Source organism: Rhinoraja longicauda, chromosome 15, assembly GCF_053455715.1.
Source record: "Rhinoraja longicauda isolate Sanriku21f chromosome 15, sRhiLon1.1, whole genome shotgun sequence".
Taxonomy (NCBI): Eukaryota; Metazoa; Chordata; class Chondrichthyes; order Rajiformes; family Arhynchobatidae; genus Rhinoraja; species Rhinoraja longicauda.
The window spans coordinates 8,632,472-8,704,236 of NC_135967.1; the positions used below are offsets into that span (position 1 = coordinate 8,632,472).

Consider the following 71,765-nt stretch of genomic DNA (forward strand, 5'->3'; position numbering starts at 1 on the left):
CATCAGTTTGAAGAAGCGTCTCGACCCGAAACGTCCCCCATTCCTTCTCTCCAGAGATGCTGCCCAACCCGCTGAGTTACTCCAGCATTTTGTGTCTCCCTTCGATTTAAACCAGCATCTGCAGTTTTTCTCCTGCTTATCATATAGCAGTAATTCCAGTTCTTCAGTAGGCTTTTGGCATGTAGACAACTTACACACTGGTGGGGAGCCAACCCTGGCTCAACCAAATCCTCCAAATCTACCGGCTTAGGTAGGTTTTGCATGTTTTTAACAACCTTCCCCAACTTCTATAGGTGCGCCAACTTCTACAGAAAGCATTTTATCGTGATGCATCACATCATGGTTTGGGAACAGCTCCATCCAAGTTCAGAAATTGCAGAGAATTGTGGACGCAGCCCAGACCATCACGCAAACCAACCTCCCTTCCATTGACTCCATCTACACTTCACGCTGCCTCGGCAAGGCCACCAGCATAATCAAGGATGAGTCTCACCCCGGTCACTCCCTCTTCTCCCCCTCTCTGATGAGGCAAGAGATACAGAAGTGTGAAAATATATAGCTCCAGATTCAGGAACAGTTTCTTCCCAGCTGTTATCAGGCAACTGAACCATCCTATAACCAGCTAGAGAGTGGTCCTGACCTCCCATATACCCCATTGTAGACCTTTGAACTATGTTTAATTCAGTCTGAAGAAGGGTCTCGACCCGAAACGTCACCCATTCCTTCTCTCCCGAGATCCTGCCTGACCTGCTGAGTTACTCCAGCATTTTGTGAATAAAACCTTCGATTTGTACCAGCATCTGCAGTTATCTTCTTATATCTTTAATTGGACTTTACTGGTCTTTACCTTGAACTTAACATTATTTTCTTTTTCATGTATCTGCACACTGTGGATGGCTGGATTGTAATCATATACAGCAAACCCTCACAATAATGGGCCACGGAGAAGGAAGGTGCTGTCCATATTGCTGGTTGTCTGCAAGTGCTGTCTGTGTGGAGTTTGCATACTCCCTGCGAGCACATGGGTTTCCTCCGGGTGCTCCGGTTTTCTCCCACATCTCAGAATCCTGTGGACTTTCAGATTAATTGGCCTCTGTAAATTGCCCCTCATGTACCGGGAGTGGATAAGAAAGTGAGATCATGTAAAAGAACTATTTTATTTATTGAACTTTTTTTTGTTTGCTTTTATTATGTTACCTATTGTATTGCGTTTACAGCTGCAAACAAGAATGTTATTGTTCCATTTGGTTCATACTAAACACTCTTGACTCTTGAACTAGTGTGATTGGGTGATCGCTGGCTGGTATGTACCTGGTGGGCCGAAGGGCCTATTTTCATGCTGAATCTGTCAATTAATAAATAAAAAGACTGTTGCGGTTGTTGGATGGATTTAGTAAAATTAAAATCTGGATCAAAAAATATATAAAATATTAAAAATTGGATATAAAATTATGAGAGGCATTGATAGGGTAGACAGTCAGAGCCTTTTTTTCTCCAGGGTGGAAATGTCAAACACTAGAGGGCACTAGAGGGGGAAAGTATTAATGGGGCAAGTTTTTTTACACAGAATGGTGGGGACCTGGAACACATTGCCAGGGGTGGTGTTGGAGGCAAATACCATGGTGGTGTTGAAGTGAAGAAAGCTAATGGCATGTTGGCCTTCATTGCGAGAGGATTTGAGTTTAGGAGCAAGGAGGTCCTACTGCAGTTGTACAGAGCCCTGGTGAGACCGCACCTGGAGTATTGTGTGCAGTTTTGGTCTCCTAATTTGAGGAAGGACATTCTTGCTATTGAGGGAGTGCAGCGCATGTTCACCAGGTTAATTCCTGGGATGGCGGGAATGACATATGATAATAGACAATAGACAATAGGTGCAGGAGGAGGCCATTCAACCCTTCGAGCCAGCACTGCCATTCAATGTGATCATGGCTGATCATTCTCAATCAGTACCCCGTTCCTGCCTGCTCCCCATACCCCCTGACTCCGTTATCCTTAAGAGCTCTATCTAGCACTCTCTTGAATGCATTCAGAGAATTGGCCTCCATTACCTTCTGAGGCAGAGAATTCCACAGATTCACAACTCTCTGACTGAAAAAGTTTTTCCTCATCTCAGTTCTAAATGGCCTACCCCTTTTTCTTAAACTGTGGCCCCTTGTTCTGGACTCCCCCAACATTGGGAACATGTTTCCTGCCTCTAATGCGTCCAACCCCTTAATAATCTTATACGGTTCGATAAGATCTCCTCTCATCCTTCTAAATTCCAGTGTATACAAGCCTAGTCGCTCCAGTCTTTCAACATATGACAGTCCCGCCATTCCGGGAATTAACCTTGTAAACTTACGCTGCACGCCCTCAATAGCAAGAATATCCTTCCTCAAATTTGGAGACCAAAACGGCACACAGTTTTCCAGGTGCGGTCTCACTAGGGCCTTGTACAACTGTAGAAGGACCTCTTTGCTCCTATACTCAACTCCTCTTGTTATGAAGGCTAACATTCCATTGGCTTTCTTCACTGCCTGCTATACCTACATGCTTCCTTTCAGTGACTGATGCAAAGAATGGGACGACTGGGCTTGTATTCACTGGAATTTAGAAGGATGAGAGGGGATCTTATAGAAGCATAGAAAATTCTTAAGGGGTTGGACAGACTAGATGCAGGAAAAATGTTCCCCATGTTGGGGGAGTCCAGATCCAGGGGTCACAGTTTAAGAATAAGGGGTAGGCCATTTAGGACTGAGATGAGGAAAAACCTTTTCACCCAGAGAGTTGTGAATCTGTGGAATTCTCTGCCACAGAAGGCAGTGGAGGCTAATTCACTGGATATTTTCAAGAGAGAGTTAGGTTTAGCTCTTAGGGCTAACGGAATCAAGGGATATGGGGAAAAAGCAGGAACGGGGTACTGATTTTGGATGGTCAGCCATGATCATATTGAATCAAAGGGCAGAATGGCCTACTCCTGGACCTATTTTCTATGTCTATGTCTATATATGAAGAGGCTTTTAGATAGGCACATGAAAGTGCTGGGAATAAGGGGGAAATAGATCATGCGAGGGCTTATGAGCTCCGTTTAACTTGGCATCATGTTCGGCACAATCATTGTGGGCCGAAGAGCCCCTGTGCTGTGCTGCGCTGTTCTGTGTGTAAAAATGACCTGCAGATGCTGGTATACACCAAAGATAGATACAAAATGCTGGTCAGGCAGCATCTCTGGAGAAAAGGAATAGGTGAAGTTTCGGGTTTGGCATGAAGAAGGGTCTCGACCTGAAACGTCACCTATTCCTTCTCTCCAGAGATGCTGCCTGACCCGCTGAATTACTCCAGCACTTTGTGTCTATCTGTCTGGACTGTCTTATATTCTTTGCAACACAAGACAATACCCGCAAAAATGAACAGTCAGATGGTATCTACATCCACATTTGCATGTCTTAATTGTCGCAATTAAAAATACTTTTCTTACACCCTGTGCTGGCAGTCCCAGGGGTGGAGGGTTTGGCAGGGGTGGGGGTACACAGACAGACAGGGGTCTGGCAGAGGGAGGGGAGGTGTACACAGACAGACAGGGGTCTGGCAGAGGGGGTGTACACAGGCAGACAGGGGGTACACAGGCAGGGGTCTGGCAGAGGGGGGTGTACACAGACAGACAGGAGTCTGACAGAGGGGGAGTACACAGGCAGGGGTCTGGCAGAGGGTGGGTGGGGGGGGGTAGTGTACATAGGCAGACAGGGGTCTGGCATAGGGGGTGTACACAGGCAGACAGGGGTCTGGCAGAGGGTGGGGGTGTGTGTACACAGACAGGGGTCTGACAGAGGGAGGTGTACACAGACAGACAGGAGTCTGACAGAGGGGTGTACACAGGCAGGGGTCTGGCAGAGGGTGGGGGGGGAGAGTACATAGGCAGACAGGGGTCTGGCAGAGGGGGGTGTACACGGGTCTGGCAGAGGGTGGTGTACACGGGCAGGGGTCTGGCACAGGGGGTGGGGGGGGGGTAGTGTACACGGGCAGACAGGGGTCTGGCCATCGTCAGCTTTACAATGATGGAGCAGGAAGAGGTAACGCCGCGCCTGCTCAGACTGTGCGCAGTGGCACGGCCAGAGGATGGCGATTTCCTGCCCACTGCCACTCCTCTGTCTTGTCGCTCTGCTGCTGCCAGCCTGTCACTTGGCCAGAGGGCACCGGAGCCATTTGCAAGGGCGGGGGAGGGGGCAGTGGGAGGGGAGGGGTGAGAGTGAGAGGCAGTCCCGGGGACGGAGATCTGCAATACTCTCTCCCTCTCTCTCTGCAAGGCAGTGACTGACCTTTCATTGACTCGCTGCTTCTCTCTCCCTTTAAAGCCGCGGCTCTGACCTCGCCCCGGCCAAGCAAGGCGAGCATGTGGAGGGGCGGACACGCTGCCTGAACGGCTCTGAGCAGAGACAGAGAGAGCAGTTGTTATCCTGGGCGTCGGCGCCACGCCTGCGGGGATGGGACAAGTTGCACAGTAACAAGCTGTGTGCATTAGGGTGAGCTGGGGTTGGGGTTGTGGGTTGGGGGGCTGGGGGGTTGTGGACTGGGGCTGGGGTGGGGACTGGGGCTGGGGTGGGGACTGGGGTTGGGGGCTGGGACAAGTTGCACAGTAACGAGCTGTGTGCGCCCGGGTGAGCTGGGGCTGGGGGTTTGGGGGGGGGGGCTGGGGGCTGTGGGTTGGGGAGCTGTGGGTTGGGGGGCTGGGGGTTGGGGAGCTGGGGGCTGGGGTTGGGGGACTGGGGTTGGTGGGTTGGGGGGCTGTGGGCTGGGGTTTGGGGGTTGTGGACTGGGGCTGGGGTGGGGACTGGGGTTGGGGTTGGGACAAGTTGCACAGTAACGAGCTGTGTTCGCCCGGGTGAGCTGGGGCTGGGGGCTGGGGCTGGGTGCACTGGACACCAGAATAATTGACCTGGACACAAAATGTCCGGGTGAGCAGAGTGGCTGTTCGCACCCAGTAGTCCCCGGCTCAGCAATGCCAATGCAGGGCAGGACACACCGATGAAAGAGGTGCTTGTGCTGTCCCGACTGGCCGTCCCAGTATCTCGCTACCCAGTATCTCTAAGGTGTGAGTGTGTGAGTGAGTGTGTGTGAGTGAGTGTGTGTGAGTGAGTGTGTGTGAGTGAGTGTGTGTGAGTGAGTGTGTGTGAGTGTGTGTGAGTGTGAGTATGTGTGTGTGAGTGCAGTCACTGGGTGGAGAGGTGGGCGTCTCTGAATCCCACGCCTGCAAGCACTGACTCCACGATACAAGGTAGACCGAGGGCCAGAGGGTCAGGCCTCGACCCCGACTGAAGACATGAGAACTAGAGGGCTGGTTTAGTTTAGTGGAGTGACGAAAGGTGTCTTTAAAGTGAGGGAGGAAAGACTAAATGGGAACCTGAGGGGCAACATTTTCCACACAAGGCGTGGTGGGTGTGTGGAACAAGCTGCCAGAGGAGGTAGTTGAGGCAGGGGCTATAAACAACATTTAATAGACCTTCTTTGGACAGGTACATGGATAGGAAAGGGCAGCAGAGTGGCGCAGCGGTAGAGTTGCTGCCTCACAGCGCCAGAGACCCGGGTTCGATCCTGACTGCGGGTGCTGTCTGCACGGAGTTCGCACGTTCTCCCTGTGACCGCGTGGGGTTTCCCTCCGGGAGCTCCAGTTTCCTCCCACACTCCAAAGACGCACAGGTTTGCAGGTTAATTGGCTTCTGTAAATTGTAACTTGTCCCGAGTGTGTAGGATAGTGCTGGTGTACGGGATGATTGCTGGGAGGTTGGAATCGGTGGGACTGTTTCCACGCTGAGTCTCTAAAGTGTACAGTTTAAAACATATGGGCAAAATGCCTGCGGGTGGGATCAGACAGTGTCGATGGGGCATCTTGGTCAGCATGGGCGTTGGGCCGAAGGGCCTGTTTGCCTGCTGTCTGTCTGAGCCCCATTGACGGTGCAGATGTCCCATCTATTATATAAGAAAATAACTGCAGATGCTGGTACAAATCGAAGGCATTTATTCACAAAATGCTGGAGTAACTCAACAGGTCAGGCAGCATCTCAGGAGAGAAGGAATGGGTGAATTTTCAGGTCGAGACCCTTCTTCAGACTTTCATCAGTTCTTGTTAGGTTGGTTATCCTGGTTAGCGGGCAGAGTGACATTTGTAAATGGTCTCTCGGAGTGTGAACCAAGTAGCTGAGGGAAAGATTACTTTGCAGTTTTAAAAAAAGCATGTATTATGTTTGGCATCACATAATTGTTATTTACTATTTCTATTTCTATTAATGACCTGAAGAAGAGTCCAGAGTGGAAGGTTTCTAAATTTGATGATGACTGTAAAATAGATGGAATGTGATGTATAAGACAATAACTGCAGATGCTGGTACAAATCGAAGGTATTTATTCACAAAATGCTGGAGTAACTCAGCAGGTCAGGCAGCATCTCAGGAGAGAAGGAATGGGTGACGTTTCGCCCCGAAACATCACCCATTCCTTCTCTCCTGAGATGCTGCCTGACCTGCTGAGTTACTCCAGCATTTTGTGAATAAATACCTTCGAGATGGAATGGGATGCTACATTGAGAACATCGGAGTCTGCAACATCATATGGATTAGTTGAATGAGTGGATTAAAAGTTGGCAAAAGGGGTTCAATGTGGGAAAGTGTGAGGTTAGGCATTTTTGGAAAGAGAAATCTGAAAGGCAGACTACTATATAAAGGGAGAGAAATTGTAATTGAGTGAAGGACAGAGATAACCAGATAACCTTGTGCAGGAACGTAAAAAAGAAAGTAGGTAGGTGCCGCATATGATTGGGAAGGCCAATGACATGTTTGTATTTACTGCAAGAGAACAAGGGTGGCACAGTGGTACAGCGATAGAGTTGCTGCCTCACAGCGCCAGAGACCCGGGTTCGATCCTGACTACGGGTGCTGTCTGTACGGAGCTGGTACATTCCCCTGGTGACCATGTGGGTTTTCTCTGAGTGCTCCGGTTTCCTACCACACTCCAAAAACATCCATGTTTGTCGGTTACATTGCTATTGTAAATTGTCCCTAGTGTGTAGGATAGTGCTAGTGTACATGGTGATCAATGGTCGGTGCGGACATGATAGGCCAAAGGGCCTGTTTCCAAGCTAAACAAATGAAACAGGTTCACTGGCTACTTTCTCGAATGAGAAGTTTGTCCTTTCATGTGCAATTAAATAAGTTGGCGTTTTTTGGCGTTCAGAAGAATGAGAGGTGAACTTACCGAAATATATAAAATTCTAAGGGCCATGATATAATAAATATTGGGCTAGATCTACTTGTGTGTGAGTCTTGAATAAGGCGGCATCGTGTCAAAGGGGTTGGATTTTAAAACTATGACTTCAGGGATTTCTTCTCACAGAGGCTGGCGAATCTATGGACCACTCAATCCTCCAGGGGGTTTTGAGGATGGGCTATTTTAGGTACTTAAAGAGGAATAAGAAAGATTTTTGAAAGATCAGGATATTGAGGGCAGTGGTGAACTGGCACGGAAGAGGTGTTGCGGCTAGGGACGGATCAGCTTTGATCACATTGAATGTTAGGGGCAGACCGGAGAGGCCAAATGGTCCAATCCCGATATAGGCACAAGGTGCTGGGGTAACTCGGTGGATCAGGCAGCGTCTCCAGAGAAAAAAGATGGGTGACATTTTGGGTCGGGTCGGAAAAGGCCAAAACAAAACAGGGCCGGCAACACAATGGCCCATTGTTGGCTGGGGTGGAGGTGAAACACACGTGGCACTGGTAGCGTGACGGGTTAAAAACATGGTTGTAGAGACTGTAGGGATCACAGAATCGTCAGAGAGAGAAGGAGAACTTCAAAGTAGGCATACCTTGAGGAGATTTCGCAGTGGAGTAGGCAAAATGTATCGAAAGGAACAGCAGATGCTGGTTTATATCAAAGATGCTGGAATAACTCTGGGTCAGGCAGCATCTCTTCTATTCAATGATTTGCAAGTTCCACTTCCAGAGAGGATTGTAGTTGGAGCACCAGTTTAATGTGTAGGAAAGAACTGCAGATGCTGGTTTAAATCGAAGGTAGACACAAAATGCTGGAGTAACTCAGCGGGTCGATGACCCGAAACGTCACCCATTCCTTCTCTCCCGAGATGCTGCCTGACCCACTGAGTTACTCCAGCATTTTGTGCATTAACGTGCTTGAATACACTGGAGATAGGTTCATCTGGTGAAGTAACGCAGTGGTCTGAACACCTCCCCTCTGCTGCCCTTTGATTGATTGATTGATACTTTATTATCACAGTGAAATTATTTGTTTTGCTTCCCATACACAGAGTATGCAAAGAGTCGCCACGTATAGGACACCGACAGAGTGACCAGTGCTTAATGTAGTCCCCAATGGTCCACCGTGAAGGGGGGGGGGGGGGGGGGGAGGGGAGAGAGAATAAAGGAGGAACCGGCTTACTTTGTAACGTTGTCAGCCCCGTAGGTGGCCGCTATTTGCACACCTTGGGGGTGCAAGCAAAGAATTTCACTGTGCCTTGTCACATGTGACAAAGTATTCCATCCTTCCATCTTTGTTCTTGCGGCCCCCCCACACCAGGTCCCTCTTTGTTCTTGTGCCCCCCCACCAGGTCCCTCTTTGTTCTTGCGCCTCCCCCCCCCCCCCCCACAACAGGTCAATCTTTGTTCTTGTGCCCCCCCCACCAGGTCCCTCTTTGTTCTTGTGGCCCTCCCACGCCCATCGAGGTCACGTCCTCGACTGACCTCCGGCCCTCACATAATTCATCTGTTTCAGGTTCCTTGGAATAACACAGATTAACTAGTTGTGCCGGAAACCAATGAATTGTCTTTTTCTCGTGAAATCAACATTTATAGCTGAAATAGACACAAAAGAATCGAATTGACTTTTGTGTATTTTTAACAGACAAGTCATATGATTCCATCAAAGTGCAAATTGCCACTTTCATGGTTTATCAAATTGTAAATTGGATATTGATTCACTGCTGAAATTATTGAAGGATAAGTGGCAACACATGAAAACTGGAATGATTTTTAATGAAGGGAGGGAGCACATAAAGCACCAGTTTACCAATGGAAGATGTCTGTCCATTCACTTCCCAGCCTAGTGTGATACTTATGCAATATGGCACATGGATTAGCCCCAAATATCGACAAATGATTCATGCCAGGGTATGTTGCACAGATTTTTGAAATGCTTAGCATTTTCAAAAGTGTAACAAAGGAGCCCAGCATCCTGTTGTGTTTCCTGTTGTACATTCTGTGATTTTTGATAACTTTGCTTCCTCATAGAAGATAAAATGTTGGTAACTTATTGTTGTATCGGTACTGGGAGTTCCAGACTTCTGAGTTGATCCTATAAGTAAATGGTAGGGAATTGAGGAATGCAGTGGAACAGAGGGATCTGGGAATAACTGTGCATTGTTCCCTGAAGGTGGAATCTCATGTGGATAGGGTGGTGAAGAAGGCGTTTGGTATGCTTGCCTTTATAAATCAGAGCATCGAGTATAGAAGTTGGGATGTAATGTTGAAATTGTACAGGGCATTGGTGAGGCCGAATCTGGAGTATGGTGTGCAGTTCTGGTCGCCAAATTATAGGAAGGATGTCGACAAAATGGAGAGGGTACAGAGGATATTTACTAGAATGTTGCCTGGGTTTCAGCACTTAGGCTACAGAGAGAGGTTGAACAGGTTGGGTCTTTATTCTTTGGAGCGTAGAAGGTTGAGGGGGGACTTGATAGAGGTTTTTAAAATTTTGAGAGGGACGGACAGAGTTGACATGGGTAGGCTTTTCCCTTTGAGAGTGGGGAAGATTCCAACAAGGGGACATAGCTTCAGAATTGAGGGACAAAGGTTTAGGGGTAACATGAGGGGGAACTTCTTTACTCGGAGGGTTGTGGCTGTATGGAATGGGCTTCCGGTGGAAGTGGTGGAGGCTGGCTCGATTTTATTATTTAAGAGTAAATTGGATAGGTATATGGATAGGAGGGGATTGGAGGGTTATGGTCTGAGTGCAGGTAGATGAGACTAGGTCAGGGAGAATGGTCGGCGTGGACTGGTCGGGCCGGACAGGCCTGTTTCCATGCTGTAGTTGTTATATGTGTTATATATATGTTGTATGTTATATTCCGATCTGAATTGTTACCCAGAATATTTCTTTGAAATGTACCTTTATCTTGTTTGCTTGTGCACTGTTATAGTTTAAAGATAGAGCATGGAAACAGACCCTTCGACCCATCAAGTTTATGCCGACCATCAGATCATCCGTTCACACTAGTTCTGTGTTATCCCATTTTCTCATTCACTCCCTACACACACTAGGGGCAATGGCAGCATCCCTGTAGAAAAAGGATGGGTGACGTTTTGGGTCAGACCAACTTTAGACCCACCTGAAACATCACCCATCCTTTTTTTCCCTGAGATGTTGCCTGATGCACTGAGTTACTTCTGCACTTTGTGTGTGTATCTTTGGTGTAAATCAGCATCTTCAGTTCCTTTCTACTCACTAGGGGCAATTTTTTTTAAAGAGACCAATTGATCATGTCTTTGGGATGTGGGAGGAAACCAGAGTACCCAGAGGAAACCTGCATGGTCACAAGAAGAATGTGCAAACTCCACACAGACAGTACCCATGGTTAGGATCAAACCCTGGTCATTGGCACTGTGAGACATTAGCTCAACCCGCTGCGCCACTGTGCTGCCCCATGTGTCACAGCGCCACTTGTTTATGTATCATTCGCAAGAAATGAAATGCGTAGTTACAGTCTTGAGATTCTGTGCTCTTTAAAACAGCATTGACTACCTGTTGAATTTGATAGACTTTGGACTTTAATAAATAACTTGTATTTTCCCAATCAAGAAGTCCTCTTCATATGAGGGACCTGGGCTCTGAAATGTAAATGTCCTTTTTGCACAGAGACTTATGACAATCTAAGTGGAAAATATGTTTCACACAGAAATATTTCAACGTGCTAAATGTTTTTGGTGCATCACGGAAAAGATCAGGAGGAAGCAGACAGGACAATGTGATTGAGTTTTGATTACTGCAGCAATCAAGCTACAAGAGCAGTAGGGAAAATAAACTTTCTCTGTGCTGTATTTTAGTTTAGAGATAACAGGCCCTTCGGCCCACTGAGTCCGTGCCAATCAGCGATCCCTGCACAGTAACACTATCCTCCTACATACTAGGGACCATTTACAATTTTACCAAAGCCAATTAACCTACAAACCTGAGGTAGACACAAAATGCTGGAGTAACTCAGCGGGTCATGCAGCATCTCAGGAGAGAAGGAATGTGTGAAGAAGGGTCTGAAGAAGGATCTCGACCCGAAACGTCAAACATTCCTTCTCTCCTGAGATGCTGCCTGACCCGCTGAGTTACTCCAGCATTTTGTGTCTACCTTCAATTCAACCAGCATCTGCAGTTTTTTTTTCCCTACACAACCTACAAACCTGTACGTCTTTGGAGTGTGGGAGGAAACCGGAGCACCTGGCGTGTGCTAGGTCATTATTATCTTGTTACACATCACCTTATTACCGCACAAAATTGTTCTGTTATCTATCTTCCCCTAAAGTTGTCAGTATAATTTACCTTCCCCGGTAGAAATGTTTCTCTTCAATTCCACTATGGATTTATTTGTGTGTAATCTTTTAAGGTGTATCTACATGGCAGATTAAATTGGAAGAAGATTAAATATTGAGATCTTAGAGTAATGGTTTGATGATAACTAATAAGCCAAACATTTGATGCATGTAGGAGACACAAGGAACTGCAGATGCTGAAATCTTGAGCAAAGCACAAAGTGCTGAAGGAACTACAGGAGTCGGGCAGCATCCGTGATGGTGAATGGATGGCGGACGTTTTGAGTTGGGCCGGGATGACGTTTGGGGTTGGGACCTTTCTTCGGCACCAGTCTGAAGATGTCTTGGTGGTATTTCCTGAACTCTGGCATCATTCAGGGTCCTTGAGGGAGGTGTTGGGCAAAAAGGCAAATCCTTCCCTGCTTGGAGAAAGGGATACTGACTTGGGTGAGCAGCTGCAGGAGGGGTCAGTGTTGCGGTTGGCGAGATTGGGGAATGGGGTACCCGCTTTGCCATTTGTGAGCTGCCCAAGCAAAATATGAGGTGCTGTTCCTCCAACTTGTGCGTGGCCTCGCTCTGACAGTGGAGGAGGCCCGGGACAGAAAGGTCAGTGTGAGAGTGGGAAGGGGAGTTAAAAAATGTTTGGCAACCGGGAGATCGCGTAGTCCAAGGCGGACTGAATACAAGTGTTCAGCGAAACGGTCACGGTGTCCACGTTTGATCTCACCGATATATAGGAACCCACACCGGGAACAGCGGATACAGTAGATGAGGTTGGAGGAGGTGCAAGTCAACCTCTGTCTCGCCTGAAAGGACTGTCGGGGACCCCGACCCACAATATCACCTATTCCTTTTCTCCAGAGATGCTGCCTGACGCGCTGCGTTGTTCCAGCATTTTGTGTCCACCTTTGGTATAAACCAGCAGCTGCAGTTCCTTCCTTACACACTTGTTTTCCCTTTCCCAGTTGTGATGAAGGGACCTCGGAGCTGAAATGTCAGCTGTTTCTCTTTCCATGGACCCACTTGGCCCAGCGTGGAGACACTGTATGGACATGAAGTCCCCTTAGTCACACCTGTACATTCTGAAACTGTTCCCCACCTTCTTGCTTCCAGGATTTTTTCATTTCTATGACCATTTGTCTTGGTATTGGTTTGCTATTATCCTTTGTACTGAGGTACAGTGAAAAGCTTTTGCAAATCCCAGATGACTTCTGATGCATGACCCAAACCCTAAATTTGAATCTGCTTTACCCTTTTGTACGTGCTGGGTGTTTCAAGTATTTATTTCAGAATTCCTTCATTCATTCTCTATGTTTATTCTGAAGTAAACGGTGGCGCAGTGGTAGAGGTGCTGCCTTAGGGCGCCGGGGAGACCTAGGTTCGATCCTGACTACGGGTGCTGTCTGTACAGAGTATGTACGTTCTCCCTATGACCGCATGGGTTTTCTCCAGGTGCTCCGGTTTCCTCCCACACTCCAAAGACATACAGGTTTGTAGGTTAATTGGCTTCTGTAAATTGTCCCCAGTGTGTCGGGTAGAACTAGTGTGCAGGGTGCTCGCTGGTCGGTGTGGGCCGAAGGGCCTGTTTCCACGGTGGATCTCTGAAACGAAAACTAAAGAGCTTCTCTCGCACTGAATCCTTTGGTTAGTGTCATGAAGTGTTCATGGAACATAGAATATTGAACAGTGCAGTATAGGAACGGGCTCTTCGGCCCACAATGTTTGAGCTAAACATGATGTCAAGTTAACCTGCTCTCATCGGCCTGCACATGATCCATATCCCTCTATTCTTTGCCCTACCATGTGCCTATCTAAAAGCTTCTTAAATGCCACTATCTGCCTCCTCCACCACCCTTGCCAATGTGTCCCAGACACCCAATACACTCTGTGTAAAAAATTTAAAAAATTGCTCCACATATCTCTATTAAACTATCCCCCTCTCACCTTATAACTACGCCCTTTTGTGTTGGACATTTCCACCCTGGAAATAGGTTCTGACGGTCTACTCTATCTATACCTCTCATAATGTTATACACTTCTTTCAAATCTCCACTCATCCTCTGATGTTTCGGAGAAACCAATTCAAGTCTATCCAACCTCTCCCTGTAGCTGAAACCCTCTAATCCAGGCAGCATTTTGGTAAACCTCCTTTCCAAAGCCTCCACATCTTTCCTGTAATGGAGCAATCACACTGCGTACAATACTCCAAATACAGCTGATTCAAAGTCCTGTTGCGGACATCCAGATAAGTTCATCAGTCACCGGAGCAGGATTAGGCCATTTGGCCCATCGGGTCTCCATGGTGTAGCATGATTCCCTTTCAAACCCCACTCTCCCGCCTTCTCCCCGTAATATTTGGTACCCAATCAACCTGTCAATCTCCGCCTTAAAAAGACCACCCTCTGCCTAAATAAATTCCTCCTCATCCCCGTTCTAATAAAGGTTTGTTCTTTATTCTGAGGCTATGGCCTATGGTCCTAGTCACTAGTGGAAACATCCACTTTATGCAGGCCTTATATTGTGCAGTAAGTTTCAATGTCCCCCCCACTCATCCTTCTAAACTCTAGTATCATCAAGCACGCATCCTGTGGTAAACCAATCATCTCTGGGATCATTTCTGTAATCCTCCTCTGGACCTTCTCCAACCCCAGCACATCTTTCCTCAGATATGGCGCCCAAAACTGCTTACAATACTCCAACTGCGGTCTGACAAGTGCCATATAAAGCCTCAGCATTACATCTCGGCTTCTATATTCTAGTCCTCTTGAAATGAATGCTAAAATTGCATTTGCCTTCCTTACCACCAATTCAACCTGCAAATTAACCTTTTGTGAATCCTACATTAGCACTCCCCAATCCCTTTGCACCTTCGATTTGTGAATTCCCTCTCCAATTAGACAATAGTCTCCTTTATTCCTATTACAAAAGTGCGTGACCGCACACTTTGCTGCGATGTATTCCACGCGCCACTTCTTTGCCCACCCTCCCAACCTGTCCAAGTCCTTTCCCAGAGTCCCTGCTTTCTCTATGCAACCTGCCCCTACCGCCTATCCTCGTATCAAAAATCTTGTTTTCTATTAGTGCTAGTAGTGGGGTTATTAAATTAATGATTTTTTTAATCATATTTCATCTGTGTGCATTGTGTTTACAGGCCAGTCGTGCTGCTGCAAGTAAGAATCTAATTTTTATGTTGTCGGTACATAAGACAAGTAAACACTCTTGGCTGTTGGACTTGTTTCTGCCTGCGTCTGACCTCAGTGCAGTCACAGGGCAATTAAAATGGTCTCGACCAGGACATTGTTCCTGTAGGAGGAGGTTGTCAGGAACCCTTTTGCAATTTGATGCTTTACACATCACTGCCTGCTTCGGACGGGGGAACTCGGTAACGGTGTGTCTTATCAACTTCTGATACACACCCGGGTGGGCCATTTTTAAGCAAGAAAGAAAATCAAATACTGGTTCAAATCTATTACAGAGGAATGGTGTCCCCACACTCTGTCCAGGCACCAGGTCTATTGGGTCAGGCGGCATAAACCGGACCTGAAATCGTTAATGTTTCACGGCGCAGCGGTAGAGTTGCTGCCGATCCTGACGACGGATGCTGTCTGTATGGAGTTTGTCCGGTCTCCCCGTGACCACGTGGGTTTTTTCCCCGAGTGCTCCGGTTTCCTCCCAGACTCCAAAGACGTGCAGGTTTGTAGGTTGACGTGGCTATGGCAAAATTGGAAATGTTTCCTAGTGTGTAGGATAGTGCTAGTGTACAGGGTGATCACTGGTCAGCCTGGACTCGGTGGGCCAAGGGGCCTGTTTCCACGCTGTATCTCTAAAGTCTAAAGGCTTCTTTATTAGTTTGTCACTTAAACAGCACAATGAACAACACACTGGGTCAGGCAGCATCTCTGGGGAAAAGGAATAAATGATGTTTCAGGTCCAGACCGTTCTCTGTCTAGCATCAGTGTGGGAGTCAGCATCTGCAGTTCCCATTCCTTCTCTCCAGAGATGCTGCCTGACCCGCTGAGTTACTCCAGCATTTTGTGTCCATCTTCGGTGTAAACCAGCATCTGCAGTTGCTTCCGACACATTTTATCTGCTCCACCGTGATATCTCCTCAAGGCAGTATGAAGAAGGGTCTCGACCCGAAACGTCACCCATTCCTTCTCTCCAGAGATGCTGCCTGTCCCGCTGAGTTACTCCAGCACTTTGTGTGTCTATCTTTGCTGTAAGTCAGCACCTGCGGTTCCTTCCTACACAAGGAACCACAGGGTCTGGGCAAACTTAGTAATTCTAATTGATGTCAGAGATTGAACATTGATGATATGAACAGATGATATGAACATTGACTTCTCCAACTTTAGATAGTTCCTCTGTCCCTCTCTTCCCCTCCCCCTTCCCAGATCTCCCTCTATCTTCCTGTCTCCACCTATATCCTTCCTTTGTCCCGCCCCCCCTGACATCAGTCTGAAGAAGGGTCTCGACCCGAAATGTCACCCATTCCTTCTCTCCTGAGATGCTGCCTGACCCGCTGAGTTACTCCAGCATTTTGTGAATAAATACCTCAGAGATTTATAACGTAGTTTCTAACATCTTCCCCTTCCACTACAGAACGTCAGGTTGGCATGGCGGTCACCAGGCTGGTTGACACCTCTGACGCGGTGGAACTCTCTGCCCCTCAGTGTCTATTCCTGAAGCCCATTGCAAGGCTGGCGATCAGCGTGATGCTCCCCATGTCCACAGCCTCTCCGAAGCTCGTTTCAAACTGGGAGTTGATGGAGACGCTGAAGAGAATGGCCTACCCGGAGCAGATCCTATCTCTCAGGGTGTCGCGAAGCACCATGGAGTTTATCCGCTTTGAGGCGGAGGTAGAGAATAAGAACCTGCTGCAAACGGTGTGGGGGAAGTTCAACAACAAAACGATCAGGGTGAATGGGATTAATGCGATGGGAAGAGTTCTGGCGGCCGTGAGCCAAGTCAACTTCCCAAGCCCGGCGGACTGGAAGTCCTTTTTCAACACCGCCAAGTGCATGAACGGGGCTTTACCGGGTGAAAGGCCGGATACCATCCACATGGAAGGACTGCCCTGCAAGTGGCTTTCTCCAAAGCACCTCAACAAGGAAAAGCCCGTGGAAGAAATCCTTCTGAGGGTGTTTGAACGATTTGGAGAGATCCGAAACATTGACATTCCCATGTTGGATCCCTACAGAGAGGAGATGACTGGGAAGAAGTTCAGTACTTTCAGTGCTGGCGTGCTCCCCACCTTCGAGGCTTACGTCCAGTACCAGGAGCGTGCCGGCTTCGAGAGGGCGATGGAGTGCTTGCGGGGAATGAAGCTGGTGCACAAAAGGGAGGACGGGAAGGCTCTGGCGTGTAACATAAAGGTATGGTCCCAAAATGGCCGCCTTGGGCGCGTAGGAACATGGGTGCCCCAGATTGTGAAAGGGCAGCAGGTATTATTCTGAATGTGAAGGGACGCAATGGGTCAAGGTAGACAGTGGGTGCAGGCAGATAACATTTGCCTTATCTGCTGGGCGGCACAGTGGCGCAGGTAGAGTTGCAGCCTTACAATGCCAGAGACCTGGGTTCAATCCTGACCTCGGGTGCAGTCTGTGTGGAGTTTGTATCTTCTCCTTGTGGGTGGGGTTTCTCTGGGTGCTGCGGTTTCCTCCCACAATCCAAAGACGTACAGCTTTGTAGGTTAATTGGCTTCTGTAAAGGATAGTACTATTGGCTTCTGTAAAGGATAGTTCTGCGTAGGATAGTACTAGTGTAAGGGGTGATCGCTGGTCAGCGCGGACTCGATGGGCCGAGGGGCCTGTTTCCACGCCTTATCTCTAAAGTCTAAAGTAAGATTTTAAAAAAGAAAGACACAAAGTGCCGGAGGAATTCGGTAGGTCAGGCATCATCTCTGGAGAATATGGATTGGTGACGTTTTGGGTCGGGACCCTTCTTCAGATTGATTCTAGTAAGGGGAGAAAAAAGCTGGAAAAGAGAGGTGGGGGTGGGACAAAATCTGGTGAGTGATAGGTGGATACAGGTGGGGGGGGGGGGGGGGTAGGTTGATTGGCATACGGCTGGACAAAAGCCAAAGATGAAAAGATAAAAAACTATATGGAGAGGAGAGGCATAAAATATGAGACCAGAGGAAGGGATTTATGGGGGAGGGGATGGAGAAAGGGGGTAAGGACTGTGGGGGAAAATGGGTTTGCATCCAGGACAGGAACAAGGAAGAGAGGAGGGGAAAAAGGGGGGCTGTGTGGGTTGTTAACTAAAATTGGAGAATTCAATGTTCATACCGTTGGGTTGTGAGTTGCCCAAGTGCCATAGGAGGCGCTGTTCCTCCAGTTTGCGTGTGGCCTCGCTCTGGCAATGGAGGAGGCCCAGGACAGAAAGGTCAGAATGGGCAGGGGAATTATAATGGTCAGCAACTGGGAGATCTTGCAGGCCTTGGCAGACCGGGGGGGGGGGGGGGTTAAATGTTTGGTATAACGGCCGCTGAGTCTACGCTTGGTCTTGCCAATGTAAAGGAGGCCATATTGGGGGCACCAATTGCAGTAGATGAGGTTGGAGGAGGTGCATGTGAACCTCTGTCTCACCTGTGGTCTGCTGATGGATATGAAGGAGGAGGTAGAGGGACGGGTGTTACATCTCCTGCGGTTGCCGGGGGAACCTACCTGGGGAGTGGGTGGTTTGGGTGGGAAGGGATGAGTGAACCAAGGTGTTGCGGTAGGAGCGGTCTCTGCAGAAAGCGGAAAAGGGTGGGGATAGGAAGCTGTGACTGGTGGTGGGTTCACATTGAGGGGGGAGGAATGTTGGGAATGTTGGGTGGCTGATGGGGGTGAAAGGTGAGGACCAGGGGAACTCTATCATTGTTCTGTCTGGGGAGGGGGAGCGAGAGCAGAACTCAATATGGAGATGATCCTCAAGGTTGGGTGAGGGGCCTTGTAGAAACCAGGTTGAATCTGAATTATACCAGTCTCAGTGACTGGTTGCAAACAAAGTTTGACCTTAAGTGAGCTCTTGTCTCGGTACTGTCTAGCAACCAGTCCATGGACTCCATGTGGGATGGGGGTGAGGAAGCTGACTGTAGCATTATACATATACAGGCAATCCCTGACCAATGTAATAGGCGACTAACGTAAACTTGCACCTATGTAACCAATTCTTTAAGCCCAATGATGTCCCCACGGTCCCCACCTCGGAGCTCCCCCGCGGTCCCCACCTCGGAGCTCCCCCGCGGTCCCCACCTCGGAGCTCCCCCGCGGTCCCCACCTCGGAGCTCCCCCGCGGTCCCCACCTCGGAGCTCCCCCGCGGTCCCCACCTCGGAGCTCCCCCGCGGTCCCCACCTCGGAGCTCCCCCGCGGTCCCCACCTCGGAGCTCCCCCGCGGTCCCCACCTCGGAGCTCCCCCGCGGTCCCCACCTCGGAGCGTCCCCGCGGTCCCCACCTCGGAGCGTCCCCGCGGTCCCCACCTCGGAGCGTCCCCGCGGTCCCCACCTCGGAGCGTCCCCGCGGTCCCCACCTCGGAGCGTCCCCGCGGTCCCCACCTCGGAGCGTCCCCGCGGTCCCCACCTCGGAGCGTCCCCGCGGTCCCCACCTCGGAGCGTCCCCGCGGTCCCCACCTCGGAGCGTCCCCGCGGTCCCCACCTCGGAGCGTCCCCGCGGTCCCCACCTCGGAGCGTCCCCGCGGTCCCCACCTCGGAGCGTCCCCGCGGTCCCCACCTCGGAGCGTCCCCGCGGTCCCCACCTCGGAGCGTCCCCGCGGTCCCCACCTCGGAGCGTCCCCGCGGTCCCCACCTCGGAGCGTCCCCGCGGTCCCCACCTCGGAGCGTCCCCGCGGTCCCCGCGGTCCCCACCTCGGAGCGTCCCCGCGGTCCCCGCGGTCCCCACCTCGGAGCGTCCCCGCGGTCCCCACCTCGGAGCGTCCCCGCGGTCCCCACCTCGGAGCGTCCCCGCGGTCCCCACCTCGGAGCGTCCCCGCGGTCCCCACCTCGGAGCGTCCCCGCGGTCCCCACCTCGGAGCTCCCCCGTGGTCCCTGTGTCCCCGCGCTGGAGCTCCCCCTCACCTGGTCTCCGCGTAGAATAGTAAATTTACATGTGCACTGTAGCAATCCCATTTCCAACTAATGTAACATCCGACTAATGCAAGGGTCTGCAGGACATAACCCTAACGTAAGTTGGGAAGCGTCTGTACAGTAAAACGGAGCTACTCACAGCTGTTATAGCACGTAGCTCGCTAGGGTACAGCACGATTAACATGAATTGCTTTACCTTATGCACTCACTGAGCATGTGAGGTAGTTCATAAGTCATAGGAGCTAAGTAGGCCATTTGGCCCATCATGTCCTGACCGCCTTTCAATCATGGCTGATCTTTCCTTCCCTCTCAATCCCAATCTCCTGCCATCTCCCATAAGCCCTGCCACCCTTACCAATCAAGAATCTGGCAATCTCCACCTTAAAAATACCAAATGACGACCTCCACAGCCGTCTGTGGCAACAAATTCCACAGATTCACCACCCTTTGACTAAAGAAATTCCTCCTTCCCTCCTTCCTAAAGGTACGTCCTTTTATTCTGAGGCTATGGCCTCTGGTCCTAGACTCTCCCTCTTGTGGAAATATTGTCTCCACATCCACTATATCCAAGCCTTTCACTGTTCAGTAAGTTTCAATGAGGTCCCCTCTCATCCTCATCAACTCCAGCGAGTACAGGCCCAGTGCCGTCAAATGCTCATCATAGGTTAACCCAATCAATCCTGGGTTCATTCTTGTAAATCTCCTCTGGACCCTCTGCAACGCCAGCACGTCCTCCCTTCGAAATGGGGGCCAAAGAAATGTATAAGCCTGATGAAATGTAGATAAGGGATGGTATAAAAAGTGATGAAAGCTTTGTATCTGAGCGCATCTGCCCATGGACTGGAAGCCCTCTGCCCCAGGACCCGTGACTGCCAAGTGGGCCGGTTTATAAGAGAGTGTGTTTGGAAAGTAAACCCTGGACTTCACGTGAGTTTATCCCAGCTACACTGAGGCAGAACACTGCTGTTTCGAATCCCATTCCAGACAAAAGAAACTTAAGTGGACTCTACAGTGGGACATGCCTACAGTCTCGGTGAGATGCGAGGCACTCCATGACACCACTTTGAAAAAGAGCAACCTTCTCAATCTCCTGGCCAATCTCTCTCTCAACAATGTACATATATTATTTGTTCGTTAATGTTGCTGTTTGGGGAGCTGATTTTGTGTAAATTGGCCGCCATTTTTCCAACATTATAAGTAAGAAAGAAACATGTACAGGCACATGAAAAGGAAAGGGATATGGGCTAAATGCGAGCAGTGGGACTAGTGTAGATGGGGCACCTTGGTCGGCATGGGCAAGTTGGGCCGAAGGGCCTGTGTTCACGCTGTATGACTCTTTTTTTTTTTTAAACCTTCCAGTCGCCATCTCCAGAGTAAAAACCGATTAATATTTAGCCAGAGGAAAGGAACTCGTAAAACAACCCTAAAATCAGTAAAAACTGATTTGTAATCCCCATAAATGCCTGTAAGTTTCCTTTAATTGCATTAATTTGTTTTTTCTTCTGGACATCAAGGGACATGATCAATTTGACTCCAGGTTAATTGGGTGATGTCTTGGAGTCTAATAACGATAAACCTCCCTAAAGTGTGGCGTTGTGCAGGCGAAGTGGATCTTGAGAGATGTCTCCTGTCCTTCCTTGTCCTCCAGGTGACCTTTGACACGACCAAGCATCTGAGCGACGCGGCCATTGAGAAGCGGCACCTGGAGAGGCTGAAGCTGCAGGAGCTGGAGTGGCAGCGGGGGGAACAGAAACGCAGGGACCAGGTGCAGGAGCAGTCAAAGGAGGCGGAAAGGTAACACCAGACACTCAGAACCTTCCAGCTAGAGCTGTACTCTCAAAGACCAGAGAGCATAGGTGCAAGGTGAGAGGGGAGAGCATAGGTGGAAGGTGAGAGAGGAGAGCATAGGTGTCAGGTGAGAGAGGAGAGCATAGGTGCAAGGTGAGAGAGGAGAGCATAGGTGCAAGGTGAGAGAGGAGAGCATAGGTGCAAGGTGAGAGAGGAGAGAGCACAGGTGTCGGGTGAGAGAGGAGAGCATAGTTGTCAGGTGAGGGGGAGAGCATAGGTGCAAGGTGAGAGAGGAGAGCATAGGTGGAAGGTGAGAGAGGAGAGCATAGTTGTCAGGTGAGGGGGAGAGCATAGTTGTCAGGTGAGAGAGGAGAGCATAGGTGTCAGGTGAGAGAGAAGAGCATAGTTGTCAGGTGAGGGGGAGAGCATAGGTGTCGGGTGAGAGAGGAGAGCATAGGTGCAAGGTGAGAGATGAGAGCATAGGTGAAAGGTGAGAGGGGAGAGCATAGGTGAAAGGTGAGAGGGGAGAGCAAAGGTGAGAGGGGAGAGCAATACAATACAATACAATACAATATATCTTTATTGTCATTGTACAGGGGTACAACGAGATTGGGAATGCGCCTCCCATACGATCCAATAAATTAATTAGCTAGTCAGTATTAATTTAAACAACCCAATGAAACAAATTGTATCAGTTTTAAAACAGAATAAAGTGCAAGTAGATCTGTGCCGGATCACTGTGTGACCGTCCGGCTCAGTAGGACCGGTGGAAGGTGAGAGAGGAGAGCATAGGTGCAAGGTGAGAGAGGAGAGATTTAATAGGAAAAGTTGAACTCCTAGAGATGTATATGGTCGTGAGAGGAATAGATAGATGTACAGTTCCTCTGATCCAGAGTAGGGAATCAAGAACCAGAGGACATCAGTGAGAGAGGGAAGATTTAATAGGAACCTGAAGGACAACTTTTTTTCACACAGAGGGTGTTTAGTAAAGGAAATGAGATGTAGAGAAGGTAGTGTGGCAGGTTATATCACAATATTTAACAGACATTTGGACAGGTACATGGATAGAATAGGTTTAGAGGGATATGGGTCAAACGTGGGCAGGTGGGACTAATGTAGATGGGGCATTTGGTCGGTATAGGCATATTGGGCAGAAGGGCCTGTTTCCATGCTGTGTGACGCTTAAATGTGGGGCTCGTTTTTTACACGGGGGGGGTGTTGGGTGCCTGGAACGTATTCCCAGGGGTGGTGGTGGTGGTGGAGGCAGATGCAATAGTGGCATTTAAGAGACATTCACACAGGAAAATAAGAGTTAGTCTTGGCACCATATTCAGCAGAGACATCGTGGACCAAAGGGCCTGTTCTTGCTATACTGTTTAGTTTAGCGATACAGTGTGGAAACAGGCCCTTCGGCCCACTGAGTCTACGCCGATAGTGCTGTACACTAGCACAATCCTACACTGGGAACAATTTGCATTTATTTAATGAAGGCAATTAACCTGCAAACCTGTACGTCTTTGGTGTGTGGGAGGAAACCGGAGTACCCAAAGAAAACCCACACGGTGCCAGGGAGAATGTACAAACTCTGTACAGAGAGCATCTGTAGTCAGGATCAAACCCCGGTTTCTGGCGCTGTAGGGCAGCAACTCTACCACTGCGTCACCGTGCCCCCCTATGTTCGGTCAACCCTCTTTGACCAGTTCCCTGGCTGGGGTTCGGGAAGCCACTGAAGATCCACCACGAATCCCTTTAAATTTCATACGTCAGAGATAGAAATACTCATTTTAAAACACAACCAGCGGGATAACTCAGGAGAAAATTAACATATACCCGACTCAAGTTAACATCTGTTTACTTCTTCAACAAGTGCAATTCAGCCCAACATTAATAGTCTCCAGTGCACAGTGATGTGTTTACTTGCTGCAGTACTGGGTGCTCAGAATGCCAACGCAGCAAGCAATAATGCTTCTTTGCAGACCAAAGGTGGTAGTACGTACTGTATAAAACAATCACAGAGTCATAAAGTCACACAGCGTGGAAACAAGCCCTCCGGCCCAACTTGCCCACATCGACCAACATGTTCCATCTGCACTAATTCCACCTGCCTGGGTTTGGCCCATCTATATACTAAAACTCTTGTTTGTTTGGTGGTTCCTGAACTACAGCCAAAACGGTACACGATAGCACAACAATTGTAGGCCCACCTTACTCACCATCGTCCCTTTGGTGCTAATGGAAGAAGTTTCATTGAAATCGGTGTTATGTTTTTAAAGTTGTTCACGTTTTAAAGTTTAAATCTATCTCCTAGGGAGGGGGGAGGGAGGACGGGAGGGGGAGGAGGGAGGATAATGGGGATGGGGAGGGGGAGAGGGGGGAGAGGAGGGGAGAGAGGGGGGGAGAGGAGGGGGGAGGAGGGGGGAGAGGGGGAGGAGGGAGGGAGGGGGGAGGGGGAGGAGGGAGGGAGGGGGGAGTGGGAGAGGAGAGGGTGCTGGACCAATGCAGGAGAGGTTTGGGCCCAACCGGTCCTCTCTGTCTAGTGTCCCTCTAAACCTGTCCTATTCATGTACCTGTCTTATTGCTTCTTAAATGTTGTGGTAGTCCCTGCCTCAACTACCTTGTTCCATGCACCCACCACCATTTCTATGAAAAGGTTTCTTCTCAGATTCCTATTAAATCTTTCCCCCTTCACTTTAAACCATGCACCACTTTTGGTGGCTGCTATGCTTTGATCTAGTTTTTAACTTTCAAAAGGTGCTGGGACAATGTACTAGTGCTTACAGCCGTAACGAAATCTCCAACTGCCGTGTTTGTGCTTTAAGGCAGCTGTATAATGTCAGGCTGACCCCAGTGTTCTTCAGCCTTGGTGCGTTGACGTGTAACTGGGTTACCAAGGCCCAATCTTACTTACTGCTTGACAACGCTGGTGAAATGGTGTGTGTCTGCAGATAGACCACTTCTCAAAACCCAGCGGCTGAACTTAATCTGTGTCTGTTAGACTTGAGAAAAACAAGTAATCCGACTGTGCCAAATTCAGTCCGTAAACAAGGGCGGCACAGTGGTGCAGCGGTAGAGTTGCTGCCTTACAGCGTCAGAGACCCTGATACCATCCTGACTGTGGGTAGTGTCTGCATGGACCATGTATGTTAATTGGCTTCGGTAAAATTGTAAATTATTCCTCGTTTGTAGGATAGTGCTAGTGTACAGGTTAAACGCTGGTTGGCGTGGACTCAGTGGGCCAAAGGGCCAGATTCTACAATGTGTCACTAAACTAAACTAAACTATAATAAGCAATATCAAGGTGCTATGTTTGTTGATCTGCATAACTGTAAAATTGGTATCTGTATTGATATCGGTTTATTATTGTCATGTGCATTGGGATGCAGTGAAAAGGTTTCTTTAAGTAAATCATTTTTGCCTGTTTTGAACCTATTCATAAACATGAAAGGTTTCTGCAATGGAGAAGGCTTGGCTGGCTGTCAAAATCTCTTTGGCTATTTCATGTAGGTTCATCAGGCATAGGTGGCACAGCTGGTGTGGTTGCTGCCTCACAGCGCCAGAGACCTGGGTCCCGCCCCCCTGACATCAGTCTGAAGAAGGGCCTCGACCCGAAACGTCACCCATTCCTTCTCTCCTGAGATGCTGCCTGACCTGCTGAGTTACTCCAGCATTTTGTGTCCATGTTCTCCAGAGATGCTGCCTGACCTGCTGAGTTACTCCAGCACTCTGTGTCCATGTTCTCTGGAGATGCTGCCTGACCTGCTGAGTTACTCCACCATTTTGTGAAAGAGAAAGAGACCTGGGTTCGATCTTGACCTGTCTGTGTGGGGTTTGTGTGTTCTCCCTGTGACCATGTGGGTTTCCTCCGGGTGCTCTGGTTTCCCCCCACATCCCAAAGACTGGCGTCTTTGCAGGCTAATTGACTTCAGTAAACTGCCCATAGTGTGTAGGGAGTGGATGGTATAACATAGAACTAGTACGAATGGATGATGGATGGTCAGCGTGGACTCAGTGGGCCAAAAGGCCTGTTTCCATGCTGTAACTTCCAATCAATCAATTCAAGCAGTCATACTGTGATCTCTTTCTGCCCACTCTCCAAGTGGTGGCATCAGAGCCTGTTCATTGAGAGTAGGGTTGCCATGGCAATGCAGGTGTTAATTTCTCTAACTTCAGAATTCCCTCTCTGTCCGTCTCCCACCCAAGTCACACCAGCTTCTTGTTTTCACCCATCAAACGGCTAACAATGGCCTGTTTCCTTCATCATCGTTACTTTTGTTGCATATCTTTCATTCATTGTTTAACTCTCCACATCTTCGTCTATATCTCTCGTTTCCCTAATCCCTAACCAGTCTGAAGAAGGGTCTCGACCCGAAACGTCACCCATCCTTTCTCTCCAGAGATGCTGCCTGCCCCGCTGAGTTACACCAGCTTTTTGTGTCTATCGCAGATCGATGAAGGCAGATCATAAATCATAAGAATTATGCAGGTTCGGTAAATAGTTAGGAAGATGAACTGTCCTTAGCTTCATGCAGAGGGATTCATGCCCGGGAGTAGATGCATCGTGCAGTAATTATGAAAGGCCTGGATAAAGTGGATGTGGACAGGACGTTTCCACTAGTGGGAGAGTCCAGGACTAGAGGCCATAACCTCAGAATAAAAGGACGCACCTGTAGGAAGGAGATGAGAGGAATTTCCTTCATCAGAGGGCGGTGAATCGATGGAAGTCTTTACCACAGCAGGCTGAGGAGGCCAAGTCAATGGATATTTCTAAGGCAGAGTGTAGATTGATTCTTGATTAGAACGGGTGTCGGGGGTTATGAAGAGAAGACAGGAGAACGGGGATGAGTGGGAAAGATAGATCAACCATGATTGAATGGCGAAGTAGACTTGATGGGCCGAATGGCCTAATTCTGCTCCTTTAACATGAATATTGTGTGGAGATCACGTTTCCCTCCCTAAGAAAGGATGCACTCGGAAAAGAGGGAATTTGTTGAAGGATTACCGCACAGATTCCATCTGAGAAGTGTTTAAGTGGATTTTTTTATTTCTTCGTGTCATCGCACAACTGTTTGCCAACAGTGAGCAAATTTCAGTGCCACGTCGTTGGCCTCTGCAAGATCCTTTACAGTGCATGTGTCACGCAGCATGTCACAGCTCAGGAGATGTTCCATAGTCTGGAGGCCCCATCCGCACAGGCAGTCTGCTGCATCTTCAGTATATCCCCACTTCAGCATGTTCCATTTGCCCCTCCCCAGGCCTGTCCGCAGTCTGTCGAGACTGCGCCAGGTTATCCACGGTTGGTCGGAACCTGGTGGGAGTTTCTCAGAGGGATCGATTGCCATGTGAATGTCTTCCGGAGATTTCGCTAGTCTCTCTTCCCAGAGTTTGAGCCTTCTGGACGATGCACTGCAGCCCAGGGGATGGACAGAAGAGACAAAACTTCTGCGTGGTTTCAAACGCTGAGGTAGCAAAGGGTGGTCATGTAGGGGGCGTCTTTCACCCTCTGATTGTCTGAGGCGTTCTTTTTGACTGGCTACAGCTCTTCTGATTCCAGGAGGTGCAATGCCAGAGAGTAGGTAGATGTTGTCATCTTCACGTTGTGTATTAATGATTTGGACTCAGGGAGTGAAGGCTTTGTGGCCAAGTTTACGGATGATACAAACATAGGCGGAGGGGCAGGTAGTGTAGAGAAAGCAGGGACTCTGCAGAAGGACTTGGACGGGTTGGGAGAGTGGGCAGAGAATTGGCAGATGGTATATAGTGTAGTAAAGTGTGGAGTCGTGCATTTTGGTAGCAGGAATAAAGGCGTAGACTATTTTCTAAATGGGGAGAGGATCCAGAAATCGGAGGTGCAAAGGGACTTGGGAGTGCTGGTGAAGGATTCCCAAAAAGTTAATCTGCAAGTCGAATCGGTGGTAAAGAAAGCAAACGCAATGCTAGCATTTATTTCAAGAGGGCTTGTGTACAAAAACAGGGATGTAATGCTGAGGCTCTAAGGCACTGGTCAGGCCGTATTTGGAATATTGTGAACAATGTTGGGTGCCATATCTGAGGAAAGATGTGCTGGCTCTGGATTGTTTTAAGGGGCTGGTCAGAGGCGTGGGTTAGTGACCAGGGCAGATGTCCATCCTGTTGCCAGACAGAGCCTTGAACCTCTGGAACCTGTAACATTCATGAGCTCCGTCAGTTTAATAGCTCTGCTCCTGGGTAACAGTCATTCTTGCTATTGAGGGCGTGCAGCGTAGGTTTACTAGGTTAATTCCCGGAATGGCGGGACTGTCATATGTTGGAAGACTGGAGCGACTAGGCTTGTATACACTGGAATTTAGAAGGATGAGAGGGGATCTTATCGAAACGTATAAGATTATTAAGGGGTTGGACATGTTAGAGGCAGGAAACATGTTCCCAATGTTGGGGGAGTCCAGAACAAGGGGCCCCAGTTTATGAATAAGGGGTAGGCCATTTAGAACTGAGATGAGGAAAAACTTTTTCAGTCAGAGAGTTGTGAATCTGTGGAATTCTCTGCCTCAGAAGGCAGTGGAGGCCAATTCTCTGAATGCATTCAAGAGAGAACTAGATAGAGCTCTTAAGGATAGCGGAGTCAGGGGGTATGGGGAGAAGGCAGGAACGCGGTACTGATTGAGAATGATCAGCCATGATCACATTGAATGGCGGTGCTGGCTCGAAGGGCCGAATGGCCTCCTCTTGCACCTATTGTCTATACTGAATCCTTTCAAAAATATATGACAACGTACTTATGGCGATTTTAGTCCTTTACTGGTTTAAACACTGAATTATAATAAGAGGAAGCAGAATCCAAATTGCTGTAAACTCCAGTCGGTATCTGGTGTTATTAGTTATTCATGTCGTTCACATTTCTGGTGCCTGGCACTTTACAGACACTTCGGGGGGATATTCCTGAATCATTTTTGAACATTGCACCACCTGTAGCTGACTACAGTGTCCATGAATTTCCCTGGACATGGATGAACTGATTGATGCAAATCCAACTTTGTGCAAATCTTCCCATACATTTTTAAAGCATTTTTCTAGATAGTGATAGAATAATATTATTACTATCATGGTATTCATTAATTACATGTGCAGGACATTGATGAGGCCACGTTTGGAGCATTGCGTTCAGTTTTGGTGACCCTGTTATAGGAAAGATGTTGTAAAATGTAATAAAAAAGGGACTTCAAATGCAGGTTTATAATCGAAGATAGACACACAACATTGGAGTAACTCAGTGGGTCAGGCAGCATCTCTGGAGAAAATGGATATGTGATTTTTCAGGTAGGGACCCTTCTTCAGAAAGATGTTGTCAAGCTGGAAAGGGTGCAGAGAAGATTAACGAAGATGTTGCCAGGGCTCGAGGGCCTGAGTTGGGTGAGGTTGAGCAGGCTAGGACTTTATTCCTTGGAGCGCAGGAGGATGCGGGGTGATCTTACTGAGGTGTGGAAGACCACGAGAGGGTCACATAGGATCAACAGAGTCATTCGCCCAGCATAAGGGAATCAAGACCCAGAGGACGGGAGGTCAGTGAGCAAAGATTTAATAGGAACCCGGGGAGCAACTTATACACAAAGGATGGTGGATGTGTGGAACAAACTGCAAGGGGAGATGGTTGAGGCAGATGCTGTCACAACATTTAAAAATCATTTAGACAGATCCATGGACAGGACAGGTATGGGACAAATGCAAGCTGGTGGGACCAGTGCATATGGGGCATGTTGGTTGGTGTGGGAAAGTTGGGCCAAAGGTCCTGTTTCCTCGCTGTGACTCTATGGGAAGTGATCGGGTGAATAGTCGATACATTGAAGGAACTGGAGAGATATGACATGGATAGCAGTAGGAATTGCACCTTTCTGACTTCCACACCTATCTGGGCACCACAAAATGCTGGAGTAACTCAGCGGGTCAGGCAGCATCCAGGAGAGAGGGAATGGGTGACGTTTCGGGTCGAGACCCTTCTTCAGACTGATGTGATACCTTCGATTTGTACCAGCATCTGCAGTTATTGTCCTCCACACCTATCTGCTTATTAACAGTTCTGTGGAACAGTTATCTATAACATTCACATATATTTTTACTGCTTACAGAAATATAATGGATTTAACATTTCACTATGAAGAGGTATAAAGAACTCGACGGGGAGAGAAGAGGAGAACCTCTTTAAAGTAGGCATTCCTTGAGGAGGTTACATAGTGGAGCAGACAAAATGTGTAGGAAGGAACTGCAGAGGCTGGTTTACGCCGAAGATGGACTCAAAATTCTGGAGTAACTCAGCGGGTCAGGCGGCATCTCTGGAGAGAAGGGATAGGTGATGTTTTGGGTCCTTTAGCCTGAGAGTCGGGGGAGAGGGGAAACTGGAGTCCAGATGTGGCGTACGTTCACAGCAATTCTCTGAACTGTTTTTAGAAAACGCAAGGATGAAGAGAGGGAGAGGGAGAGGAGACGGAAGGAGAAGCTACGGAGGAGAGAGCACCGGCAGAGAGAGTGTGAAGAGAGACGTTCCCTGCGTCAAGTGGGGAGTGGAAAGGAGAAGAGGGAGGCGAGTGCGTGGGAGGAGAGGAAGGTGGTGCTGGCCCAGAGGAGGCTGGACTCCATCAGACTCCTCACCGTTCTCTTAAATGGTGCAAAAGTAAGTATTTCTTGAAGTGAGTTGCACCATCATGCTCTCTCCTTTTCCATTCCTTTGGTTCTTCTGCCCTCCTAAAGATACTGATCCCTGTGCAGTCCTCCACTCCCCGAGTGGACAACCTGTCTCCATCCACTCCCCACACGATGGAGGACAACACAAAAGTGCTGGAGTACCTCCGCCGGTCAGGCAGCATCTCTGGAGGACATGGATGGGTGACATAATAGATTGGGACCCTTCCTCAGACTTCACTTCAGTCTGAACATGGGTCCCATCCCAAATCGTCATTTATCCATGATCCCCAGAGATGCTACCTGACTCTCTTGAGTTACTCCAGCACTTTTGTGTTCTACGCACGAGTCCATCATGTGCATTTCCTAGTGTACACACTGTGGACCCCGATACCACAACTGCTGTCCAAACTTACCTGTTTGTTTAAGAGAGGAAGATAAGTTGAGAGCAAGGAAAGATACAAATGCTGGAGGAACTCAACGGGTCAGGCAGCATTTCTGGAAGACATGGTCAGGTGACCTTCTGGGTCGGGACCTTTCTTGAGACTGAAAAAGGATCCTGACCTGAAATGTCATCTATCCACGTTTAGACTAGACTTTACTTTAGACTTTAGAGATACAGCGTGGAAGCAGGCCATTCGGCCCACCAAGTCCGTGTTGACCAGCGATCATCATGCACTAACACTATCCTACACATTTGGGACAATTTGCAGAAGGCAATTAGCCTACAAACCTGCACGTATATGGATTGTGGGAGGAAACCGGAACCCCTGGAGAAAACCCACGCAGGTAACAAGAGAAAATCTACAAACTCCATACAGACAGCACCCTTAGTCAGGATCGAACCCACGTCTCTGGTGCTGTAAGGCAGCAACCCTACTGCTGCACCACCATGCCGGCCTTTTTTTTTAGGGATGTCCTTCAGGGATGTTGTCTGATGCGCTGAGTTACTCCAGCATTTTGAGTCTTTCCTTGGTAAAGTAGCATCTGCAGTTCCTTGTTTCTATAAGCTGAGGAGAGGGGACAATGTCATTGTTAACACCCCGTGATGCACAACTGGGAATCACAGCCTTGTCTCCGGCAGTCTAAAGGATCGAGGGGGACTCGCTTCCACTCCAGCTCTGTGGAGGTTGATGAGGCCAATGTGGGAACAACAGTCTTGCACTCATGGGGCAGGAGGTGACTGGCGGGGCAGCGGGTGGCTGGGTTGGGAGGTGGTCCTCTCTCTCTCTCTCTCTCTCCCTCTCTCCCTCTCCACCTACGCTCACACAGGGCTGCTGCACTCTCCTGATACAAGGACTCAATGTTCTCCGCATCGGCCCGAACGTTGCTCCTCCACTTACAGCGGCCAGGGCCCAGACATTCAAGTCAAGTCACGTTGAGTTTACGGCCATGTGGATGTGTATGGAGAGGTACAGGTATAACGAGCACCTCACTGAGGAACATCACAGGCACATCACAGGGCTCAGTCAACAGAAGTAACATACGTAACTCACACAGGCATTCTGCAAGACAGTGTAAAGAAAATGATAGAAAGAAGAAAGACGGCATTAATAAAAACACAATAAGAAAAACTAGTCCATGGTATTGCAAGAGGTGGACTGTGGTGTTCCATTGACAATAGACAATAGGTGCAGGAGGAGGCCATTCGGCCCTTCGAGCCAGCACCGCCATTCAATGTGATCATGGCTGATCATTCTCAATCAGTACCCCGTTCCCGCCATCTCCCCATACCCCCTGACTCCGCTATCCTTAAGAGGTCCATCTAGCTCTCTCTTGAATGCATTCAGAGAATTGGCCTCCACTGCCTTCTGAGGCAGAGAATTCCACAGATTCACAACTCTCTGACTGAAATTTTTATTCCTCATCTCAGTTCTAAATGGCCTACCCCTTATTCTTAAACTATGGCCCCTTGTTCTGGACTCCCCCAACATTGGGGACATGTTTCCTGCCTCTAACGTGTCCAACCCCTTAATAATCTTATACGTTCTTTGACGAGGTAGGATTAGGGTTGTGTGGGTTGGTTCAAGTACATGATAGTTAGACTTTACTTCAGACTTTAGAGATACAGCAGGGAAACAGGCCCTTCGGCCCACTGTGTCTGTGCCAGCCGCACCAACCACCCCCGTACACTAACTCTATCCTATGCACGAGGGACAATTTACATTTTTTACCAAAGCCATTTTAACCTACAAACCTGTACGTCTTTGGAGTGTGGGAGGAGACCGGAGCACCTGGAGAAAACCCACGCAAGTCACTGGGAGATCTTACAAACTCCGTACAGACGGCACCCATGGTCAGGATCCAACCCAGGTCTCTGCCGCTGGAAGGCAGCAACTCTACCGCTGCGCCTCTATGCTGACCTTCCAGTGAAATATTGATGGTGACACAAGGAACTGTAGATGCTGGTTTACAAAGAACAACCAAAGTGCTGGAGTAACCTAGCAGGTCAGGCTACATCTCTGGGGGACATGGATAGGTGATGCTTTGGATGACTACCCTCCTTCAGATTGAGGAAGGGTACAGACCCGAAACATTGCTTATCCATGTCTTCTACAGACGCTGCCTGACCCACTGAGTTACTCCAGCACCTTGTATTTATGTTAATACTGACGGTCCTTTGCATGATCTTTCAAATGAGTTAAACATCCTCAGAAAGAGATATAAATAAAGACATTCTCTGTCAACAAGGATGGTGGGGTCATGGCCAGTGTTGTGAACAACACCTATCTCCCAGCCTTCATTACTAAATTACATTAACAACTGCTCACTGTCTCATTTGCTATTTGCAAGGGGCTTCCTGTGTTCTGATCGGATGCTGTGTTTCTGACTTTACAACACTGACTACTCCTCAACAATAGAAGAAATGATTCGTTTAGTTTAGAGTTACAGCGTGAAGACAGGCCCTTCGGCCCACCAAGTCCGCACCTACCATGTATTCAAGAGAGAGTTAGATATAGCTCTTAGGGCTAACAGAACCAAGGGATAGGGGGGAGAAGTGTAAGAAGGAACTGCAGATGCTGGTTTAAACCGAAGATAGACACAAAAAGCTGGAGTAACTCAGCGGGACAGGCAGCATCTCAGGAGAGAAGGAATGGGTGACGTTTCAGGCCGAGACCCTTCTTATCGACCTGAAACGTCACCCATTCATTCTCTCCAGAGATGCTGCCTGTCCCGTTGAGTTACTCCAGCCTTTTTGTGTCTATCTTCGATTATGGGGAGAAAGCAGGAGCGGGGTACTGATTTTGGATGATCAGCCATGATCATATTGAATGGCGGTGCTGGCTTGAATGGCCTACTTTCTATGTTTCTATGACCAGCGATCCCCGCACGGCTATTGTCTGTAAAGTGCTATGCGTGGTCCTGAAAAGGTTGTAAAAGGCGCTACATCAATGCAAGTCCGTCTGTTTTTCTCCCTGATTGCGATGCATTGTTGCTTTTATATTTACTGTAATGCATTGTAACAATTCTCCACCTGGCCACAAGGTGGAGCATTTCAGCTGTGAATCAAAATCCTAGGAACAAAAGAACCAGAAACACACGTGGACCATGCAGTACTTCGAGCTTGTCTCTCATTCAGTAGGATCATGGCTGGCGACGGTCTTGACTCAATTTTCTTTCCTGCAGTCCATGACCCGTGAATACCTGTGGTCCAATAGACATTGGCTCCCAGCACCGGAGAGCTTGGATGCTGTCTGTGTGGAGTTTACACATTCTTCCAGTGACCGTGTCAGGTTTCTGTAAGTGCTCCTGTTTCCTCCCACACCCCACAGACATGCGGGTTTGTAGATTGGCTGGCAGTTTATTGGGATGCATCACAGCCCGGTTTGGGAACAGCTCCATCCAAGACCACAAGGAATTGCAGGGAATTGTGGACGCAGCCCAGACCATCAGGCAAACCAACCTCCCTTCCATTGACTCCATCTACACTTCACGCTGCCTCGGCAAGGCCACCAGCATCATCAAGGACGGGTTCCACCCCGGTCACTCCCTCTTCTCCCCTCTCCCATCAGGCAAGAGGTACAGAAGTGTAAAAACGCACACCTCCAGATTCCAGGACAGTTTCTTCTCAGCTGTTATCAGGAAACTGAACTGCCCTTTTACCAATTAGAGAGTGGTCCTGAACTACCATCTACCTCATTGGACACCCTCAGATTATCTTTAATCAGACTTTACTGGACTTTACCTTGCATTAAACATGATTCCCTTTATCCCGTATCTGTACACTGTGGAAGGTTTGATTGTAATCATGTATAGTCTTTCAATTACAAGCAACAAATTAACTTTACCTCGGTACACGTGACAATAAACTAAATGAGAATCTGTAAATGTTCCCTAGTCTGTGGGTGAGGGTGGGGTGTTGTTTAAAAGATATAGCAGAGAAACAGACCCTTTGGCCCACTGAGTCCACATCAACTCTCGATTGCCCATTTACACTATTTCTATGTGATCCCATTTTCTCATCCACTCCTTATACATTTGGACCAATTAACCCACAAACCTGCATGCCTTTGGAATGTGGAGGGGGGGGGAAACCGGAGCGCCCGGAGAAAACCCGGGCGGTCACAGGGAGAACGCAGAAACTCCACACAGACAGCAGCCGAGATCAGGATCGAACCGGGGTCTCTGAAACTGCGAGGCATCAGCTCCATCAGCTGCGTCCCTGTGATGAGAATACAGAGAATTAAATAAATGATGTGGGAGAGTGGTGGTATCTGGGGTTAACGCGGCATTAATGTAGGATTGGTGTGGATGGGTGGTTATTGGTTGGCATGGACTCGATGGGCTGAAGTGGCGTGACCGCGTGGGTTTTCTCCGAGTTCTTCGGTTTCCTCCCACACTCCAAAGACGTACAGGTTTGCAGGCAAATTGGCTTGACTTATTGACTTATGACCTTATGATCCCTGGAGAGAAAGGATGGGTGACGTTTCGGGAGGAGCTCAGTGGGTCAGGCAGCGCCTGTGGAGGCATAGGGATGGTCGATGTTTGGGTCCGCGACGTTGCACCTGACTCAGGGTCTTGACCAGACATGTTGCCTATCCCTTTGCCTCCACAGAAGCTGCCTGACTCACTGAGTTCCTCCAGCGGTCTGTTCTTTTGCTTCAGATTGCAGCATCTGCAGTCTCTTGTCCTCTGCAAATTGGCCTTACAGGCAAAGTAGTCGATATCTTGGTGATGGCAAAATTCCCCAGTGAACCTGACCGAAGACAACTGAAATCAAAGAAGGTCTGAAGAAGGGTCTCGACCCGAAACGTCGCCCATTCCTTCTCTCCAGAGATGTTGCCTGACCCGCTGAGCTACTCCAGCATTTTGTGTGTAACTTCAAAGAAGGTAAATCACCATTCAGAGTGAAGAGTCTGCAATAAGAATCTTGCTTGATTCAGAGTCAAATTCAAAGAAAATTGACTGAATAAAGAAAGTAGCACAGCTGGTAGAGTCGCTGCGCCTCAGCTCCAGAGAGCTAGGTTAGATCCTGACCTCGGGTGCTGTCTGTGTGGAGTTTGTACGTTCTCTCTGTGGCCGCGTGGGTTCCCTGTGGGTGCTCCGGGTTCCTCCCACATCCCAAACAGGTGCGGGTTTGTAGATTAATTGCCCCTGGCGCGTAGGGAGTGGATGCGAAAGTGGGATAACATAGAACTGGTGCAAACGGGTTATCGATGGTTGTCATGGACGCGATGGGTTGAATGTCCTGTTTCCGTGCCGTATCTCTAATCTAAAAATGGAACTATTCTAAGAATCGTCTATTAGTCCATGTTCCTTTGCTCAGCAGCCATGCAGTTCTGCTTCAAGAGATGTTTGGCCCTGTGTTACCATGAGAACAGATACCACATGATTCACCTTTCCGGAATTCGAGTTGTTGCCATGTTATGAAAGCCCTGTGCAAATGGACACATAAAGCCTTTCCAATCCCAAGCTTTGCTTCATAATTTACATTCTGCATCAGGGACCCTCACTGAGAACAGCCCAGTCTGTCGAACTTCCAAAGCAATCTGCTGAAATACACAGGCTCTTCATCATGCTCTAAAAAAAGACCACCTAACGATGTTCAATTCCGTTTCGTTTAGTTTAGTTTAGAGATACACCGCGGAAACAGGCCCTTCGGCCCACCGAGTCCGCACTGACCAGCGATCCCCTCACACTAACACTATCCCACACACACTAGGGACAATTTACACTTATACCAAGCCAATTAACCGTCAAACCTGTACGTCTTTGGAGTGTGGGAGGAAACCGGAGATCCCGGAAAAAACCCGCATGGTCACGGGGAGAACGTACAAACTCCGTCCAGACAGTGCCCGTAGTCAGGATCGAACCCAATGTGTGGAGCTATAAGGCACCAACTCTACCACAGCACCACCTCAGCCAATGAAGCAGCCCTTGCCTACAGGCAGCCAGATCCAGACATCATTCAGTCTGAAGAAGGGTCTTGACCCGAAACGTCACCCATTCCTTCTCTCCAGAGATGCTGCCTGTCCCGCTGAGTTACTCCAGCATTTTGTGTCTACCTTCAACATTTAGGCATGGTCTGGTTAAACCAATGTAGCAGCTATCTTGACATTCAATGATATAACCTAGTCCTCCACTGTTAATGCCCTGCGATATCAAACGATTGTAACACTTCCCATCACCCAGGAAAGCAGACACCACCCAGGCCCTTGAATATAATACAAGACTATAAATGCTGGGAGGTTGTGCTAAAGCTGTATAGAACACGGAATAGATAGGGTGGGAGCACAGTCATTTATCCAGGGTAGGAGAATCAAGAACCAGAAGACATAGGTTACAGATGAGAGTGGAGAGATTTAATGGGAACCTGAGGGGCAACTTTTTCACTCAGACGGTGGTCTCGATATGGAACGAGCATCCAGAGGAGATAATTGAGGCATGTACTGTAACAGCATTTAAAAAGGTACTTTGACAGATGCATGGATGGGAAAGGTTTAGAAGGACATGGGCCAAATAGATGGGGCATCTTGGACGGGTTGGGCCGAAGGGCCCGTTTCCGTGCTGTATGACCTTATGACTGTCTCTGGTTGGAGTATCATGTGCAGTTCTGGTCACTCCAGTAGAGGAAGATGTCATCAAAGAGGGTGCAAGGAGCTTTATATGAAAATTGTTTGAATTGGGACAGTTTTAGTTATGAGGAAATTTTACCTAGTTTGGGTTGTTCTCTTGTGAACATAGAAGATTTAGTGGAGATGCATGAATTCATAAATGGGTTCAGAGCAGTGCAGCGTAACGGCACCTCTAAAAACCTAACCATCATTATTTCATTTTCCAGCCTGGTGGCATGCATGTTTATTTGTTGTGTGTACCATCACAGGGCGTTAGAGTGGCACAGCGGTAGAGTTGCTGCCTCACAGCGCCAGAGACCCGGGTTCAATCCTGACTACGGGTGCTGTCTGCACGGAGTTCGTACGTTCTCCCTGTGACCGCATGGGTTTTCTCCGGGCGCTCCGGTTTCCTCCAACTCTCCAAAGACCTGCAGGTTTATAGGTTAATTGGCTTCGGTGAAATTGTAAATTGTCACTGGTGTGTAGGATAGTGCTGGCGTATGGAGTGGTCGGTGGGCCGTAGGGGCTGTTTCCACACTGTATCTCTAAAGTCTAAAAGGACGCAGTGGCTCACAGTGAGTGGGTGAGATTCACCCAGAATCAGGTGGGATGGATCCAGTACAACAGGTGGAACAATGAGAGGAAGTCTGGAGAAATTTATTTCATCCAAAAGGAAATGGAAATCTGTAATTGATTGGCTGAACAATTACTCAAGGCATTGTGTTAGAAAAGTGACGGGTTATTGCCACGTTTAACCTAATGTTGAGTTCAATGAATGATCTGGTAGACACAGAGGCGCAGCAGTAGAGTTGCTGCCTCACAGCGCCAGAGAACAGGGTTCAATCCTGACAACGGGTGCTGTCTGAACGGAATTCACATGTTCTCCCTGTGACTGCGTGGGTTTTCTCCGGGTGCTCTGATTTCCTCCCACGTTCCAAAGGCGTGCATGTTTGTAGGTTAATTACCAGCGTATGGGGGAGTCATTGGTCACCACGGTCTCGATGGGCCGAAGGGCCCGTTTCCACACTGTATCTCTAAACTAAAACAACGCTTAATTTTGTTTGTCCACATAAGATTAATACCCATCAATATTAATGAAAAAAAGACTCAAACTGCTGGAGCAACTCAGCGAAATGTGACTTGTTCGTGTTCTTCAGAGCCACTGTGTTACTCCAGCACATTGTGTCATTTTTGTGTCAGCATCTGCAGTTCCTTGAGTCTCAATGTCAATGGGACAGTTAATAACATTGAAATACATTTTAAACCATGTACCGGATACAGAGCTAGGAGGAGTGCACAGTATTTATCTCGATGGAATATTGCAGGATGTCCTGGGAAACAGAAGGGGGTGGGGTGGTGCCTTTATTTAGTCTGGTCATGAGGATAAACTCCAGCCTGCAAGCACCCTTCTCACATCCACTCACTATTGCTTGGCTCTCAGCTGTTAAAGAACCTAATTTCTACCGAACTTTTTTTAAACTTCATTTGACCAGTGCTGATTTAAAAATCATTACATTTCTGACCGTTTCTGTGAAAGACATTGTCTTGCTGCAACCTCGCCTTCTGTAAAAACATTAACATTGGTTCTGGGCGTTGTCTGGAACGTCTGAGGTGGAGGGCAGACTTGATAGAACTGTAGACTTTAGAGATACAAAGCGGAAACAGGCCCTTCAGCCAAAGGAATCTGCACCGACCAACAATCCCCATACACCAGCACTACCCTACACACCAGGAACAATTTACAATTTACACAAGCCAATCTACCTATAAACCTGTAGGTCTTTGCAATGTGGGAGGAAATCAGAGCACGAGAAAACCCACGCAGTCACAGGGAGAACGTACAAACTTGGTGCAGACAGCACCTGAAGTCAAGATCAAACCCGGGTCTCTGGCGCTGTAAGGCAGCAACTCTATCACTGTGCCACTGTGCCGTCCTAAGGATACAGAGTTGTGGGAGGCATAGATATGGTAGATAGTCAGAACTTTTTCCCAGGGTGGAAATGTCTATCGCCAGAGGGCAAAGCTGTAAGGTGAGAGGGGAAATGTTTGGAAAGTTTAGTCCAAGTTGTGGACTGAGAGGAGGAATCATCGAGATGGATGGCTTACTGATCTCCTCGTGTGCTCTGGAGTTTGGCGACTCTTCAACGTAAACCAACTTGATTTGCGTTCGGTCTGGGGGTTTGATTGTTTGCCCTTTAACCCCCTACTTGGTGTTGGCCTATGTTGTTATCTGAAACAACCATTCAAGGGTTTTCACCAACTCCTCCATTGAAGGGGCACATACTTTCAAATCAGAGGGTACAGACCACCCGCCTTGGACCTATATTGGTTTTCTGCCATTGTCTCTGGGAACCACATAGACCATAGTAGATCCAGAATTCTCAATTGGCACTTTTTTTATTTTTAGGGACACAGCGCAGAAACTGGCCCTTTGGCCCACTGAGTCCGCGCCAACCAGCGACCCCTGCACATCTTACACATTAGGGACAATTTACAATCTTTTTACCAAAGCCAATTAATCTACAAACCTGCACGTCTCTGGAATGTGGGAGGAAAACGGTGGGACGCAGGTCACGGGTCTCTGTCACCCACGGACACAGAGGTTCTGTCTGTAAACTCTGTACAGACAGCACCTGTAGTTAGGATCGGACACGGGTGCCTGGCGCTGTAAGGCAGCAGCTCGACTGCGCTGCCCCACTCCTCAAGAGAAGTCAGGTGTCAGCCATGAGTCCTGGGTTTGCTGGAGATGCCTACATTCTGAGGTTGGGAAGTAGTCAACAGTGGGTGGACTAGTCTCCGTTATCTTTCAACTGCACAAATTATTTACTCTGTGTTTGTTTGCGAAAGGAAATGAAGGTCCAGAGGAGCCATCTTCCCGAGAGAGACATGGTGAGGTGCAACCAGATGAAAAGGGTTTGGTGTGAGGATGTGAGGGGTGGCGAACTGAAGAAAGGGGATGGAGATGCAACGAGGAGAAAGTGCCCACAAAGGGTGAAGTCAGGTGCATGGCGGCAGGGAGCAGATGAGAACTTTGTTGGGAAGGTGCACAGGTCATGGACCGCAACAGCAGAGCCTTTGTCTTCCCGATACACCAGCTTCCCACACACCTCCTCACTACCTCCCACTGGGTTGCAGCAAGAGTGTCGTTTGTCCAGTCTCAAACCAGCCCAGGTAGACATCTCCACAACTTGTCAATCCGAGTTGTTGCAATTCACTGTGAAGCAAGACTACAGCACACGCCCACGTCACTTGGGGGCAAGGAGCTACGATAACCGTTTGCCCAATGGATGTTCACGGGACGTCACTTCTGTAGACCACCTGAGCCGCCGTCGCCTGTACCAGTGTGAGGACTTCCTCGGCCAGTTGCACAGTTACCATCAGCTCCTTTACCCTTTGGATTCCAACCATGCAAATCTCCTCTATGGTGCCATAGAGCCTGGAGATCGCCCGGGCTGGTGTAGGACAGTCTCGGACAGCGGGAAAGGCCTTCGGGTAGACCTGCGGAACAAGTCGAGCCCTCTCTGTTGCAGGACCAGTGGTGCAAGGCGCAACACCTGGGCAGGTTATCACCTTGGCCGCAACTACACATGGACGATCGCTGCCAGCAAGCCAGGAGAGCCACGGAGAGACTTCAGCAGTCGCAGCAATCATCAGGTGAGGGAGTGCGATGAAAAGCTCCAGGTAAAGTGGAAGGATTCTGGAAGCCGAGTGGATTTGGAGGAAGATTTTGCCAGTGCCTACCGACTGCACATGAAAGATACAGATGGTGGTGCTGTATCGGGCTGCAAATTCAAGAACCGAGATGGCAGGTTCACGGGTCATCTTGAGAATCCAAGAGTAGAAATTAAGGACCTAAGGATATCGTCCAAGGAACCATGGAGAAATCCCATTACCAACTGGAAGATTTCAATTCAAAACTCTCAGGATGATGTGGTTCGCCCAAGACTCCAGGAGAGTGATCAGTGCAGGAATGCAAGTAACCACGACAGCAGCTTGTTGTTGAACTCCCAGTACAAGGCTCCACCTGATTGTACTAGCAAAGAAACCGTGAATGCTCGGAGTGGGTCGAATAGAAAAATACAACGTATGCACAAAGGCAATGTTTATGAGTACAGTGCTGACACCGATTTGTCTCATTGTGAGTCGGGATTTTACCAAGTTGCCTCAAAACAAACATCTAATAAGAAGTCTGAAACGTACGATGATGTGAAGCCCTTTCCAGCCAGGTGTGGGAGTGACGTCAAATATTCATGCAAAGAAAACAAAAGCAAGTTCAAAGAAGAATCAGACAGTCCCTACAAGCCTTGCAGTGGGCACCAGTGGAAAGGTTCATGGAATGGGAAAGATTTGGGAGAGATTCCTCGCAAAGAATTGTTCTTGGCCAACCAACTGTGCGATGTCTTCAGCCATGAAGTAAAGAACAAAAAGCAAAGAAAGAACTCAAGGACCAAAGTCATCCCCGAAGACAAGAACAATAAACATACACACAATCCTCTGGATTCTAACAGGATCCAACAGCAGGCTCATTGGAAACACATGTGGAATGAATGTTTAGATAACCATAGCAGTTCTGAGAGAGGTTTTAATATTCGCCCTGCTTTCCTCGGGGATTATTGGCCTCGTGAGAGAGATTTTGAGCTTGAGCTGGGGGCAAATGGAACCCAGACATATTTTCACAAGCATTTTGCTGGTGACCATAGAATTATTGATTCTGAAGAAGTCTGAAGAAGGGTCTCGACCCGAAACGTCACCCATTCCCTCTCTCCTAGATGCTGCCTGACCTGCTGAGTTACTCCAGCATTTTGTGATACCATCGATTTGTACCAGCACCTGCAGTTATTTTCCTATAGAATTATTGATGATAATGTGTGTGAACAAAAGATAAACAAGTACAAAGCTGGTGTGAACAAACTTCACTGCAAGTGAGCAAAAAAGGGGAATCACAATGAATCAAATGATTTAGGAGCTCTGACTGGAATGATAATCACTCAGCATTCCATCCTCCACACTTTAGCAATATGGCTTTTACCGAAATACCTAACTTTCAAAAAAATTCCACTGATCTTGTCAAAAAATGCAGTCAGGGTTTTTACCGAACCAAAATATTTGAATTAACTGATTTGAACAGAGTAGCAAACTAAACGTATCTGAAGTATGAATATTGGGAGAATAAATGCAACGGTGTTACCTGTCCAGCTGATGAACAACTAACTCTTCATTTCTGGTGAACTGATCTAAGAGTGCAAAGCTACCTTTTAGAGAGTCGACACACACGTGTAAGAATGCTTAACAGAGATTATTGCAATGGAAGAGAAAATAAAATATTTCACAAGTGTTCCTGTAAATTTAAATGGTAAACTGCCTCCTCCCAACAACATTGTCACTTTCCCAGATGGGTCTGGCTGGGGAAATCAAGACCAGGCCACAGTTTCATTGCTGGTGGTGCAAATGTTGCACGCCATGTTTGTCTGACTTACTTCAGTGACATTTCAAAGCGAATTCACTGACCAACGTATTTTATGGCAGTGTGAGGAAGTGCAAAGTGCTACTCAAATGCGATTCTGTCCCTTCTGCAACAATGTCAGAGATGCAGCAAGCTGAAAGAGAAATCTGAGCCTAAATTACCATTATTTTCCTGCCTCCCACATAAATGAACATGGCAAAGATGACCTATCTTTAATTGCAGCCCCGAGCACTACTGTTCCCCCAGTCTTTGTATTAGCTCATCTCATTTTTTTCCAGTCACCTAGCTCAGTTCTGACTGTTGATTAAAATAACACATTTTTGTTAATCTATTTTGACAATCTATTTTGTGAGAGAAGTCACCTTTAGCGCTAACAAACATGTAAGTTTCAAATAATGTTCAGTCTTCGATGGTTAATCTGCACTGTTTGAATCTTTGTATTTAAAGTTTAGTTGTAGATTGTCAAATAAATGTAATTGTCCCTGTAAAATGTTTGTAACGTGACCTGCTGCATTTCTGAGGGAGACAAGCAGATGAAAATATAATTTAGAGATTTAGCTCAGAATCGTTTGTGCTACTCCCAGCTGATGATTACTTGAAACTAAAACGACAGTGATTTGAACTGTAACAATGACTCAATGATACGTTATTGTCACATGGAATGAAATTCTTGTGTTTTTTTTGCATACAATGCTGTAAAATCAAACACCAGACTTCACCCGGGTAGTACACAAAGTTCCGCCACTTTTCTAGCGCAGTTTCAAAAGTTCTTGGTACATCTTATCTTCTCGCAGCGGCGAACCAGATCTCCTGTTGCATACGGCACCCCCAGCCGAGTCCCTCTTTCCTCTCGGCGGCCCCCCCTCCAGCTGGATCACTCTCTGTGGACTGCCCCGCTGGGTTACTCCACTCTCACAGGACTGCCCGGCGGGTTCATCCGTCCGGCGAATAAAACGGGGAAGGCGGTTCAATCGTGGCTAACGAGGTAAAACACGGATTGTGTCAAATCCAAGGAAAAGGCAAACAAATTGGCCAGAGGAAGCAGAACTCCGAAGGATTGGGAGAAATTTAGAACTCAACAGAGGAGGACAAAGTCCTTAATTAAGAGGGGGAGAAAAATAGCATGAAAGAAAGCTTGCGGGGAATATAAAAAAATGATTCTAAAAACTTCTTCAGCTACGTAAAAAGGAAAAGATTAGTGAAGACAGATGTAGGTCCCTTACAATCAGAGACAGGTGAATTTATAATGGGAAACAAAGAAATAGCAGAACAGTTAAACAAATACTTTGATTCTGTCCTCACTAGGGAAGACACAATCTACCAGAAATATTCAGGGACCGAGGATCTAGTGGGAGGGAGGAACTGAAGGGAATCCACATTGGTCAGGAAATGGTGTTTGGTAAACTGTTGGGACTGAAGGCAGATAAATCCCCAGGGCCTGGTGGTCTGCATCCCACAGTACTCAAGGAGGTTGCCCCAGAAATCGTGGATGCATTGGTGATCATTTTCCAATGTTCTCTCAACTATGGATCAGTTCCTGTGGACTGGAGGGTAGCCAATGTAACTCCACTTTTTAAGAAACCTTTGACAAGGTCCCACACAAGAGATTAGTGTGCAAAATTAGAGCACGTTATTGGGGGTAAGGTATTGACACATGGATAGAGAACTGGTTGGCAGACAGGAAGCAAAGAGTAGGAATTAACGGGTCCTTTTCAGAATGGCAGGCAGTGACTAGTGGGATGCCGCAAGGCTCTGTGCTGGGGCCACAACTATTTACAAACAATTTAGATGAGGAAATTAAATGTGGCTTCTCCAAGTTTGCGGATGACACAAAGCTGGGTGGCAGTGTGCGCTGCGATGAGGATGCTATGAGGTTGCAGGGTGACTTGGATAGGTTGAGAGGCCAGATACATGGCAGATGCAGTATAATGTGGATAAATGTGAGGTTTTCCACTTTGGTGGCAATTGGCAGATTATTATCTGAATGTCGTCAGATTAGGAAAAGGGGAGGTGCAGCGAGACCTGGGTGTGCTTGTACATTACTCACTAAAGTAAGCATGCAGGTACAGCAGGCAGTGAAGAAAGCTAACAGTTTGTTGACCCGAGAGGATTTGAGTTTCAGAGCACGGAGGCCCTGTACTACTGCACTACAGGCCCCTGGTGAGACCGCACCTAGAGTAGTGTGTGCAATTTTGGTCCCCTAATTTGAGGAAGGACATTATTGCTGTTGAGGGAGTGCAGCGTAGGTTCACCAGCTTAATTCCCGGGATGACGGGACTGACCTATGATGAAAGAATGGGTCGACCGGGCTTGTATTCACTGGAATTTAGAAAGATGAGAGGGGATGTTATAGAAACACATAAAATTCTTAAAGTTTTGGACAGGCTAGATGCAGGAAAAATGTTCCCGAAGTTGGGGGAAGCCCAGAACAAGGGTTCACAGTTTAAGAATAAGGGGTAGGCCACTTAGGACTGAGATGAGGAAAAACTTCTTCACCCAGTTGTGAATCTGTGAAATTCTCTGCCACAGAAGGCAGTGGAGGCCAATTCACTGGATGTTTTCAAGAGAGTTAAATTTAGCTCTTAGGGCTCAAGGAATATGGGGAAAAAGCAGTACTGCTTTTAGCTGACAGAGAATGTGCAAATTCCAGACAGTTACCGAGATCGAGATCAAGATCAAACCCAGGTCTCTGGTGCTGCGAGGCAACAGCTCTATTAACTGCAGCTGGTAGAGCTGCTTAAACTATGTTTAAGTGTATTTTTTTACTGAATGCTGCAATAACCCACTTATGCACCTTCACCTGCAGCGAGATAGCATCCCAGAACACCACCTGTAATTGAAGTTATTCAAGCCAAAGTCGTTAAGCATGCTGGAGGTTGAAGGCTGTTAACAAGCTTTTATACCTGACCGATGGTGACAAAAGAAAACTAGAGCGATATTCAGAGTCAATGCTCCATGACGCTTGCCTACTTAACAGAGCACTAGTTAGGCACCCATGCATCACCATATACCAGCATCCAAGTAAGCAAATGGTGGGTACTTGGTGCTTACAATGGCAGTGAATGAAATTGTGAAGAGGCTCAAAGAGCATGCAAGGAAAGTTTACAATACAAAAACGTTCAACAACTAAAGCTTTTAACAAAATGAATATGCCGTATTCAACAATAACGTACAGGTATGTAGGTTAATTGGCTGGGTAAATGTAAAAATTGTCCCTAGTGGGTGTAGGATAGTGTTAATGTACGGGGATCACTGGGCGGCACGGACTTGGAGGGCCGAAAAGGCCTGTTTCCGGCTGTAGATATATGATATGATATGATATGATATGATATGATAATAATAATGCAGTTTTCACATTACTTAATGTACAATTAATTGATATCAGGTTTGACTTAGATGTTTAAATTATTGCAAATGAAATGAAAATGTGCTGGTTTATGTTGGTGATCAATATATATCACAACTATTAATATACATAGAATTAAAATAGTTTGGCAATAATTTGCTACTGAAAATATTTAGCAGATATGATTTTAAACAAAATTTGAGGATATGAAAGATTGAAATCAAATTTCCTAATTAAAGTTTACTGATATAAGCACACACTGTGGCGCAGTGGCAGAGTTGCTGCCTTACAGCGCCAGAGACCTGGGTTCAATCCTGACTACAGGTGCTGTCTGTACGTTCTCCCTGTGACCTTATGGGTTTTCTCCGGGTGCTCAGGTTTCTTCCCACGTTCCAAAGACGTGCAGGTTAATTGACTTCTGTAAGTTGTCCCTAGTGTGTAGGATTGAACGTGATTGCTGATCGGTATGGACTCAGTGGGATGAAGGGCCTCTTTCCACGCTATATTTCTAAAACTAAAACATGCATTTAGGCAGACGTTACTAGTTTTGAAATCAGCAATAAAGTCAATTTGAGAGTCCTTATCGTTTGCTTGCAAGGTCATATGGATGGGGAGATGAGTGGGTATCGGTGTGGGTATGAGAGACATTCATTATCTATAGTGTATGTTACTGCGACTCATTTCTTCGCTGCTTAGTGGAATATGAACTCTCTAACCATGGGGTCCTACTATATTATTAACTTTATTGACTAATTGTGCCAAAGGAGAGAGCTGAAAGATAGGACATTCAGTAAATGTACTCCAAGTGCCCATTTTTACACAGTTAAATCACGCTACTTTTTAAATTCCAAGTAGTGACATTTTTTTATTTCAACAAAAAGATAAACAGGCTACCAGTATTACCTGGTATATCTTTAAACAGATTCAATAATATCTTGTTAGTAGATACATGGGTGATTAATTTTTTTTGAAAAGTCAACCTTTAAAGAAATCACCTTTCACACTTCTACACTTAATGACGAATGTACAAGATGAGACAAGAACGCAGATTAAAGTTCACATTATTCCTTCAATTAGAAAAAACATGCTCAAACTAAACATCCTGCTGGAATAATTTTGTGTGCATATTTAAATGATTTGGTTCATAAGCTCATTATTTTAAAGAGAATGTGTTTTTGACTGATAGACTTTCCGTGACACTTCCTGCAAAATCAACCCTTAGAAATTATCTGCCTTATTGTGTTGGTTATCACACCCTGCCACTGAGGCATTAAACCTGATTAGAAGGGTTATGTTGCATAAGCAGTAGAAAAATTACACCACTGGGCAAAATTAACAGCTGACTTTATGGTAGCTCCACACAGCAGTAAAATGGCCGTGTGTTGCTCAATTCTATGGCAACACACAAGCTGAGTCTCAGGAATGCGATTAATACAAAATGCCCTTGTGAAAGGTAAATGTTGACATCGATTGGATGAACTATGTGGTAACTTTCATGAACTGAATTAACAAACTGGCAAAAGCCTTTAGTCCTCTATCTAATATTAAAGAAATGAGGCAAACTTTCCACAGACATTTCAGATTAACCTGAATGAACTGAGCATCTTAATTACGGACTAGATTGCCTTGTTTTGACTGGGATGAATAGTGTTATTATAGTTTTACAGTATTTCTTGTTCAATGTTATTTGGAATGGCAAACCTCCTACATACAACTTAACGTGTTTTCTCCAAGGTTTCACTCGATACTCTGACATAAAACGTCTGCAGCAGTGATGAGTTCTTAACTGTTGTTAAAATCGTGCCCTCCCCAGGCTCCAAGAAATTTACTTCAAAAATGCAATGTTCTTGTGTGATCGATTCTACAAAAATAGATCTCTCGCAGCTGCAGAACTTCAGTCTTTCTTCAATTCTTTAGCTTCTTTTGTATCTTCTTCATCAGTGTATTCTGTGGGTTCTTCTCCAGGCTTCAGGAGTTTCCCAACGTAATTGTACCTCTCTGAAACACATTAATAAAATTGTGACTGCAAAGAGGCGTTTGGTAGAATTAACTGACAATCCTGCGGCTTGTGCCAAAAAGGATGCATTTTGAATGCAGGGACAAAAAAAATGCTGTTTCCTCAACAATAATCGTAGTTCCCCAACTTGTAATGAAGCAGTTTTATTTCCATGTTGTGTATCGTTAAAGATTATTAATAGTAATTACATCTTTATTTGCACTTAAGTATAGTTTTGTGGATTGGTATAAATCTGGAAATTCATAAAGGTTTTATAAATTCTTCAATTTTCTCCCTGGGACTCGAGGGAGAATCCAATCCCTGCTCTCTGCACCGTCAATCATTTGTTAAAACAGGGTGACACGGTGGCGCAGTGGTACAGTTGCTGCCTTGCAGCCCCTGTGGAATTCTCTGCCACAGACGACAGCGGAGACCAATCCACTGGATGTAGTCAAGAGAGAATGAGATATAGCTCTTAGGGCTAATGGAATCAAGGGATATGGCGTGAAAGCAGGAACGGGGTACTGATTTTGGATGATCAACCATGATCATATTGAATGGCGATGCTGGCTCAAAGGGCCGAATGGCCTAGTCCTGCACCTATTTTCTATATTTCTTTGCACATTTCTGCTCTGCGTCGATTTATATTTGTTTATATGTTTCTCTCCTCCATAATGCTAACTCACAATAAGTCATCCATTACAAAGAGGATCTGCTAGCTATGCAAAATGGCAGTGAGCCACTCCTAGTAAGATCTCAGAGTGCAACATTTGCTGTTGAAACATCAAAATTTAAGGATTTCAGATAAGAATTCAGCAGACGTTTACACAGATTCCATATAATAGTGTGTGAACACAAACTTTTCAAGAACACAAACATTACGGAGAAGAATCGTACAATTGGCAGGGTTGTACAACACAACACAAACTAATTGTGTGTTGTGGCCCACGCACGCCCTCTAACAGCCCTGAATTGCATTTGACAGACCTCCTGGGCCACAATACACAACTGGAAGACCTTTGTCAATCCATAAGACTTACGATTGAACTGCATTTCCCACTCATGAAGACTTTCCAGCTGCATGGTATTAAGATCAGACAAGTCATCATATTCATCTCTCAGTGCCTCTTTCTCCAGACAGAATGTAGCAAGGCCCCTTGAGGCATCTCTTCCAGCAAACACGCCGTAAGGAGCACCTAACCAAAACACATGCAATTTGTTAGTACAACCTTCTCCTTCAAGGGATATTTTGCCCTCTATAAAACTAATGCAGCAGATGAAATAACAATGCATTAGGACAAAAACAGTAACTTAGCAGTGAATGAGTACCCTTCCTACAGTCAGTACAATCACTTTAACTGGAAACAGCACCGATTATTTTACTTTTGCTAGTTTAAATGGATTTCTCTGAGAGAAATCAACCAAGGTGAAAGACTGACAACCAAGTGGAATTATATCAGCCACTTCCAAAGACCACTGTTCTTCAGTATTTTTGGATCCGCAAAGAAAAATAGATGCTGCCTGACCTGTAGTTTTTGTTTTGTTTTTTGTGATCTTAATTTGCTGCAGAGGATAAGGAGCATAGTTGTAAGAGCATAAGAGAGAGGGATGGGAGAAGAGCACAATGGAGAATGGGAGCATTCACTCAGACCACGATGAACTTCTCCCTCAGTGCCACTGACCTACACTAGTCTCTGTACCCATTGATCCCATTAAAATCCAAAACGTTAAGAATGAGAATTTTGCCGGCTCAATCTTCCAAACTCTAGAGAGTATAGGCCAGTCTATTTAATCTCTTCTCATAAGAAAAATCCATCCCCCTAGCCCCACACAATCCAGGCAACGTTTCAAATGTAATCTACTAGAATGATGGAATCAGTACAATGATTTGAAACATAGAAAGTATGTGCAGGAGTAGGCCATTCGGCCCTTTGAGCCAGGACCACCATTCAATATGATCATCGCTGATCATCCAGAATCAGTACCCTGTCCCTGCTTTTTCCCCATATTCCTTGATTCCATTAGCCCTAAGAGCTATATCTAACTCTCTCTTGAAAACATCCAGTGAATTGGCCTCCACTGCCTTCTGTGGCAGAGAATTTCAGATTCACAACTCTCTGGGTGAAAAAGTCTATTCCCATCTCTCCATTCATGGTAAAAAATATCTTTTAAACTAAAACTCAAACCACCATATTAAAATTAGATTTTCATGAAAAGCCATTGCTCTAAAATATTAATTGTTTCCCTTTCCAAAGGTGATTTGCTGAATACTTCCAGCATTTTCTGTTTTCAATTCATTTTTGTTTGTTTTTGAGAATAAGACTATTTGTTCAAAGGGATCACTGTTCCATTTACCAGCACAGCTGTATCGGTTTTTAGAACATGGAACAGTATAACACAGGAACTTGCCCTTCAGCCCACAACGTTTGCATCGAACATGATGCCAAGTTAGTTTGTTTATAGGCATTTGAACTGCAAAGCACTGAAGGTTATTTGGGCAAATCGTTACAATTAGCGGTGCTCAACATGATTAATCTTCGTGTTTTCATGCAAGCAGAAGTTTTTCCACAATGGGCTAATTACAGTCAATACAAATACCATTTCAGAAATATTGTGAAGAGCTCTGCATCAAAAATTCACAATCTCTTAGATTTAGCTACATAAGTGATGATCCATTTATATGTTAAAATACTGAAATTCACAATAAAAGTTTTATTTAGAGTCATAGTCATAGAGTGATACAGTGTGGAAACAGGCCACTCAGCCCATCTTGCTCACACCGGCCAACATGTCCCAGCTACACTAGTCCCACCTGCCCGTTTGCTCCATATCCCTCCAAATCTGTCCTATCCATGTACCTGTCTAACTGTTTCTTAAACGATGGGATAGTCCCAGCCTCAACTACCTCCTCTGGCAACTTGTTCCATACCCCCACTACCCGTTGTGTGAAAAAGTTACCCACCAGATTCCTATTAAATCTTTTCCTTCACCTTGAACGTATGTCCTCTGGTCCTCGATTCACCTACTCTGGGCAAGAGACTCTGTGCATCTACCCGATCGATTCCTCTCATAATTTTATACACCTCTATAAGATCACCCCCTCATCCTCCCGCGCTCCAAGGAATGGAATCCCAGCCTATTCAACCTCTCCCTGTAGCTCAGACCTTCTAGTCCTGGCAACATCCTCATAAATCTTCTTTGTACCCTTTCTAGCTTGACAACATTTCTATTTACTGTTTCCACCTTGACAACAGTATTTTTGCTTCAGGTCCACTATCAGGAGTGACATCGGAAGGTTTCACCCACTTCATTATATGAACTTATATCCACTTCATTCAAGGAATATTAGAAAAAGTCAAAGCTTGAGAAGCTGTTGTTTTTAAAAGTAATCCTAAATCTCCATTGCCTTGATGCATTTTATCCTTACTTGTTAATAATTTCCAGTTGTCTGGAAAAACCACCTGCAATCTTCCAAAATGGATGTAAGGAAACATAACATTTAAGGAAACTTCTAATACGGCCCAAAGCTATTTAGAACCTACCCCTGAGAGCAGAGCTAGCTCTGAATTTTGGTGAAGTTGAACAATTACATTCATTCAACCAGCTAGCTCCACAATAAAAACAGGAATGAAATGCATAAGATAGATTCACAAGTATTCAAGATGGCTTGGCTTAGTCTTCAGTTCAATGGCCAAACTCACCTCAAACTAAATAGTATTTGGTGTACAGTTTAATGAGAAGGTTTTATTAATCCACTATGTGTTCTATTTTGAGATCTTATCAAGTTAGTACAATTTGGTATGGTAATGACCATACAGTGGTTTGCTAAACTGGATGATAAAACAGATTATTCTATTGATCCCTCTATATTTTACAAGTTTTAGTATATCAGCATAACTGATTCAAAGAAACATTCCAATTTGAAGATATTTCAGTTACCAATTGTTCAAAATACTTCATTACCATTAAGATACCAGAAAATAGATTCCAGAACAGAAGGTTCCTGGAAAAATGATTTTTTTCAGTATGGTGCAATAGACAAGGCAGTACTCATTTTAGCCACGACAGCTGTTTATTAACAAGTCGAACACATCCTGAGGGTAGTATTTTGAACTCAACAAAAACCTTAGGAGAAAAATCTGCCAATCTCTCAGAACTTCAAGGTCACAGGGCAATGTCACAAATAAAACTTATTGACCTACAGCAGAATTACTTTGGAGCACTGGATGCAGGGGAACTCACTGCCCATGTGTGAACGAGCGACGGGCACAGTCTAAGCAAAGGGTCGGGAAGGATTAGGTATTGAGGAAAGGAGAGTGTATGGAGGGGGGGGTAAAGAGGAGAGGGACATCGGGGTAACAAGGAGACAAGTGGAAGATCGGGATTGAGATGGGGATCGATGGGCAAGGAAAGTGAGGGGATTGGGGCGAGGAGAGGAGGGTAGATTGGAGGGCGCATGAAGAGGAAGGGGGGTTGTGGGCAATAAGGGGATGGGGGCTCATGGAGAAGAAGGGGGATTGATGGCAAGGATTAGGGGAGATTTGGGGGAACAAGTAGAGGGGGAATTGGGGGAAAACAATGGAGGCAAGGAGAGGAGGGGGGGGGTTGAGGGTGAGGAGAGGAAGGGGATGGAGAGAGGAGAGGATGGTTGAGGGTGAGGAGGGGAGATTGAGGGTGAGGAGGGGGTGGAGTGAGGAGGAGGGAGTGGAGTGAGGAGCAGGGGGTGGAGTGAGGAGGAGGGGTGGAGTGAGGAGAGGAGGGGAGTGACGAGAGGAGGAGGCATTGGTGGAGAGGAGATGGGGGGTTGAGGGTGAGGAGGGGGTTGGAGTGAGGAGGGAGTGGAGTGAGGAGAGGAGGGGGCATTGGGTGGAGAGGAGGAGGGGGGGTTGAGGGTGAGGAGAGGAGTGAGGTGAAGAGGAGGGGGATGAGGAGGAAGGGGGTTGAGGGTGAGGAGAGTAGCAGGGATCGCGGAGGAGAGGAGAGTGCTTGGTCGAGAGGGAAGAGGAGGGGGATCGGGGGGAGATTGAGGTAGAGGGGGGGGAGCTTGAGGGGAGGGAGTTCCCCACCTTCTCCGTAGAACTTGCTGCCCCTGGTGACATCGAAGACCTTGCCGCAGACGGCGATGAGGATGCGGGGGTCGCGCTGCCCGTTGAAGGGCCGCATCTCCGCCGGGGTGAAGTCCCTCCGGAGGCTGGGCAGCTGCGGCTCCTGGGCGGCGGAGTCGTCGTTGCTCGGCCGCTCGCCGCGCACGATCTTGTAGAGCAGGAAGAGGCAGATGAGCAGTAGGGTGACGTTGAGGGGGCTGCTGAAGATCTCGGCCAGCACGCCGGAGCTCGCCGCGCCTTCCGCCACCTCCTCCTCCGCCGCCATCTTGCGCCGCCGGGCGGACCGAAGACTCCGGCCGCGGGGGCGCGCAGGGCTCCTGTCAGCGGGGACGAGCGACGGCCGCGTCGTTGACTGCTTCGCCCCCACACCTGGAAGACCAGTGACTGCAGCGCCCCCGCTGCTGGAGGACCAGTGACTGCCTCGTCCCCACACCTGGAGGACCAGTGACTGCAGCGCCCCCGCTGCTGGAGGACCAGTGACTGTAGCGCCCCCGCGCCTGGGGGACCAGTGACTGCAGCGCCCCCGCTGCTGGAGGACCAGTGACTGCAGCGCCCCCGCTGCTGGAGGACCAGTGACTGCAGCCCCCCCCCCCCCCGCGCCTGGAGGACCAGTGACTGCAGCGCCCCCGCGCCTGGAGGACCAGTGACTGCAGCGCCCCCGCGCCTGGAGGACCAGTGACTGCAGCGCCCCTGTGCCTGGAGGACCAGTGACTGCAGCGCCCCCGCGCCTGGAGGACCAGTGACTGCTCCCCGCCTCACCTGGAGGACCAGTGAGTCTGGAGAAGGGTATCAACACAAAATGCCACCCATTTCTTCTCTCCAGAGATGCTGCCTGACCTGCTGAGTTACTCCAGCTTTTCGTGACTATCTTCGGACCAGTAACTGCTCCCTGGACATCCTGCGGCTCACCCTCCTCATGTCACCTCCACCTTAGTGTCAGATGCACAAGTTCCAGGTGAGCTACAGGTACAATGCAAATCTCACCTGCAGCACCATGAGAGGCAGACAAACGCACAAAAACATAAAATATACATCAATTCTGCAAGAGAGCGAAATGAATGAGCCAAAAACAAAACATTGGACCGTACACGTAGAAACAAATACGATTGATAGAAAGAAGTAGAAATGAGGAACTGCAGATGCCGGTTTAGAAAAAGGACACCAGGTGCTGGAGTAACTCAGTGGGTCAGGCATCAAATCTGGATAGGTGGTGTTTCAGGTCGGGACCCTTCTTCAGCTGAATACCTTTTCATTGCTTAAGCTACTGTTGTTCCTTTATTTCTACAAGAAGAGATGTAGATGGGCTATTGCATGCTAGCCAGTCATAGTGCTTGTTAGTAGTAGTCCCGCCTAGTACGTGCTTTATAATATTAAGAACTCGCCTACGTCACGCAGTAGATGTAGCAGCTCGGAGCTGTAATGTACTGCAGGTCCTATGATGTAAGTGCTTCAATACAATGATGCGTTGTATCTTAGCATGTACTTAAGTACTTTGTTACACTTACGGTTTACAAAAAAAAGAGACATGGGAGCTGTTGGTGAGATTTGAGGAAACTGCATTTGAGATACAGGATTACGATAAAATGCTTTGAATAGTTGAGATATCTGTACTAATTTGAAGTAAAACCCACAGTGCTGGAGTTACTCAGTGCGTCAGGCAGCATTTTTGGAAGAATGAATAGGCATGTTTCCAGTCCTCCAGAGATGCTGCCTGATCCGCTGAGTTACTCCAGCATTTTGTGTCTATTAATGCACAAAGTCTCAGAAAAAACACACACCAAAAACATAAAAGTACACATCAATTCCACAAGACACTGAAAAGAAAAAAGAATGTGCCAAAAACAAAACAATAACGTGCCCAGACTCAGACAAACATACAAAACATAAATGATACATAACTTACACATAAATTCATAAGACAGTAAAAAGATAAAAAATTCTGGGGAGAAACATCATTAGTGCAACAAAAAAAAGGAAAAAAATACAAGTTCATGGTAGTGCAAGAAGTGTTCCAAATGATCCATTGCTGAGGTAGAATTAGGGTTGTACAAGTCGGTTCAAGAACCTGATAGTTGTAGGAATAAAGGTATTTCTGAACCAAGTTGTGTGGGACAGACTTCAGTACTTTCTGCCCAAAGATTTACGGCCTGGATGTAGGGATCCTTGATAGATGCCGCCTTCTTGAGGCAGCACCTCATGAATGCTCTCAGTGGGTGGAGAGGACAATACCTGTGATAGACCATCATCAAACCAGTCGTGGGGTGAGAAGCCAAGAGTCTATTTATCATCAGCCTCTCCACCATCGAGAGCATGTACATGGGGCGCGGCCTCAAGAAGGCAGCATCTGTCATCAAGGATCCCCACATCCGGGCCGTACCCTCTTCTCACTGCTACTGTCAGGCAGGAGGTACAGAGGCTTGAAGGTCCAAATCACTAGGTTCAGGAACAGCTACCTTCCTCCAACTATCAGATTCTCAAGTCCAATTACACTTCCAACCTCATCTACCAAGGACCCCGACTGTCTTTTCAGGTGAGGCGGAGGTTCGTTTGCACCTCCTCCAACCTCATCTACTGTATCCGTTGTTCCAGGCATGGACTCCTACATATTGGCGAGATCACTCACAGGCTCGGCGATCATTTCGCTGAACACCTTCGCTCAGTCTGCCTAAACCTACCTGATCTCCTGGTTGCTAAACACTTTAAGTCCCCCTCCCATTCCCACGCTGACCACCCTGGGCCTCCTCCATTGTCAGAGTGAGGCCCAGCACAAATTGGAGGAACAGCACCTCATATTTCGCTTGGGTATCTTACACCCTAGCGGTATGAATATTGACTTCTGAAACTTCAAGTAACCCTTGCTTTCCTTCTCCATCCCTCCCCCTTCCCAGTTCTCCGACCAGTCTGACTGTCCCCCTGATTACATTATATCTCTGTTTGCTGTGTTGTCACTTTCCCTCGCTAACAATGATCTATTCTACATTTTCCTTGATCTTCATTTATTTTGATCTCTTACACTTCCTTATCCCTGTAACTCTCTCTCCCCTGATGCTCAGTCTGAAGAAGGGTCTCAACCCGAAACATCATCCAATCCTTCTATCTAGAGATGCTGACTGTCCCGCTGAGTTACTCCAGCATTTTGTGTCGTTACAATTATCATAGACTTCAGGGTAGTCAAAATCGTGTCTGTCTGCCTCTCAACACTGATTTTCTTGGCAGCACAGGATGCAATGTGCATGTGGGCTATAACAGTGGGGCCACAGTCTAAACCCTCATAGCAACTTATGTTAGTTACAGACTCCCAACCTGGAAATGACCTATTAGTCAACTACTTAAGCATTGACCTCTCTCAATAACCTCGGTATGTTTGTAACAATGGGCAAAGCCATCTCATTTTACAAGGATGGGACCGATTTTTAAAATTGCATCCAGACTAATGGATTAATACTTTTTTCTCCTGAAATCTATTTTTTAATCAATTCCACTTTTACATTTCAATCATTGATTAGAAATTGATGAAAACCAGGCAGAAATCTGATCTTTCAGGAGAAAGCCTCTTTATTAAATGGGCTGATGATTTGTAGCAGGCTAACAGATATGGTGAGGTGACTTCTTTCAATCATTTACTCTAGTGCCTCCCTGCTGCTGGAGACCGACTGTCAGAAGCTTTAATTGATCATCCAGGTCATTGAAAAGACAACTCATGATTTCCCAGTGACCTGAACAGTCTGCGAGACTTGACTGACTGGAAAGAGCAAAGCTGTCTGCAAATCACTATCTGCTTCCAAAAATACTGCTGAATCTGAAAGAGTTCATTCCTAACTTTATCAACTTATTGCGCGAATAGGGAACTAAGACAATTTTCTTTCAACAGAGTTTTGTGATGAATGGGACTATGCAAACCGCTTCGCAATCACAAACACAAAAACAATAACAATTTGAAACTGATATTTCCTTCAGCCATAAAATAAAGACTCAACGTGCTGGAGTATCTCAGCGGCTCAGGGTTTTTCAGGTCGAAGTCTGAAGAAGGGTCAGTTTGAAGAAGGGTCACAATCCGAAATGTCGCCTATTCATGCATTAATTCTAGGGTTCTGTGTAATGTCAAGTCAAGTCAAGTTTATTTGTCACATACACATACACGATGTGCAGTGAAATGAAAGTGGCAATGCCTGCGGATTGTGCAAGAAAAAAGAATTACAGTTACAGCATATAAATAAAAGTTAATACAGAGAAGACAAAATTAAGTCCCTGGAATTATAAAAGTTAACAGTCCTGATGGCCTGTGGGAAGAAACTCCGTCTCATCCTCTCCGTTTTCACAGCGTGACAGCGGAGGCGCTTGCCTGACCGTAGCATCTGGAACAGTCCGTTGCTGGGGTGGCAGGGGTTCCTCATAATCTTGCTTGCTCTCGATCGACACCTCCTGATGTATAGGTCCTGCAGGGGGGCGAGTGTAGTTCCCATGGTGCGTTCTGCCGAACGCACTACTCTCTGCAAGGCTTTATGTATGATCTTTCACATGCTCGATTCGTATTGACTTTAACCAGAATAAATCTTAGAAGAGCTCCATAATAGAAGACCCATCAGCTCCATCCAAGACCTTAAGAAATTGCAGAGAATTGTGGATGCAGCCCAGACCATCACACAAACCAGCCTTCCCTCCATTGACCCCATCCATACTTCACGCTACCTCGGGAAGGCCACCAGGATAATTGAGGATGAGTCTCACCCCGGCCACTCCCTCTTCTCCCCTCTCCCATCATGAAATAGGTATAGATGTGTAAAACACACACTTTCAGATTCAGGGACAGTTTCTTCCCAGCTGTTATCAGGAAAACTCAACCACCCTATCACTAAAACTAGAGAGCGCTCCTCATTGGAGATCCTCAGACTATCTTTAATTGGCCTTTTCTGTACTTTATCTTGCATTAAATGTTATTCCCTTTATCCTTTATCTGTACTCTTTGGACGGCTTGATTGTAATCATGTTTTGTCTTTCCAATGACTTGCAATGACAACAAAAAAGCTTTTCACTGTAGCTTGGTACACGTGACAATAAACTAAACTAAACTCAATAAACCATTGTGATAATCCCCATTTTATAAAATAATCAACCTCAAAATTAATCTTGTGAGATCTTAATTACTGATGCTTCTGTGATCTCCCAAAAGAAACTCAAACACAAACTAAATAAAATAAACGATGGGTCATTTATCTAATCCTTTTGTACTGTTCATACAGAACTGTGCGAGTATGTTCACTATTAATGAGTTTTAAAAGTGAACAAAATGGGCTGTGAAATCCTCACCGTGAATTCATTGATGAATTTAAGGATTTATTTATTTTTCGAATTACCCATCAAATAATAACTGCAAATAGTGTTCACGGATTATTCAGACCCTGAGTCTAAAAAAGGGTTTCAACCCGAAATGTCACCTGTTCCTTTTCTCCAGAGATGCTGCCTGACCCGCTGAGTTACTCCAGCATATCGTCGGTGTAAACCAGCATCTGCAGTTCCTTCCTGGTCACGGATTGATGGAGATAGTGGCCTTTCTTTGAGTGGCTATCTCTATGACTGGCAGTTACAGACTTGAGTGAAACACAACAAAATTAATAACTACAGGCAAGCAAAAAATCTATTTTAACATTTTGTATTTATCAGCATTACTATTAAAGTAGTAATGTCATATGATATTATTAACGCAGTTCCCGTGAAATTGTCTCCATTTTAATGGAGCCATTAATGGGTTTGAGATAAACTTGTTAATGCCTTTCTAATAAGGATAGAGCAAGCAGTACCATGTAATCACTTCTGTGATAAGTTATTAATTCTTCCTATCATTTCTTCTTTTTTTATTTCCATGCTTAAATAATCTGATAAAATTAACATAATCAGAAGGGAGTGATAATTGGTACAAGGGAAATTACAAGCATTTGACAGACAATATTCATACAGCGTTTTTTGCATTAAAAGAGTTGCCTGATTTTGAAGCAAATCTCCATGTGTGAACTGTGAACTGTTTTAAGATATTTCTCAATTTAGTTTAAGTTTAGTTTATTGTCACGTGTACCGAGGTACAGTGAAAAGCTGCATGCATGTTGCATGCTAACCAGTCAGCAGAAAGACAATACGTGATTACAATCGATCCATTTACAGTGTACAGATACATGATAAGGGAATAACGTTTAGTGCAAGGTAAAGCCAGAGCATTGTTAAAGTAAGAAATGTTGCTGTAAGATTAGAGATATAAGAGTGTGGAGCGAGTATAATATGTTTGTATTTATTCACAAAATACTGGAGTAACAGCAGGTCAGGCAGCATCTCAGGAGAGAAGGAATGGGTGACGTTTCGGGTCGAGACCCTTCTTCAGACTGAAGAAGGGTTTCGACCCGAAACGTCACCCATTCCTTCTCTCCTGAGATACTGCCTGACCTGCTGAGTTACTCCAGCATTTTGTGAATAAATACCTTCGATTTGTACTAGCATCTGCAGTTATTTTCTTATAATATGTTTGTAGATCTGCTTCTGTGGTTAGCACACAAATAGTCGCCTGTGTTGGGCACTATCTTGGAAGATGGCCACACAAATATATATATATTTTTTGCATAACTTTCAAAGGGGAAATGGGTGAGGAAATGGAGTACATGAGGTAAAGGACTGTGCTTGCAGGATTGAGTGAATGAGGAAAGCTCACAGTGGCACAGCTGGTAGAGTTGCTGCCTCATGGCGCCAGAGATCCGGGTTCAATCCTGAATCAATCTTGGGTGATGTCTGCGTGGAGTTTCCACATTCACCCCTGGGTTTCCTCTGGCGGCTCCGGTTTCCTCCCACATCCCAAAGACATGCGTTAATTGTAGGTTCATTGGCCCTCTGTAAATTGACCCGAGTGTGTAGGGATTGGATGAGAAAATGGTTCAACATAGAACAAATGGTCACAACATAGTGTGAACAGATGATCGATGGTCGGCGTGGACTCGGTGGGCCAAAGGGCCTGTTTCCATGTTGTACCTTTACACAAAACCAAAACTAAACTGATGGAAGATAAAATCCCAAATTAGCTTGGTCAAAGGATTGAGTAGATTATGAAAAACACCTTGGCAGAGGGCAGGGCTGGAGATGGTGTAAAGTTACCGCAATTTGCATTAGTGCAGCTTCTTTATTTGTGCTTCACAAGAATAATGACTAGACCAAAAATGGAAGCTAAGTCAGGCAATTAAAAACTTGCTGAAAGGTTTATACATCACGGAGCAGTTTAAACGTGGAAGGAGAGTCAGAAAGATAGAGAGATTTAAGGAAAGAATATTTATTTTGTTGACACATGGAACTGCAGGCCTGGAATCCTGAGCAAAACACAAAGTGCTGGAGGAACTCAGGCAGAATCATGGGAGAGACTGGATGGGTAATGCTTTGGCCAGGTGGGACTTGTGTCGATGGGGCACCTTGGCCAGCATGAGCAAGCTGGGCCGAAGGGCCTGTTTCTGTGCTGTATGACTGTATAACTGTTCATCAATCAGCTCAATAGTTTGAATGGCCTCCTAATGCATTATAATGCCGGAAGAGGTATTTGAGGCAGGTACTACTGCAACGTTTAAGAAATATTTAGACTGGTACATGGAGAGGATAGGTTTGTGGGGATATGGGCCAAACGCAGGCAGGTGGACTAGTGTAGATGGGACATGTTGGTCGGTGTGGGCAAGTTGGGCTGATGGGCCTGTTTCCACGCTGTATGGTTCTATGACTCTATGAGTGACTCCACCACTCCTTGTTTTCTCCTCCAGGCCTTGGCATCTGATCTTCTGTCAGCATTGAAAACAAAATAAGACAGTTGGGGATGAGCAGGTAGGGGAGGCTTCAATCTTCTGATGTTTGGGGAGCGGGTGTGGACTGTGGGTTCCCTGGTGGGAGACCTGAAATTTTCTGCAGGGCATTTGTAAGAACGGCACGGTGGCGCAGCGGTAGAGTTGCTGCCTTACAGCGCTTGCAGCACCGGAGGCCCGGGTTCGATCCCGACTAAGGGTGCTGTCTGTACGGAATTTGTACGTTCTCTCCGTGACCGCGTGGGTTTTCTCCGAGATCTTCGGTTTCCTCCCACACTCCAAAGACGTACAGGTATGTAGGTTAATTGATCTTGGTACATGTGTAAATCGTCCCTAGTGTGTGTGTGGGATACTATTAATGTGCGGGGATCGCTGATCGGCGCGGACTCGGTGGGTCGAAGGGCCTATTTCCGCGCTGTTTCTCGGAACTAAACTAAACACCGTTGGGAAAACGTATTAAATATGTTTTCCTGGTGAACCAACCTGACTGGCCAAATGTGGACCCAGTTGGTTGAATGGACTCATTGCATGTCATAGCAAGTAAGTAAGTAATCACATGTTTGATGATCATGTGGCAAGGTATTCTTTTTGCCTTTAATCTGCCCTGGGCCTTTGTCCATTAACCTGGACGTACGACATGAAGGTGATAATGTATTGTTCAATGGTGTCACACATTCTCAAGGTGCACATTCACATGGTTCCTGCACCTGCTCCCGTATAGCACCATCACCACCTGCAGGTTCCACTTCAAGCACAGTCAAGTCAAGTCAAGTCAATTTTATTTGTATAGCATTTTTAAAAACAACCCACGTTGACCAAAGTGCTGTACATCAGTTCAGGTACTAAGAACGGACATACAATGGCACACAAACATAACAGCACATACATAAACAGTTCACAGCATCCTCTCAGAGGGCCTCAAACACTAGGGAGTAGAAATAGGGTTTGAGCCTGGACTTAAAGGAGTCGATGGAGGGGGCAGTTCTGATGGGGAGAGGGATGCTGTTCCACAGTCTAGGAGCTGCAACCGCAAAAGCGCGGTCACCCCTGAGCTTAAGCCTAGACCGCGGGATAGTCAGTAGCCCCAAGTCGGCCGACCTGAGGGACCTGGAGATAGAGTGGTGGGTTAGAAGATTTTTGATGGCAGCTGGTAGAGCTGCTGCCTCCCACTGCCAGAGACCCGGGTTCAATCCTGACCTCGGGTGCTGTCTGTGTGCCCTTGGCATGTTTGCATGTTCCCCTTGTGACTGTGTGGGTTTCCTCCGGGTGCTCCAGTTTCCTCCCACATCCCAAAGACGTGCGGGTTTGTAGGCCTCTATAAAGTTGCCCCTAGTGTGTAGGGAGTGGATGCGAATGTGGGATAACATAGAACTAGTGTGTGTGGATGATCGATGGTCAGCATGGTCTCTAAAAAGTAAACTAAAAATAAACCAAACTATCCAGATTTGGAAATATATCTGGATACAAGAAACTGCAGATGCTAGTTTTTAAAAAAAGCCTCAAAGTGGTGGAGTCTGAAGAAGGGTTCTGACCCGAAATGTCACCTTTCCATGCTCTCTCATAGATGCTGCCTGACCCGTTGAGTTACTCCAGTACTTTGTGTCATTTTGTAAATACACATTAGTCGTTTTTCTTTGTTGCTTGGTCAGCTCCTTAAGTTCTTTCCCCAAAAGCACGGTGGAACGTCTTAACCAGAAGGACTGCAGTAGCTCAAAATGGCGGCTCACCACCATCTTCACAAGAACTATAAATGCTGGCAGCAATGCCTGTATACCAAAAAATAAATTAATAGAAGAAATATGGTGGGACCACTGGGACCTACATAAGGCAAAGAGAGACACAAAAAGCTGGAGTAACAGCAGCTCAGGCAGCATCTCTGGAGAGAAGGAATGGGTGATGTTTCGGGTCGAGACCCTTCTTTACATGAGGCCGTTTCTTTCAGCGCTTTGTGATTCAAAATTGACATCATTTTCAATAAATCACATTGGCAATCATTTAGACTTTACTTTAGACTTTAGAGATATAGCGTGGAAACAGGCCTTCAGTCCGTGGAGACCAGTGATCACCATGTACACTAAGCACTATCCTACACACTCGGGACCATGTACAATTTAATTGCAGCCAATCAACCTACAAACCTGTACGTCTTTGGAGTGTGTGAGGAAACTGGAGCACCCACGTGGTCACGAGGAGAATGTGCAAACTCACTGACAGCACTCGTGGTCAGGATTGAACCTGGGTCTCTGGCGCTGTAAGGCAGCAACTCTTCCGCTGCGCCACTGTGCAGCCCCTGGTCATCATCATCATCATATCATATATATACAGCCGGAAACAGGCCTTTTCGGCCCACCAAGTCCGTGCCGCCCAGCGATCCCCGCACATTAACACTATCCTACACCCACTAGGGACAATTTTTACATTTACCCAGCCAATTAACCTACATACCTGTACGTCTTTGGAGTGTGGGAGGAAACCGAAGATCTCGGAGAAAACCCACGCAGGTCACGGGGAGAACGTGCAAACTCCTTACAGTGCAGCACCCGTAGTCAGGATCGAACCTGAGTCTCCGGCGCTGCATTCGCTGTAAAGCAGCAACTCTACCGCTGCGCCACCGTGAGATTGTGAGATTGTAGCGGTTGCCAAATTGGAATAGATGCTTCCAGTCAGGATCGTCTAATGAACAAAGAATGCTTTTTTTTGGAGGACGTAACTGCAGCACGACTCATTTAAAGGTGTATCGGTGTTCCCACTGCACACAAGAAGGATTCTCTACACCGGCCTGATTGACATTGTCACTGAGTAGGTCCCCTTCCCATCCAGTGTCCTCCTTCCTCTACCTGGCAGCTTTCGTCTCTGCGGAGGATAGGACTCAAAACAGCTCTTTTCACCACTCATTTGCTGCTTTGGATCAAAATGTGTGGAACTGGCAAAGTTCACGAGGTGTGCGAGAGATAAATGGCTTAATTGTACTCATGTGTGGTGCGATTTGACCACATTTCACGCAAACAAAGCCTTTCACTGTACCTCGGTAAACATGGCAATAATAAACGAATACCAATAGCGACATTATAGCTTTGTAATTATGCTTGGGAGGTCACTGTAACACTTTGAGTGATAGATTGTCTCATTGTTCTTGGGTTCTTTCTCCTGGTACGTAGCTTTAATGCCTTTCTCTAAAATCAATTTGTTACATTTGCATGCCTTCCTCAGCCTCTCCCCTCCATAAGCAGCCATTTTGCTTATAGCTGCTGTCTGGTTGCTATGGAGAGTGTACCATCCTTCTCTGGATTCTGCGCAGTAAAAAGGTGCAGCTGCAGTACTCCGGGTGTGTTCTTGTTGGGACCTGTACAGGTCATGATGTAATGCATCTAATTTTGGGGTAAAATCACATTTAACAAGAACAGTGCAGCACAGGAACAGGGCCTTTGGCCCTGAATGTCTGTGCAGAACATGATGCCAAGCTAAAGTAATCTCCTCTGCCTGCACATGATCCATACCCCTCCATTCCCTGCACATCCGTGTGCTTATAAAGTCATAAGTGATAGGAGCAGAATCAGGCCATTGAGTCTACTCTGCCATTCAATCATGGCTGATCTAACTCTCCCTCCAAACCCCATTCTCCTGCCTTCTCCCCATAACCTCTGACACCTGTATTAATCAAGAAGCCTTTGATACATCATTATAATGTCTGCCTCCACCACCACCTTCCATGTAAATAACCTGTCCCGGACATCTCCTTTCACCTTTGCCTCTTACATCTCGAAGTTATGCCCTTTGGTCTTTGACATTTCCACCTTGCGAAAAAGGTTCTGACTGTCTACCCTATCGATGCCACACTTACACTTTGCACACATGTTTGCAGCCAATGCTGTGAGCCTTTTGAGGGGACACTATTCCATGCTGGTTCTGTCTGCAACCGTGGTTTAGCGGGTCAAAAGGGTGAAATCTGATTTAGAGTTTCGAGATACAGCACGGAAACAGGTGCTTCGGCCCGCTGAGTCCGTGCCGACCAGCGATAACCCCATACACTAACACTATCCGACACACTAGGGACAAATTACAATATATACCGACGCCAATTAACCTGAAGAAGGGTCTGAAGATGGGTCTCAACCCGAAACGTCACCCATTCCTTCTCTCCCGAGATGCTGCCTGACCCGCTGAGTTACTCCAGCATTTTGTGAATAAAAACCTACAAACCTGTATGCCTTTGGAGTGTGGGCGGAAACTGGAGCACCCGGAGAAAACCCATGAGGAGAACGTACAAACTCTGAACAGATGGCACCTGAGGTCAGGATCGAACCCGGGTGGCTTGCGTTGTAAGCAGCAACTCTACCGCTGCGCCACCGTGCGGCCCTCTGGGTAGTAGTTGGGTTTCTGATGCTGGTGAATCCCAAGGTAAAAGTGGAGCTGGACACAGCAACGTGCAGCGGGAAGTCTCTGTTCATCTCAGTGAAACGGTTGTGTTCCAACCGTTGAAACGGAAGCACAAAACTCCACTGTCAACTTTAAGTCTCAAAGTCCTCTAATGTCATGTTTAACAGATGATTGCCATTGGAAATTGATGAGGGCAATTCCAACACCAGGTCTGTTGTTCTCAGCTAACTGTGAAGGTTGCACAGTTTGCAAAGTTTCTGATGCACTATCAGTCTTACTCCATTCAAATCTCTCACTAACCTGCTTGCTCCCAGTCCCCACCTGTCATTTGCACTGAAATTCTACCCCCTATTTCTCATCTCAGTAGTCAATGCATTTTACATCATCAAGCCGTGCTCCAGCTGTGGAGAACTTCTGAGATCAGGCTGAAATAGTTGGAAGTCATAGTGCTCCAAGCAGTCATTAGCATTGCGTGGGATAGAAATGAACAGCTGATTGATTGAACAACTGAAAGGTACAGTATTTTTGGTAAATGAGTGTATTGATTTCGGTGAATGACTTTAACCGTCAGTTCGTCAGCTTTTGGAATGGCCCAAGAAACAGACACACGTGTTCCAGTTGAGACCCTTCTTCAGACTGATTGTAGTTTAACGTTCTCTGTCCCTACTACAAGGGTCCTGACTAGAAACATCGCCTATCTATGTTTCTCAAGAGATGCTGTCTGACCTGCTGAGTTACTCCAGTGCTTTGGGTCTTCTTTGTATCCAGTATCTGCAATTCCTTGTGTCTGTAGGAATAGCTGAGCCTGGAGGTAACAAAGGCATATATATTAATTGACCTACTGATCGGTATGCAAAGGGTACCTTAAATTGAATAATAGGTCACCCTTCAACACAGTTCCCTAATGAGGCACTTTCTCACTCACTCATGACAAAGACATGGCTTACAGAAGCTGCTGCCTTTTGTCTTTCAGATGTTGTCCTCAGAGGGAATCTAAATGTTCAATCCCTTGTATTTAAGGTATACCCACAAATCAGGACACAACATGTCTTGAAGAGCGATTTAGAAAGGAGCGATAGTTGTACGGTTCACTACTTTTTCACTGCTGTGATGAGGAATATTTGATGCTTCATGTAATTGCTTCTTTGCTCTGTGCAGGAGTGTAATTCTGTCTCTCATTAGGACCAATGCAAATATTATTCTGCAGAAATGAAATAGGGCCTGACAGCCGATGTTACGTCTGCCACGTTAAAGCAGTCGAGCCGACCATAATTTACAGAGCTCAACAAAATATGTTGCCTCATGTAAAATAATTCATCCAAACACATCAGTGGAACGATTCCTCACCAATCTTACCTTCATTAGTATGCTGCATGCAGTAAGTTGTACAGCGTCAGATTGTTAACACATTTTCTGGTGAATAGCTTTACATTTGGTCAAAATGAACAACGTTTGAGTTTAGTTCCGTTTATTATTACGTGTACCGAGGTACAGTGAAAAGCATTTTGTTGCGTGCCAACCAGTCAGCGGAAAGACAATACATGATTACATTCAAGCCATCCACAGTGTACAGATACATGATAAAGGGAATAACATGAATAACATTTATTGTCTGTACGGTGTTTGTAAGTTCTCCCTGTGATCACGTGGGTTTTCTCCGGGTGCTCCGGTTTCCTCTCACACTCCAAAGAAGTACAGGTTTGTAGGTTAATTGACCAGTAAGATTCTAAATTGCCCCTACTGTAGGATAGTGTAAGTGTTCGCGGTGAAAACAAGAGGATTCTCCATGATGAGGAAGTTATTGCAACTTCATTTGGCTAAGTAAATAAACCAAGCAAAGCTGGGCCACAATGAACTGACTCTGCTTAATGCTGTTGATAAAAATAACCCCATCATATGGAAAGATGTCGCATTAGGACGACAGTTCTCTAGAAGTGCCAATATTTTTCAAAGTAACTTTTCCAGCAGAACCTTGTATTTTCCTAGTGCTGGAGTTAAATCATGTTGGCTTTCAGCAGGTGAATGTGGAAAAACATTTTGCAAATTAAATACTTTCTTGGTCATTTGGGGGGTTGTGAAAAAATCTGAAAAGGCTGCAAATCACTATATCAGTTGCAAGGTGGAAATCAAGCCAGTTACTTTACCTTTTTTTACTGAAAAACACTTCAATTAATTGAAAACACTTCAATTAATAGCTGCGAATGAATAAATCACACGAGTTGAAAATAATTTGAATTCTTGAAGAAGGGTCTCGACCCGAAACGTCACCCATTCCTTCTCTCCTGAGATGCTGCCTGACCTGCTGAGTTACTCCAGCATTTTGTGATACATTGAAAAGGAGAATCTATTTTCCAATTGAAATCACAATAAATAAATGTCAAATTCAAATTATTTTCAACACAACTAGGTTAATTCCCGGAATGGCGGGACTGTCGTATGTTGAAAGGCTGGAGCGATTGGGCTTGTATACACTGGAATTTAGAAGGATGAGGGGGGATCTTATTGAAACATATAAGATAATTAGGGGATTGGACACATTAGAGGCAGGAAACATGTTCCCAATGTTGGGGGAGTCCAGAACAAGGGGCCACAGTTTAAGAATAAGGGGTAGGCCATTTAGAACGGAGATGAGGAAGAACTTTTTCAGTCAGAGAGTGGTGAAGGTGTGGAATTCTCTGCCTCAGAAGGCAGTGGAGGCCAGTTCGTTGGATGCTTTCAAGAGAGAGCTGGATAGAGCTCTTAAGGATAGCGGAGTGAGGGGGTATGGGGAGAAGGCAGGAACGGGGTACTGATTGAGAGTGATCAGCCATGATCGCATTGAATGGCGGTGCTGGCTCGAAGGGCTGAATGGCCTACTCCTGCACCTATTGTCTATTGTCTATTATAATTCTTTAAAGTAAATCATTTGAATCTACTTACACGAGTTGGACGGGATTTTGGTTTAAATCTCATCCCAAAGACTGCACTTTTGATAATATAGTACCCCTTCTTAATGCTACTAATGTAGCCAAACTCTAAGCAAGGGTGATTGTCTAGTTTAGTTTATCATTGTCACATGTACTGAGTGAGGTACAGTGAAAAGCGTTTGTTTGCATGCTATCCAGACAAAGACAAGACAAAGCATGAATACAATCAAGCCGTCCACAGTACACATTAAGGATAAAGGGTACAACATTTAGTGCAAAGATATAACACTGAAGTCCAATAAAGTCCGATTAAAGATAGTTCAAAAGTTTTCAATGAGGTAGATGGCAGCTCAGGACTGCACTCTAGCTGGTGAGAGGATGTTTCAGTTCCCTCATAACAGCTGGGAAGAAATAGTCCCTGAATCGGGACATATTTGTTTCCACATTTCTGTATCTCCTGCCTGATGGGAGAGGGGAGAAGAGGGAATGACCAGGGTGAGACTGGTCCTTGATTATGCTGGTGGCCTTGCCGAGGCAGCGTGAAATGTAGATGGAGTCATGGAAGGGAGGTTGGTTTGTGTAAATGCATCAGTTGTCTGTGTGGTAAAGGCTGTTTAATGGCTTTTATTTAAAAAATAACTAAGCTTCATAATCCAGGAATGCGCGAGGAACCATGGCCTTCTTACTTTGAAAACAAAATATGAGTTGAGAGAAATTGGAAAGACACACACAAACAGGAAGTACTTCACTTTGACCCGAGGGAATGAATACATTCCCGAGTGGAATCACAGGATGACACGAGTTCATTAGAATTTAACTTTCTTGGCACCCCTGTGTCTAACTGACCACAAGAATGACAAATTTACAGCAAAGCAGCAACTATGATACCATGAAGTCAGAAGTCATCACCCAAAACCTACGACCTGACCTCTACTACCTGAGAGAAAGCATTGCACATTGGGGTGGAGAGTGTAGAATTAACTTTATAGAATATCAAACACGGATACTGACAACCTCGTCATTTTTCATTATCGCTGTAGGTAAACAATGTGACCAGGTGGAACAGAACACTTCTGGCCTGTTGGCGGTGCATTTAAAGATAATACAGCACAGAATCAGGTCTTTCTGCGCACTCTGATGCCTCCTTATGCTAATCCCATTTGCCTGCATTAGGTCCATGACCGTCTGCACTGTTCCAATCCAAAAACCTGCCAGATTCGGTGGCATTAACTACAAGGAGAGGTTGGACAAACTTGGCACACAGCCTTGTGGGGCCGGGGGCTCTGAGCCCCCCCGGCCTGTAAACCCCCCCTGGTTTAACCCCCGCTTCTTCCCACCCAGCCTTGGTTACACGAGTTAATATTTACCCCCCTCACTTGGTTATAGCGGACAATCGACAATAACAGACACCATTCCCACTGTCGCTGTGATCCATTACAGCGTGGGTGACTGACTGTACATTGTGCCAGATAACCACCTCCCTCTGTACAATAAACCTGACCCTTAGGCTCCTTTAACTTTATCCCCCTCTCACTTTAAACCTGTGCCCTCTAATTTTAGACTCCTGCCCTGGGTATCCTACTCTGACTATCTATCCCATTGATCTGCTTCATAATTTTATAAACCTACAAGTCTCCGACAATCAGGCGAGAATAAATGCAGTCTTTCCAACCTTTCTTCATAGCTACAGTCCTCCATTGCAGGCCCATTTTGTTGCATTGTTCGGAATGATACATTGATTTTATTCCCAATAGGGTTGTAGTCACGTTGGAAGTGGACGACAGGAAGCATAAATCAAAAGAACCATTTTCTACTTCTACTTTTACATTGTCCAAAATCCAGCAAAATCCTAAATCTGATAAAGTTTGCTCCTGAGGATGCCAGATTTTGGACATTGGACTTGAACACTGTTAAATATGTAAGTTTAGCATCATAAAATAAAAAGACATTTTCTGAAACAAAAGTCCACAAAAAAAATATATTTGCCAGAAATAATAAGACCCAGAATGTATCCAAGCTGACAAGGGAAGCCAGCAAAACAAGAGATCTGATATTGAGATATTGCTATAACTGGGCAGATTAAGACTTTACTTAATTGTTCATTAGTCTATCAGAATGAATTTGATTCTATCAATCACTGTTGCAATCCAAATTACTGGACATTCACAAATCAACTGCCATTAGTCTGAAGAAAGGTCTCGACCCGAAATGACACCCATTCCTTCTCTCCAGAGATGCTGCCTGTCCCGCTGAGTTACTCCATCATTTTGTGTCTATCTTTGGCATTACATTTATTCAGACATGGAGTCAACATGTAAGTTGAGTTAAGGATTCTTGAACGATTTTTCTCGTGTTAAGTCTCTTTTCACATTCAGCCTCTCAGCATTGTAACTCTAGGCCTTGTCTTTCATGTGGCATTGGAACTGGACAAACCTTTAATCAGATCTTGCGCAAAGGTTTGTTGGCAGAGGCCTGTCAAGTGGAGAATCTCCTGACCCAAGGAAGCTGCATTTTCCATTTTATCTCATCTTCTGTGAAATATCTCATCTGTATCAACAAGCAGATATCAAAGTCAGTTTAAAGCAGAAGGAACTGCGTTTATTGCTTTACAAAAAAAAGATATACAAAGTGCTGGAGTAACTCAGCAGGGCAGGCACCACTCTGGAGAACATGGATAGGTGCTGTTTTGGGTCGGTACTTTTCTTCAGACTGATTGTAGTAAGAGGGAGAAAGCTGGAAGAGAGGTGGGGGTGGGGGTAGCACAAAGCCTGGCAAATGGATACAGGGGGAGGGGAGGGGGTTGGTTGGCAGATGGATGGACAAAGGCCAGAGATGAAAAGACAAAAAGGTGTGAGATAAGGAGACAAGGGTAGAAGAGGTGCAAAATGTGAAGCCAGAGGAAAGAATATAGGTGAAAGGGGAATGGGGTCGGGGGAAATAGGTGTGCATCAAGGTGGGGTATAGGGAAGGGGGGGGAGGAGACAAGGGGGGGGGGGGTGGAAAGAGTAGTGGAAAAAGTAGCCACTGCCTTCTGAGGCAGAGAATTCCACAGATTTATAACTCTCTGACTGAAAAGGTTTTTCCTCATCTCTGTTCTAAATGGCCTACCCCTTATTCTTAAACTGTGGCCCCTGGTTCTGGACTCCCCCAACATTGGGAACATGTTTCCTGCCTCTAACGTGTCCAACCCCTTAATAATCTTATACGTTTTGATAAGATCCCCTCTCATCCTTCTAAATTCTAGTGTATACAAGCCTAGTCGCTCCAGTCTTTCAACATACGACACTCCCGCCATTCCAGGAATTAACCTAGTAAACCTACGCTGCACGCCCTCAATAGCAAGTGGAGATCATTGATAGGATCCAAAACAACCGAATTTCAGGTGTAGAACAAAAAGTTTAACAATAAATTTGGCTGGATTAAAGGACATAGTGATTTAAAGCCGTGTTTAGCTGTCACTGTACATTGAAATTCTGTCCCTTCTTTATGCTTCAGTAATTGAACAATTTACAGAAAAAAAACACACGATTTAATATCAGAGAAAGGAATGTCCAAATACATTTAAAAACATCCTATGGGCATGGAGCAAACCTAATGAAACGTTCACTGACATAAAGCATTTGTAGTTTCCAGGT

General features: G+C 46.5%; 2 protein-coding genes across 2 annotated transcripts; one reads left to right on the forward strand and one right to left on the reverse strand.

Moving 5' to 3' along the window:
* Positions 1-4,245: 4,245 nt before the first annotated feature.
* LOC144600513 (uncharacterized) lies at positions 4,246-43,173 on the forward strand. The gene is made up of 5 exons (XM_078412171.1): positions 4,246-4,499; positions 16,161-16,933; positions 21,276-21,421; positions 29,834-30,056; positions 39,967-43,173. Exons 2-5 carry the CDS (start codon positions 16,175-16,177, stop codon positions 41,842-41,844), a joined length of 3,006 nt encoding a protein of 1,001 aa, XP_078268297.1. The 5' UTR covers positions 4,246-4,499; positions 16,161-16,174; the 3' UTR covers positions 41,845-43,173.
* Positions 43,174-46,779: 3,606 nt separating this feature from the next.
* On the reverse strand, positions 46,780-53,406 carry LOC144600514 (membrane-associated progesterone receptor component 1-like). The gene is made up of 3 exons (XM_078412172.1): positions 52,992-53,406; positions 48,966-49,121; positions 46,780-47,927 (listed from the first exon to the last, which is right to left on the reverse strand). Exons 1-3 carry the CDS (start codon positions 53,293-53,295, stop codon positions 47,824-47,826), a joined length of 564 nt encoding a protein of 187 aa, XP_078268298.1. The 5' UTR covers positions 53,296-53,406; the 3' UTR covers positions 46,780-47,823.
* Between the last annotated feature and the right edge of the window lie 18,359 nt (positions 53,407-71,765).

What these genes read in the sequence shown, in the direction of transcription:
- LOC144600514 (XM_078412172.1), bottom strand. Translation starts at nt 53,295, where the DNA reads ATGGCGGCGGAGGAGGAGGTGGCGGAAGGCGCGGCGAGCTCCGGCGTG. An exon ending in CAGCAAGTTCTACGGAGAAG is followed by an intron (nt 49,122 to 52,991) that starts GTGGGGAACTCC and finishes TGTTTTGGTTAG; the next exon opens with GTGCTCCTTACGGCGTGTTT. An exon ending in GTGGGAAATGCAGTTCAATC is followed by an intron (nt 47,928 to 48,965) that starts GTAAGTCTTATG and finishes AATGTGTTTCAG; the next exon opens with AGAGGTACAATTACGTTGGG.
- LOC144600513 (XM_078412171.1), top strand. Translation starts at nt 16,175, where the DNA reads ATGGCGGTCACCAGGCTGGTTGACACCTCTGACGCGGTGGAACTCTCT. An exon ending in CTCTGGCGTGTAACATAAAG is followed by an intron (nt 16,934 to 21,275) that starts GTATGGTCCCAA and finishes CTTGTCCTCCAG; the next exon opens with GTGACCTTTGACACGACCAA. An exon ending in TTCTCTTAAATGGTGCAAAA is followed by an intron (nt 30,057 to 39,966) that starts GTAAGTATTTCT and finishes TGTTTGCGAAAG; the next exon opens with GAAATGAAGGTCCAGAGGAG.